Raw genomic sequence first — 72,089 nt, 5'->3', positions numbered from 1 at the left:
AATTACATCCAAAAGAAAAAAGAGACACGACTGAAGAGAAAAAGAGAGAAAATAAACAGAGACTCATGAGAGTTTGCAATTGCGATAGCGACCTGAGCGAATTAAAGAGAAGCTTTTTACTTATATATATTTAAATATTCATTTAAGGGCCTTACTCAAGGGCCCAACAGTGGCAACTTGGCGATACCAGGGCTTGAACTCCCAAACTTCTGATCAGTAACCAAGAACCTCAATCACAAGGATGAACAGAGAAATCGTCTGACCTGAGAGTGGTTACAGAAAGTACGCTCCATCAAACACACTTGCGAAGGTCCTCCTTATGCACCCACACCAACACACACACACACACACACACACACACACACACACACACACACACACACACACACACACACACACACACACACTTGGGAACCCTACCTCGAAGCGCCAGTCCACCCTCAGCCATGGTTCCTGCTCAGGACCTGAGGCCACACACACCACGAATAAGAGAATCAGCACAGAAAGAGTGTCTTCTGCTAAGAAGGAACCAAAGAAGGCAAGAAAAAAAAGGGGAAGGACGGAGGATAGTGTGATGCGCTCGGCTGATAGAGGACACGCAGCTCTCTGTGCAGCCACATCCCAGCATGCACGGGGGCCCTAGGCATGACCAGATGGAAGGGTGAGATAAACCTGAGCCATGGAGGTACGAGGTCGCTGGAAGAAGGTGGGCGTGATTTCGAAAACTGATTTTGTGTGGTATCGACTGCATGCTGGACGACGTTTTATTTATCTCAGAGAAATTTCTCAAGAACAAAAGTAATGGCACCCCATACTACATACTGTAGAAAGAGCAGACAAGGGTAGAGTTAGCGTTAGTTGTTTATTTATTTAATTGGTGTCCTACTATAAATACAATAGTATGTAGTCACTTGTATGCTCCCCCTCCCTCAAACTATACAGACAAAAGTTTGTGAACACCTGAGCATAAGATTCATATGTGCTCAGTTTGAGCATTCCTATCCACATTTAGTCCATATTTGCTCTTATAATAACCTCCAAGATGTTCCACAAGGTTTTGTGGACATTTGTATGAGATTTATTCACTCACAAGGGTGTTAGGCCTGGAGTGCAGTCAGCGTTCCAATACATCCCAAAGGTGTTCAAGAGCGCAATAAGAGAAGATCGTTTACACACTTCTAACCCATGTTAAGATATCTTCATGCAGCTAGCTTTGTGCACTGTGCATTGTCATGCAGGAGCAGGTTTGGGCCTCCTAGTGCAATTTATTCTCCAAGAAGTGCAACAATGCGACGTTTGTATTGCAACCTTCGCTTTTCTAATCAAATTTGCTATAATGCTGCAAAGCAACAAATCCAATCGAAAGTGTAAAACGTGATCCTACGCTGCATGTGGTTCCATGTTTCTTCAGTTCCCCACTTTATATCAATTGTCCTGTAATATGTTCTTCCTCTTATTAAAACTGAGTCAAAGAATATCAAAGTTTAAAAGCGAATAGAGAAGATTGGAGGCGAGGAAGTAGCTAGTAAAGCACAGACACAAACAGGGACAGACACACACACAAAGACACACTTGTTGGGACACACACACACACACACACACACACACACACACACACACACTCTCTGACTTAAACACACACTTATGGGGACACATACATACACAGACTCAAGCACACACAGGTACACTTACAGGGACAGACACACACACACACACACATGCACACTCATATATAGACACGCACACATCAGAAAAGCCCATGCTGATGTCATGAGTGGGCGGGGCTTTGGTGCTTACTCAACATAAAAACCTTGCTGCAGAAAAAGTTTATAATGCGGCAGTCAAGCCGAAAAAAATGCATCTTTTGTTTCAGCTTATCACTTTATCACTCACACACACACACACACACACACACACACACGGTAAAGTAGCCAACCATCCGAGTGTTGAAGGTTCATTTAAGTAAAATGCAATATAAAAGTTGTGTTCATTCTCTGATTAGTGTCTAACCAGAAGTGAAGTATTTCGAAGTGAAATGACGACACACACCCCCAGTGAAGAGAGGAACCCGTCGCTCCTAAGTGTGTGTGAAAATCCATCAGATATCTGAACAACAGATCTGAAAGTTTTCCAAACTACAATTTGCACTCCAAAATTGCTTGAAATTAGAAATGCAATTAAAAGCACCACAGTGTGTAGGCATGCATGCATGCGTGTGTGTGGATTTGAGTGTGTGTTTGGGTCTGACAGTTACAGGAAGTGTGTGAACAGCAGATGAACGTACCTAACGGAGGAAAATCGAACTTCTTGCGCTTCTTGAACAGGCTGCGTTTTCTCCACGGCAGCCACTTGCTCATGTTCACGACCTCATGAAGGAAACCCCGAAGAAATTGTAACACGAACGAAGAAGGACGAAGAAGGAGGGATAATAAAAAAAGACGAAATAAACGCCGCACAGGAAGCAAGGTGATGATGCAGGAAACTGATGCTGCTGAGAGCAAAGCATGCTGGGAGCAGAATTCTGAATGGGAGGGTGGAGGGGTGATGGAAATTCATAAACAGCTGAGAGACACGTCAGAGGATCATTCTGATTGTTATAGGTAATAGGGGATAACCGTGCCTTCTCACACACACACACACACTAAATGGCCACACCAAAGCACAACTTCCTCTTTTATTTTCACTATTATTTACACCCAGCCAAAAACAAAACTATTACAGTCACACCAACTTCCTGTCCCCTCTCTCTCTCTCTTTCTCTCTCTCTATCACACACAAACGCACAATAGCAGCACCATGAGAGTGTGTGGCTGTGTGGGTGTGTACACAATGTCTGTGTGGGAACTTTAATAAGAGGTATGTGTGTGAGGGGTTAAATGTTGAAACAGAGAGAGAGAGAGAGAGAGAGAGAGAGAGAGAGAGAGAGAGAGAGAGAGAGAGTGTGTGTGTGTGTGTGTGTGTGTGTGTGTGTGTGTGTGCATAATGAGTATGTGTGTGTGTAAATGATGAAAATGAATGTGTGTGTGTAAACAATGAGAAACTGTGTGTGGGGGGTAAATTATAAGAGTGTGTGTGTGTGTGTGTGTGTGTGTGTGTGTGTGTTGGAGAGGAAGGAAGGAAGCAACAAGTGTTGGAAACCTGTTTATCTTTCATTTTCACCTTCACACTCAGACACTGAGGGTCACTTTCTCTCTCTCTCTCACTTCCTGTTTAAGATACAGCCATGTGTGTGTGTGTGTGTGTGTGGGCGTTGTTCTTTTCTTCACAACAGTGGAGTTAATCCACTTTGTGATCTTGAAGCCTGATGTAGTCGCAGACGCCTTGAAGGAAAAAACGAGATTTAGCATTTTTCATGCGTGATGCATTGCAGATTGGGCGGGGCTTTGCTTTTATAAGTCGAAATCTGATTGGCTTGTAAAAATAAATAAATAAATAAATAAATAAATACATTTGTGAAGAACCACATACGGCTAAAAAAATATTTTTGGCCATACCATGTAGCAAGAACGCTTACGTTCTGTTTCCTTCTCAACAATGCAGACTTCTTTCCAGACTTTCACACTTTCTCTCTTCAAAACTTCACTTTGCTTTCCAAACCACACATTCCACACACACACACACACACACACACACACACACACACACACACACACACATCGCCAAGAGCAAAAAATAACACACAAGTACACACACACACCAAGCCAAACCAGTAACTCTGTAGGCTGCTGGAGAAATCTTAAGAATGGGCCGGAAAACGCAATGAATCTTAGTGACTCGAAACACACAAAAAACACCCACCAGAGACTCCAACCATAAATGACGGCTTGTTCTTTGGACATTTCACAAATAAAATAAATATAAATATCTAAGGTCTGAACGGACCTTTTGATATGTTTCCGCACGGACGGTTTTAAATGCCGGATGTGTGCATAATTTTTTTTTCTTTTGGTGCCTGATTAGAGACTTGACACATCAGTAAAACAAATGTTTAGTGATTAAAAATTATTTTTTTATATATATATATATATATATATATATATATATATATATATATATATATATATATATATATATATATACACACATGAGTAAGGAATGGACGCTGTGAATAAATGTGTTGCGTTTAAGGTTTTGATTTCACCTCTTTTATGTTTATTTATTAGTAAAAATTGGTAAACAGAAATGCACGCTGCATTAATCAGGCATTAATTAGATTAGTGCCGTTAAAATGTATTTATTTTAGTTTAGTTATTAACACGTTAATTTTGACAGCCCTCTTTATATACTGTATATCATTTTAATTCTAATAGTTTATTACATTATTAGAATATAATTTACACAATTATTAGGACACCTACTTTCCCAACTTAGGAAGTTGGTCATATGTGGTTCTTCCTCAAATAATTACGATAAAGTTGAACACACAATTTTATAAGACTACTTTGGATGCAGTAGCTTTGCTTTTAATGTAAACTGTATGGACAAACGTTTTGGCCTGTACAATTATAAAAATTTTTCCTTCACTTGAACTGGAAAACTAAAACCTGTTCCAGCAGGACGATACGTGGTTATACATTACCTGAAGCGTAAGATGTTTAATGTAACTTTTCACTGTTTCAGGATGCGATTTATCCTGGTCACTGTGTTGCCCTGACGTTACTAAAGTGAACTTTTGTTTCCTTTTTCAGAACCTTTTTTGTGCACGTCAGTGAGTGTAACTGTGACGGTTCCTGAATTTCAGATGGCGGCAATATGTTCGCTTGTTAGCATCAGCTGGTTTTGTGGCTTTATTGTGACCCTGCGGTGACCTGCTGCGGTGTTTGTGAAGCGATGACTTGTTCGTCCACACTGTGGCGAGAACGTAGCGCTGAAGTGACGACACAAATTCTGCGCGCTGTAAGTCAGGAGCTGGAAAATAAAACCTTTATCATGTTTTATCGTGATTTTTATTTAGTTGTAATGAAAATAAAATGTTTCGGAATCTGTATGGACACACGTCTAGTGAGGATTTTCCACCGACAGAATTTTACAAAAATAAAAAAGTTCATCTGATCTGAAAACTTTCAGATTTTCAAGCATTTGGTGCAAATACAGATGCAGATAGTTGACAATGTTTGTCTGCTTGTGTGTGTTCATGTGTGTGTGTTTGGGTGCATGTGTAACTAGATCACCCTGAATGCTAAACCTTTATGTGCGCAACTATTTTATTTTTCAAGGCTTCACATAACACACACACACACACACACACACACACACACACACACACACACACACACACACACAGTCTCTATTTCCCAGAACAAAAGGAGAGCTCCAGCTCAGGCTAAGCCGTCACACCGTGTTAACAGAGTTGCCACAAACCTGTGTGACCTCTGCCCCTTTCCCAGAATGCTCAGCAGGAGGGCAGACAGGTAGCGTGGGGGTCGGTGATGAAGGTGTTGATGCTGAGCTTCACGAAAAGAAAGCTTCTTTAAAACCCCACACAAAGCCACGGGGGGGAACTTCTTCAGCGACCCACTGCTCCGCTTTATAAAAAAACCTGGCAATAGCTTATGCTTCTTCATCAGTGTGTGTGTGTGTGTGTGTGTGTGTGTGTGTGTGTGTGTGTGTGTGGAGAGGCAGAAAAAGAGACAAAGAAAGAGACAAGGAGAGACACACAGAGAGAGAGATGGGAAGAGAGAGAGAAAAAAAAAGACATTGACAGATATAGAATGACAGACTGGCAGAAAGCAAGAGAGTGAGAAAAGCGAGACACAAACGGATAGGAAGACTATGAGAGAGCAACTAAGAGAGAAGAGAGATAGAAAAGAGGGACGGGAAGAACAATAAACACAGACAGAGAGAGAAATAAAGAGAGAGTGAGGTAAAAAAATGATAAAAACACCAAGACAAAAAGACAACAGAGAGAGAGATAGATTGATAGAGAAATAAGCGACAGTGACAAAAAGAGACAGAAAGACTAAGAGAGAGAGAGAGAAAAAAAAAGATGTAAATGTCTGTCAACATTTACCTCAGATATGTTCATACATTTCTAAAAACTTGCAGTTACAAATCTGTAAAAACTGGAGACTCTATAAAGCTGTATAACATTTAACACAATATACATCAATTTTCTTTTCAGATTAATTTTTTACTACACGCAGGCTATGTGGATTGTCCCCTATACAAGTATCTTATGTTGTTACTGTAGAGGGATAACCAATTAGTACGATAGTTTATTTAGTTTAGAGCAGTATAGCTGCACTACTCTCAAAACAGAAAACAGAAATTGTTCATAACTTTGAGAAAACATTGAGCAAAACTTTCTGAATTTAACAATATTAAAATAGGAAAAATGCAAAACCAGACATTTCTACTGTACAATGACAGGTTGGAAACTTAGCCTCCAATCCAAACCTACGAAAGCGAACGCCGAGCTCTATGCGTGTCGTGGCTGATCGGCACCGTGTGGGGTGAAGAGAACACTGTGCGGATGTGATTTATGGCTGACAAACTATAAACGCCTCTCATTAAGCTGTTCAGTATAATATCATTAAAGATCATTTCCTGAAGGTGATTATAGCTGAAGTGAAGTGAAGTGAAGAGGCCTGGGTTTTGTTATGACTGGATGTCTTAGACACAATTACAGGAAGAAGAAAAGGAAGTAGAAGTGGAAGCCAATTAGGTACACTTTCTGTCCTGATTGCTGGGGTTTTAGATGTGAGAAATGAAGAGATAGACTGAGAGGGCAAGAAAGAAAATAGACAAAAAGAGAGATATTTGGTGTGAGAATGTGTGTGTGAGTGTGTGTATGAAATAGAGAGAGAGAGAGAGAGAGAGACAGACAGACAGACATTGACACACACACACACACACACACACACACACACACACACACACACAGCTGTAAAAATATCTTCTCTCGACTTCTCGCTCCCTCTTCATGTTTCCTTAATGTTGGGAAAAACCCCAGCCATTAATATCTAAAGACCACTTTCTCTGTACGTACACACACACACACACACACACACACACACACACACACACACACAGCACAGCTGACACAGCTGTAAACACAACCACATGTACTCCATTTGCCTACTTCACACATCTACCAGCTCACACACCCTTTAACAGAGTCATAAAACACACACACACACACACACACACACACACACACACACACACACACACACACACACACACACACACACAAATGGCACTCGGTCATGTTTTCCAACAAGCAAAATACAGCCATTCATCAGTGTAAGCTAACTAAAAAACGAGCCTAAGAATTTCGCTATCTTTAATACAGACAAATATATCCGCAAAACGACCATTAAAACAAGACAAAAACACTGAAAACATGAACTAATCACCTCAGAAGTGTTCAGACATTTCAAGGAAAAAGACCCTAATTACACTATAGATACACACAGCATAAAGCTGTCAATTGTATAAATGGAAAATGAGCAGGGAATGTCAACATGTCACCCGACAAGATTTACCTCAGATATATTCTTTTATTTCCAGGAAAAGACTCGACGCTACTATAATTACACTGTAGTTACATTTAGCACAAAGTAGTGAATCTTTATAAGCACAACAAAACAAAACCATCATAAAAACATCAACATTTACCTTAGATATGTTCATACATTTCTAAGAGAAGACTTCATACTGCTATGTTCACACCATAGCTACAATTGGCGTTCAATGTAAAGCCGAAAAAACGATCTGAATTGTCAACATTTACCTCAGAAAAATTCATAAACTTCTTAAAAGTTCAGAAATAACACTGAAGAACACTTAGTATGAAGTGGATATATATACAGTATACACACACACACACACACACACACACACAAACACAGTTGTCGCTCGATTTATCGTGGTTTGAATCTCGCGGTTCCACTTTAACGCGATTTTCATCTATTCAACTATTTTGTTTCGCGAACGGTCCCGATTTTAGTTCGTCATAAGCGATGAGTAGCATCACAAGAAACTGTAGGTTTCCGCTTTTTTATTGGTTGTAGTATCCTCTGATGTAAAAAAAAAAGGAGGCGGAGTTGAAGACATACCTCACCAGATTTAGCCAATAAAAATAAAGAATGCAGTGTATCTTTAACTCGGCCCCTTTTTTGACATTTCACTTCAGCCAATAAACAAGCAGAGAAACTACGCATAGGCTACAATACAGTACTGTAATGTACTGCAGTACTCACTATAATGGACTTGCCGTCCATTTATCGCGGAAATGATTTTTTAGTGGTCAGTTTTGGCTCGTTAATAAAGCAATAAAAGGGGGACGACTGTATGTGGTGAAGTTTAGCCAAAACAACAATCAGATATCATTGATAGCAAAATGTTGATGCTAACACACTTTTCTCAGAGGAGGGACACAGTGATTCATCAGAAACAAAATAAACATATGTGTAACTCTGTATGATTTGTCTACAACCACATCGTTGTATTATCTATAGCCGATGAAGCCTGTGACTCGATTCAGAAAGGGAAAATATGCTTCGAAAGTCGTACATTATACTTTTCAAGTCGTTAAAACGTTATCCCTTGCATGGAAAAGGAAACTCAACAGGAAACTAGCTCTTAAACTGCTGGAAATGTCAGGACTGCCATCATTTCTGTGGAAAAGGGGGATCAGAGCACACTCCTTAAGAGTTCTGCTTAAGCAGCTGAATCATCACACACACACACACACACACACACAAGAAAACTTTACTTTTGACCGTTACTAGGCAACCGGAGCCCTGGGTAAAAAATAAAATAAAATAAAGTCATTGTGGTGGAGAAAAGCGCTGTAAATCCAGATCCGCAGAGGAATTCCAACCCGGGGAAGGCCGAGGAATTCCCGACCCACAGAGAGAGAGAGAGAGAGAGAGAGAGAGAGAGAGAGAGAGAGAGAGACAAATGTACCCTTAGACGGGCCTCAAAGGGCACTGAAAACACTGCCGCAAATCATTCTGCTCTACAAACCGAACCACGAGCGAACTAAAGCTCGTATGCGACTTGAACCATGGTGACGACCGGTCGCAAATCTGGATGTGACAACGTAGGTTTTCTTTTAGCGTCTCTTCATTCATTATTTCTTTCTTTTCACTCCATTATCTGGTGGTTTTCATGCTCCATTTATTATCGTTTTGCTCTTCCTTGTACGAAACCCTTAAAAAAATCCCTTAAATAAACCACTTTAGGAGATCCTACTGCAGGAATCAATGAGATGATAGTGTGATAAAGCCAGACATTAAACAGAGTTATTGCACTATGGTACTAGTAACAAAGTTTTATTTAATAAACAATGACAATTTTCTAACAGTCCGTATCTACATTTTAACACTGAGGATTGTCACAACTCAGTCTTTTTTTTTTTTTTTACTTGAAGATGATTAGACAAAAATGCTGCTTGTCATGTTTCAGGGAAACACATCCTGAAGACGTTCCTGAGGTGAGAAAGCGAGCCATGCTGCAGTGCCAAGAACTACTTCAGATCTGTATTTGGAAATGCTAGGAAGAAAACTTAACTTTGGCCCACTTCAACACACCCTATATGAACAAATGCGCCCCTTTATGCTAAATTTAGCATTTAATTGACTCAAATTTTGTGTTTCCTAACATTAACATTACTCACTCACTAAGTTACAAAAGCTAATTAAACGCAACAGCAGACATGGTTGAAGGTCACCATTATTTGTCTCATCCACACACTTATACTAAAAGTATCTCATAAAATTTTAGATAATAGGTTCTTTCTTTCATACGTTCTCCCTGGAACTACTTGAAAAGGATAAAGCAAAAATTAGCTTCTTGAACCAAAGCAATGTAGTGTTAGCTGCTGAACATGCTAGGTTATTAGCCTAAATGTCAATAGATTCCTAATTAAGGAATTAGTTTCAACTTTCACCCTCTAGTAATCAAACAAGAAACAGAATTATCTGCTGAACAGCAAGACTATACACACAACTCTGCCTTGAAATTCAGCCAATAACTCGACCTTGTGTAACTTAGCCTTTCGAAATCTTAGCAACCATAATTGTGACATTATTATTTTACAGACTGAAGGTACACGGGTAGAGAAACATGGCCTGCCTCGCTCCAGTTCCTTCCTGTTGATATTCCTTCCTGCCTACAAGCAATTCGTGCACCCAAACTCAAACACATATATATCTCCCAACAGCGGCCCAAATCAAACATGGCGCCGTCCCTTATCCAAAACAAACAGACGCCGTTATTCTGTTCGGATATGAAACAAGTTCCAGAGATTACAAAAGCACCGGTTCTTGAGAATGCAATAGGTCACTCGCCTGATCGCCACTTGATGATGTCACTGAACTCGTTGTTCGCGCCGCCCTCGGACGCGTCCGCCTGTGAAGTCGACGTAGCCATTTTAAGGAGTGGGAGATGGAGGAGCGCAGTTTCCACAGTGAAACCTGGAGAAAAAAAAACAAAGTTTACACGTGTTTTATCATTTATTCGTTCACCAAAGTTAACAGGGTCAACTGAAAATGAAATCTGCAAGCGAAGGGTTTAAGGGTACCCTGGAATGGTCCTTAACATGAACATTTTCATGTGTCCTTGTTATGTTTGAAAGGTTTCCTTGTCAGTCAAACCTCAAAACACCTTTATCTGTTGGCCCATCAAGGCTGACTGCAGTACAGGCACAACACGCTGTACAGGGTGTGCTGGAAAAGGAAACAACTCAGGAAGGGGTTATTGGATACGACTCAACACCTACTACACCTTGCATTTTCCCCTAGTGGCTGGTTGTTTTGGAGGTGCAAATAATTTTATTTGATATGAGGAAATGCGCAAATATATACTGACCATTTATAACATTATGACCACCTGCCTGACATTGTGTTGCTCCCCCTTTTGCTGACCCGTCAAGCATTACCAGCTGCATCAACGAGCCTCGGCCGCCCACGACCCTGTCGCCGGGTCATCCCTGTTCCTTCCTTAGACCACTTTTGATAGATACTGACCACTGCAGACCGGGAACATCCCACAAGAGCTGCAGTTTTGGAGATGCTCTGACCCAGTCGTCTAGACGTCACAAATTTGTCAAACTCGCTCAAATCCTTACGCTTGCCTGTTTTTCCTGCTTCTAACATCAACTTTGGGGACAAAATGTTCACTTGTCTAATAAATCCCCCCTGCTAACAGGTGCCATGATGAAGAGATCACCAGTGTTATTCAAGTCACCGCTTAAAATGTTATAATGTTGTGATCAATTCCAAAGGCTAGGCAAAGACGTGTATACTGTACATCCACAACAGCCCCAAGCATAGCAGCTGAGCAGCACGTGCAATGTTAGCCAACGTTGGGTCATGCGACGCACCTCGTACAACCGGAGGCGCTAAAATCACCTGGAGCAATAAAAGGTGGATTTTTCCACCAAAGCTGGATGCTTTTCAAAGTATTATTAACTAAAGAAGAAGCAGGAAAATCCTGTCCCTGTAGCTTTAGTCGCAAAGGATCATCAGGTCTCAGTGGCACCCAACTGTCAACAACGGGCCACGCCGTGGAGGTGTGGTAGATTAACACTTGAATACACACGCAGCAAAATAATGCGTGTGGCTAACTGTTCACATTTAGTCATGAGCTAATAGATCATTAACAGGAAAAACGTCAAAAGCCGCATGATAACAGCTGACACCTTGGGTCTCGGCACCAATTGGGGTTCTTTTGTTGCCTCGGGGCAAATGCTTCTCAAACGAGACACTGGAACGTCCATGGCTGTCATGGTGCTACCGTTTGTCGCGGTCTATAATCACCTTAACGTTATTACCTGACTGTTACCTCAACGTTGACTTTTCCACATCTAATACAGTCATATTACCTCAAGAAATCCTCGTCCCTTTTGTGTTTCGCAACCACTTTTCCTCTCAAAACCTCACTACATGCTTAATCCAACACTGCTGCATGCATTAAAACCAGTGCAGGTATCTTAGCATGTTCGTAACATTAGCATACACATCAATTATAAACAGAACAGAAAGCGCACAACATTTCAGCTCATTGTTTGTACGTTTCTTTCAACTACACTCACGCATTTAATAAAAAAATACAACATGAAAAAATGTTATGATATTTTAAGACATTCTCAAAACATCGCTTTCTATGATAACGTCCGATTGTGTTCCTTTTCAGTGTACAAAATGGACGGTAAGATTTACTGATACGCATCAAATGGGATGCATCGATTTTAAAAAGCGTGTTATAAGTTTATTTATATAGATTTTTAGCAAACACGCTACACGTTTATTATATATTAATTGACCAATAACTTGTGACCAATAGTTGATATGTAGATTATGCGATACACAGTGTATATTGATTTCTCATCGACAAAAATCAGTACTCACAGCATAATCTGGTATACATATATACACCGGATTATGTGGTATGAATGTGGCTATACATGTAGAATAAATAATATAATGCCACCTGAAATTTTCCCCCAGAAAATTTGACTCTTCTTAAGCCACAGTACTGGGTCACGGCACCACTTTAAATTCCTCCCCAACACCAATTATGTGCATCCCTGATATAACGTTAATAACCAATCATCAGTACATGCCTGACTGAACATCTGGACTAACACATTAAGGAGAAACCCTCACACTGCTCTGACTCCAGAGAAAAAATTATCTTGACCTTCACACCTGTTTGATCTGAACGCTCCATTAAACCTTCAAAAGCTTGACGTTGGCGAGTGACCAGTGGGTTCGTCTAAGTCCATCTGACTTCCCAAAGGATCTAATCTGAAATGTTCGGAGAGGAACTTTAAGCATGCAGGATGTTTTCCAAAAATGGGAACTCGTCAAGGAGGTGTCAAAAAGCTCACCGGATCGGCATGCAGGTTCTTAAGAGTGATGCAAATGTCTGACGTTATATTTGAGGTTATGTATTTGTAAAGCCCCCAGGCCACACTGATGAGCCTATTGAAGATCACATGACACAAACACACCCTTTTGCTTGTCTACATTTGTCATTCTTGGGTTCCTGAAGGGGACACGAGGCCTCACTCGTGGAGTTGGGACATTTTCCGACACGTTAAATCCCTACGCTAGGTCTTACCTTAGAAGAAACTATTTCATTCAAATTATTTGATTCTGCATTTACAACACGTGTTTGTAATTATTACATTCACAAATGTTATTTTGTCCATTCAACAATCTAGCTATATTTAAATAAGAAGCCCCGCCCACTTCACAAGGCATTTCTCTCGTTTTTATACATGATATGGACAAAAGTATTGGGACACCTGATATGTGGTTTCTTTTCAAAAAAAGTTGGAGGCACGCAAGAACTTTTTTCTTCCCTTTAACCATTTGACCGAACCTGATCCAGCATAACAATCCCTCTGTGCACAAATCCAGCTCCATGAAGATCTGCTTTACATGTACCTGACTTTACTAACACTCTTGCGGCTGGATGAATCTTCACAAAATCTAGTGGAACATCTTCCCAGAAGAGTGGACCAGCAAATAGGGACTAAATATGGAACACGGTGTTCAGAAAGCGCATACAAATCTTATCATCAAGGCAAAAACACAATACATGGTTCAGCAAAAGAAATCAATATATAATCAATTGATTGGATGTAATTCGTTTTTGCACCTCGATCAGAATCTTCCCTATTTAATGCAGTCTGAGTTCTGACCTTTCCAACTATAGACTCCATTGGCTTTATTCCAGTTCAATATCCTGAAACCTCCTTGAGATGTTGCCTGGTGGAACCCTGACGTTGAGAACCATGGTTTTTTTAGGACTCACCTGTCTCAAAGGTGGACATGATCGAGACTATGGAGTAAAACTTCATCTACAGTATGGAGAACCAGTCTCTACCATTTAATCCATAGAGAACTGGTTTGGTTCCTGTAGCTCCAGAACTTCAGAACCTTTTATGGATAGAGTTCAGAACTTGAACTTATTTGAACTTTTTAATTTCTGATCTTTACTTCAAAGTTTGATGTAATAATAAAGATGTAAAGATGCACAAAGTCCTGTAACAGTCTCTCTCTTACCTTTGCAGGGTCTCTGCGGGGGAGCAGTGAACTTCTCAGAGCAGAAATCAATTAATTAATTACAAAAAAAATAATAAATAATAATCCAAACGTTTAGGCTCGGTACAGTGCGCGTGCGCGTGAGGCCATGTCCATGGCTCGCGCGTCCTCCAATTCTCTGTGTGCACGCTTTTCTTTTTTTTTTTTCTTTTTTTACCACGAGTTCAGTTTTGTGTTTGTTTGTTTCGAGAAAAAAAAGCTAAACAAACTAAATGCACGCGCACAGACGCGCGCGCACACACACACACGCGCGCGTATCCAAAGCCAAGCTCGAGACAGCAAAGAAGAAGAAACAGAGCGGTGATCCGATTCGCAACTTTTTCCGATTTTTCTTCGTTTCCTCGCTAATAATTAACACTCACGCGCACACGCACGCACACACACACCGGACCGGGAGCGGCGGCGTGCCGAACTTTGTTCCCAGAGCGCGCGCCCGCCCCTCTGCCTCTCCGCGCGCGCCGCCCCATTCAGGAACTTCCTCCGGAGTAGAAAAAAAAACATGGCGTAAAGCGCGGTCACGGATCCACTGGGAACGTGCGCGTGCACGTGATCGAAAAGCAGCAAGAGCAGCAATCGCGACAATAAACAAACAAATAAATAATAATAATAATATCTAATAAAACTGATACTACGAACTTTAATAATAATAATAATTATTATTATTATTATTATAATAACAATAAACACAACTATTAGTAATACTAATACTACTAATAGTAATTTTAATAATAACAAATAATACATAAAATAACACAAAATGTAATTAAAAGCAACCATTACTGTTTTCTTTTATTTTATTATTATTAATACAAATCATCATCATCATCATCATTACAATACAAAATATTGATTTCATTTTCCATTTATTTATTATAACTTTAAATGAAATAAAGCTCATTTTCAGGAACAAAACGAACTGTTTATGCTCAGGGAGAACTGTTTTTCAATGGAAATAAAGTAAATAAAATAAAATAATCTGTACATTAATAGATTTACATAGTCGAAGTAAATCTTTATGTCTTTACTTTTCAGATTGTCTGTAAAAAAAACAATAACAACACAATACAATAAAAACAACAATGTAAAAGACTATGGCTGATAAACAAAAGCACAAATATGAAGACTATCTTCATTCCACACATCTGTGCACTTGTCTTTTCTTCACCTGTTCAGGTTTTCACCTTCGTCAAACACTTACATCATCAGATATAAGGGTTCTACATAGCAATTCTTTCTTTCTTTACTTCTTTTTTTTTCTTTCTTCTTCTTCTTGTTCTTCCTCTTTCGGCTGCACCCGTTAGAGGTCACCACAGCAGATCATTCGTCTTCTTATTTATTTATTTGTTTATTTATTCATTTAATAATAAAGAACTACATTATAAATAAAAACCTGATCAAATAAATGAAACACAATTTTTTTATTGAATATATGCTGTAATACCGCCCATGGCCGACAGAGGGAAACGTGTGAATGTCAAATAAATGCTTGCGCGCATTTGAAACAGTTAATCTATAAATGTAGTAATTCCCTTAATATATTTGATTAAATTGGCACAAATTCAATTGATATACCATAAAGTAAAGTATGCTGTATATATATATATATATATAAGTGTGTTTTTTATATTTAACTTTCTAAATATATGTTCGATTTAACTATTCTATTTATTTCAGTATACTTAATCTGCATTTAAGAAACACTCAATATAGTTAATTTATTAGATTATTTTTTCTGTTTATAAATGAATTAATTCATTATATTCTTCATTTATTCACTCATTCACATAATAATTGTTTAAGTTTTACATAAAACACAAAAGAATCCGCAGGTTTTCGCACATGCGCAGTACAAAGTGTGTTTCCGGTAAGTCCAACACGATTTTTAGAATTCCAGTATGTACTATTAATCATTTCGGTTTCTGTTTTGCAACGAGATGAAACAGAAAGGAAACAAAAACAAAATGTTGTTTTTTTTAAATAAAATAAAAACAACAAAATAATTTCGCTACCAGGAGTGGGGTTCGAACCCACGCGGACATATGTCCATTGGATCTTAAGTCCAACGCCTTAACCACTCGGCCATCCTGGTAAGCACGAAAACAGATACAGTTTTGGGTCTAAAAAAGCCTCCTCACCATTTTAACATTATTAATCTGTTCAGATACAATCCTACAATCTAAAGCACACTAAATACTTTCATAAACCTACTCCACATCTAAACCCTAAACATAATATTACCTTCGCTACATGACCACAAAACCTTCAAAGCAGATTTCAGACCTTATGGATGGTATAAAATACGCAATAAAAACACTGTAGTTTATAATTTAATATCTTAATAGCGATTTATTTGGCAGTCGTACCAATTGCAAATAAACACTTAATTCTAACTAGGTGCCCTACGAAGTACGTGGAATTACGTCAGACATCCGCCATATTAAGTGCACTACGTAGCTGTAGTGGACTGATTTGGGACACCGCCATGATTTAGGTTTGAATCTGAGGTCTTATACATTTCATTACTCTCTCTCTCTCTCTCTCTCTCTCTCTCTCTCTCTCTCTATCTATCTATATATATAATGCCTAATGTATAATTGCATCTATAGTGTACATGAATCACTAAAGAGGCAATAAATCCTTCTATAAACTATGACCTGGGCCTTCAATTCAATCCACACTAATCTCAAATCTAACTAATAAAAATAAACTTAATAATAAATATGTCATCTTATAAATCAACTCACGAAGCTCAGAGAAGTACCTGAAAGCCAGTCTGACAGACAAGCCAGTATTTGATAAGCTCAGATGTTTTGAGATGTTAGGATCTTCTCAGATCGTGTGAATGTAGACTACACAGGTACGAATGGAACACGTGTCTGGATCACTAACACTGTCAAAACAAAACAACCCTGTATTCTCACATACTTCAGATGGTTGTATATTCACTGGAGTTCTTTTGTTGTTGAATGTCATCAGAAAATCTTCAGTGTTTATCTTGTAACAGGTCGGATTGGACGGTAATGTTTTTTTTTTTTTCAGAAAATGACCTACGTACCAGATTGGACGACAGTCAAGAATTTAAATTGCAAAAGTAATAGTTACGCTCTGTGTTTTACTCGATGTTGTGCTGCTACAGTGTTTTTGTGTTGTTGTTGAACCAAATGTCATTTGCATACATGCGCTAATTGTAGGGTCCTGTGTTATCATGTTCACTTAATGTTGTTTTATGCAGCACTTTGTTCTTGGAGGAACATCTCACTTAATGTGTTCAATATCACAATAAAAACACTTGACATTCAATAGAAAAAAAAACATTTTCAAAGTTTTTTGTTGGTTTGTACGTGTGTTTTTTTTTTATGTTAACTTATTTAGTTGGAAATCTGTACAATTTGCCTTTTTAGAAACTTTTTCACAATGAACAACATGCAGTACTGTGTTACCAAAAAATCTCAGTTCCACAGTAAGATGAAATGTGACATATAATTCAGATTAAAGGACATTTTTAAAAGTGAAATCCTTTATTTGTTTTTTTTTTTTACAATAATTTACAGTTCATAATTTATGTCATGTTGAAGCAACAAAACACAAAATCAACGTGGGGAAAAAAATCATCACTGTGTTCATTTAGACACAAATGTAAATAAATTTAAAAATAAGGTTTTAATGAACACTACTTTTTCTCTGCTTGAAATATACCCCAGCGTTGCCCATCATGCTGAAGTTGGCCGTGTTTGATTGACTTTATGAATGTGTCTGGTGTGAATGTAAAATTATTCAAAATAAAAATAGACTCAAGTTGAGGAAATGAAAAAAGGATACCAGAGAGTTAACACAGACTCTCTCTCTCTCTTTCTTTCTCTCTCTCTTTCTCACTCTCCCATTATTTCCAAAAGAAAGGAATGCAAAACAACAGCCTGTTTTTCCTCTGTGGATTTGCATCTCTGTGGAAGATGTGCAACTTGAAATCCACTTGACTTCCCAACTATAATATAAAAACCATTTTTTATATTTGACAAATAAGTCCTTTCTGATTCAGTCTGCGTTCACACTGTTTACTTCCCTACAGTATATGATCAGTGTTTCCTGTCACACCACATTGCATGTTACTTGTCATTATCTTTTGTATTCACGCCCACTTGGTGTTTTTTGTTTTTTTGCAAAGGAGCATTACCTCGAACTTTCTTTTTTCTTTCTTCTAGTTCCTACTGTGTGTCAGGAACTGCACCCTTTCCACTTCAAATAAAATGCGGTTGGTCGTTTTATCTCATAGCAAAATGGTGAACACCCAGTTAAACATGAAATCCATTCACTTACACCGGTTTTATTGTCCAAACAATTTTCCCCTTAAACGTATGTAAGGATCAGGACACCATTGAAAACATTGACACACAACTAGATACACCTTCTTGGTTCGATGTTACTGGTTACATTTAAAAAGCACAAACACCAACGTTTCTCCAAGAGACAAATTTTCTCTGGAAGCTCTACAGGGTCCTCCATGAAAATACATTGGGAAAACGTTGGATGAAAAATAACGCTGATCTCATATTTAACATAGAACAACACAAACTCTTATTTCTAGACTTATCAGTAAACTCAAGTAAAATGCAGAGCAAACATTTTAAAGCTAATATGTTTGAAATTTGAAAAATCTGAATCTTCTATATATTTGTACTCTTATCCTATAATATAACAACAATACATAAAACACTCACACATGGGTCAAATGTATTTATTATTTTATCTTTGTTTGGTTACTGTTGAAATTCAGACTCGTCATCTTTTTTGACTTTCTCTCTCTCTCTTTCCTTCTTCCTCTCTTCCATTTTTGTTTTCTCTCTCTCCTTTTCTCTGTAGTACTCTTCTTTGAGGTCCTCCCTTTTCCGACGTGTCCAGCCTTTAGCGGTAACGTGGTACAGGTCGACGTTGTTGCCCGAGTAAGCGTCCCTGTGCGTGGCCCTATACACGGCTTCCCTGGCCACAGAGACCGCTTCGTCAACACTCATCCCCCAGTGAATCCTCTCATCCAGGATGGAGTATGCATAGGGAGAACCCGATCCCACTGAGAAAAGCTCACCCTTCAAACGGAGGCCATCACTGCACACATAAACAAGGCCCGGACCGGAGAGTTTTGTTGTTGTTGAAGTAGAAATGGGTGTTGTTTGGGTTTTAGGATCACTTTGGAAAGGATCTCTAGTTGTCATCAGAGCTTTACCATCGCTGTCTTGTCCAGAGGTTTCGGGATCACTTTCTGCCAGTGGTCTGCTATTGGACGATTTGCCAGTTGCACATTGTGTCACCTCTTTCTCGTGTACATCCCATCCACAGAGAGTAGCGGCTACACACAGCTCAGTGCCTTTAAAAGGGTGCAACATGTGGGACAGGAGCTTGGCGGCGCCCGCTGTCGACAGCCTTCGCTTGTTTCGGAGCTGGTAAAGTCTCAATTCCCTCGCTATGATGCGCTTCCAGAGGGCACAATCGGCCGAGGTTCCCGACGTGGTCCCCACCAGATGGGAATGGACAGGGATAATTTTTTGGGATGCCGGGCACGCGACTAATCCTGCACAGCTGGATCGGGAGTCTGCTGCAGCAATCACGCCACCCTGGAAGATGAATGCCAGCGTGGTGGTGCCGTGACCCAGAGGGAATGGCAGAGGAACAGAGGGAGAGGTTGAGAGAGAATTCGGGGAGTGTTGGGAACAGTCATTGCTTTTAGAAGTCCAAGGTGAGTTGTTTAAAATAGGCTGGGCTTGACCAAACTGAATAGGGCTTTTTGTTAGGTATTCTTGCACCGGTACATAAAATTCCAGTGGACTTGAATTTCTGGTTTCCTGCAGCCATCTGGTATTCGACCCACCTACGTGAAAGGTACTCACGAGAGACTTGGACCATGAACGTGGAGCGTTCCAATGAAGATCACTAGAGGGGTCGAGAAAATCGCACACATCTTGTAAAGCCATGTCATCCGAGAGACAATGCTAAAAAATGCTAATATTCACAGAACCTAGAACCTTATTAGCCTTGTGATACTCGGTCTGTTAAGTGAACTGAGCATTTTATACATTCGTCCTTTTATACATGTCTCTTATAAAGTGTCATCAGAACCTTCTCTCATGCTCGAGTGCTCTCTGTTTCAGTTTAGAGAGGCATGAAAACATCTAAAGCTACTGAAGCGAAACACACTATGCTGTTTTAAGCTGAGCTATGCACTCGGTTTTGTCAGTCCATGATGCCTTGCCGTTTAGTAAATTTGCTAAGGATAAATAAAAAATGTACTCGTGATACATTATGCAAAATATACTGCTATCAAATTACAATTATTTAACCTATTCAAACTATGATAATACAATAGTAACTGCTTTAAATTATTCATCTAAATATATCCACATCTTCAGGCTCAGCAGTGGAAATATACTGTAAATATCATTGCATCCACTTCACTGTTTGTTGCCCAGTTATAAATGCAGGGATTATCCCAGTTATACCAACAGCATTAAGATCTCTAAGTACTCTAACTATGCTTAACCTGATTGTGTCCATAGAAGCTTTAAATTCTAGTTGACTCACCACCTATGACTTCTTCATTTCTGAAGAAAAAGCATGTTGAAGCTCGTGTAAAGTTTGCTGCACAACATTTGGACAAGCCTGTGAAATACTGGGAGAATAAAGTCTGGTCAGATGAGACCAAAATGTAACTCATTGGATGCCATAATACACACCATGTTTTGAGGACAAATGGCACTGCACATCACACCAGAAACACCATACCAACATTGAAGTTTGGAGATGGAAACGTTATGGTGTGGGGCTGTTTTTCATCATACAATACTGGCAAACTTCATATAATTGAAGGAAATATGAATGGAAAAATGTACCGAGACATTTTTGATAAAAACCGGCTACCATCTACCAGGATGATAGAGATGAAACGAGGGTGGACATTCCAGCAAGATGACGATCCCAAACACACAGCCGAGGAAACTTTTAGAGAAAGCTGCTAGAATGGTCCAGCCAATCACCTGACTTGAATCCAATTGAAAATCCATGGAAAGAACTAAAGATCAGAGATTATAGAAGAAACCACAAACTCGTGCAACCAGTTTCTCCATACAGGAGGCATCTCAAAGCCTTCATTACCAACAAAGGTATAAATAATATTTTTTTCCCTGTGTCATTTCACATTATTAAACATTTTATGGTATGGGTTGATTTCTTTGTATGTCTTCATTGCATTTGGTTGTTACCAACATCTGGTAAACATCTGGAAAATTTCAACAGCACCTTATTTACTAAGAAAAATAGTGAGATGATCAACACTTATTTGATTGTAAATGTTAAAAACGATGCATTGAGATATGATTAAGATCTGGTAATGGAATAAAGATCATGGAGAGCAGGTGCTGCATGGCCCCACCTGCCTTTGAAATACGGAAGAATGACAAGTCACCAGTAAACAAATTCTCCCGAAGAGGAAGAATGCAGCTTCAACGCTTCCTGGATTATTCGTAAATCTGTTTTTTTCACGTCTCATTTTTTCTTTGGATTCTCCTGAAGCTGATTCGGAACCGAACCGAACCGATGCGCTACGACCTGGACAAGATGAGAGTATCGAGAAGTTCGGGCTTCTTCTTCAGCACAGTGATGGTCTGCGCCTCGCTGCTTTCAGTGGTAAGAAGGCAAAAAGAAAGAATTGAACAAACACCTTTATTTATCACAGGCTCATGTTTTAGCTACGAGTTCTTTCACTATCTGAACGCGTTCTAAAGCATTTCCTGGAACGCACCAAAGTTCCTGTTTCTTTCATACCAACTCATGAAATGACTCAAGCAGCTCTTATTAAACAGTAAAAACCCTAAAACAAGCTTCTAAATCATTCTGGTTTAAATCTAAAAACTCAATCTTGAAATAAATCAAACACTGCAATTTGATTTCTATTGAAATATTTCAGATTCTGCTGCTCCTGATACAGTGGATGAATAGAAATATAACCATAAAGAATATGTTCTTATGTTTTTACTCTCAAACCAAGTAAATAATCTTCAGATGTACAATCATCCAGACAATCAAAGTCCCAGAATGCACTGTGTGGATATGGAGAAGACTGCAGTGGTGTTGAGGTGGTGTGTTTGCAGGTTTGGATAGACTCGAGGACTAAAGCGCCGCTGCATCGCGAGCTCGAGTCGGAGGAGGAGCGATCGGCATTGTGAGAGTTGTGCGAAAATGTCCAAACGTCCTTTTCCGCAGCGACTTACAGTTCGTTATACTGAAGTTGAGGGTCAGGGCTCAAGGACACATCAGTTGGTGCGGTTGGGATTTGAACCCATAACCTGTTACGAAGTTATTTAAAAGGCATAATTAGATTATTAAAAGATTGTCCCTGGGACCTCGAATATGCAATACATTATTTATTACATGCAACAATAAATGGATAATAAGTACTATAGATCAGCTACAGGGATGTGTCATTTCATTTCAAGGTGCTTTGTGAAGTTCTTCCATTGTCTTATTTGTTCTTTTCAAGATTCAGTGCCACATCACCACACACACCACCATGTCCCCTTTGCACATGAGCCCATCCGGTGACTTTCTTCACTTCGACTCCTCACCTGACTTCGTCACCGTCAACTCCAGTGTGCAGCTGTCGTATTCCTGCTCCAAGTCCTGCATGGTGGGAGTCGAGATTTCACTTTCCACACCAGAAAAGACCGGACTCGTGACCTTTAGGAGATCGTGGACTCATGTCAGAGGAATCCAAAAACTTCGAACAAGGATGATTCAGCTTAAGTTCCCTCCTGCCGTGGTGTATAAGAGAGACTTTTTCCTCAGGCGGACGACAGAAGCCCAGGATGTGATGCTGAGAGCCTGGCTGGTGCATCTGGATGGAACAGAAAGCACCAGACGCCACGTTGGTGTTAATCAATACGAGGAAGCTGTGGTGAGAATGTTTAAAACCCTGCGGACGATCCCACCTCCGGAACGTCCCGCCAAATCTTGGGACAGATGTCTTGCGTGGGGGGTGGAGCTCATTTGGAATGGGACAAAAGACAGAATAGAGAAGTGTCCTATTGGGTCAGGTGAGTTTCTAGCCTGCTTTTATTTTTTCAGCTTTTTATTTTTATTATTATTATTTATCGGTGGTTTTCAAGTTAACAATGTGATGCATTGACTTAAAATAGAGATCATTGGGGGAATGAGAGGGAGGGCAGTGGAGTGGTGTGGTTGCAGGGAGAAGAGGTGGAGAAGGTGGAGGAGTTCAGGTACCTGGGATCAACAGTGCAAAGTAATGGAGTGAAAGGGAAAGTTTATAGGACTGTGGTGAGACCTGAGATGTTGTATGGATTAGAGACAGTGGCATTGAGTAAAAGACAGGAGGTGGAGCTGGAGGTAGGAGAGCTGAAGATGTTGAGATGTTTGTTGGGAGTGATGTTGATGGACAGGATTAGAAATGAGTTTATTAGAGGGACGGCGCATGTAGGACGTTTTGAAGACAAGGTGAGGGAGGTGAGATTGAGATGGTTTGGACATGTGCAGAGGAGGGACATGGGGTATATCAGTAGGAGAATGCTGAGGATGGAGCCACCAGGAAGGAGGAAAAGAGGAAGACCAAGGAGAAGGTTTATGGATGTGGTGAATGAAGACATGCAGGTAGTTGGTATGAAAGAGGCAGATGTAGAGGACAGTAGTATGGAGACGGAGGACCCGCTGTGGCGCCCCCAAATGGGAGCATCATTTTTATAAAAAGTGACCAATATTTGACATGTGGATTGATTTTTTCTCGCTAAACTGTTTCTCTAAATGGTCCAACGATGTTGCAGATGTAGTGAGACTCCTGACGTTCCCTTTTGCAAACACTGGAGAGACATACGGAGTCATCCGGACGTTTCCGGCCTTGGCCAACAGAGAGATGGCGACTGCAAGCTTTGGTGCTCGAGTGGAACCCAGGTAAGACCAGCAAGTTAACAAGTGGACAAATTTACAAAGTATGTTTACTTTAAAGCTTATATCTTAACCATCAGTGTTGTTTTATAGGCTGACCATGTCAGTGTGGATATATCTGCTCCAGCGGTGCAGGGCAAAGCTCTGCAGCATCATCAAGCACGTGAACGAGCAGAGGAAATACACAACGCCTCTCCTGCTCCTGAGCGATACAGGTAACTTCATCATCCCTGAACCAGAAAGGTTGCATTACATCATCGCTAAAGCGTGTGAAGGATTTTTATGTGCTTCACTTCATATTGTCGCTGCATCCTGTTTTTCTTTTTATCCACAGTTCAGTCAAATATCTGTGTCAAACATCTGAGTTCCTGTTTTTGTTTGTGTTTCATACAAACTTATGAAATGATTTGTAACTGAACAGATGTTGCACAATAAAAAAACAAACAAGCTTCGAAATGAGTTTGCATTAAGACTAAAAACTCCATCTTGAATTTTATTAAACACTAAAATGAGGTTCCGCTTTTGAGTCTGGTTCCTCTCAAGGTTTCCTTCTCATAACATCTAAGGGAGTTTTTTCTTGTCACAGTCACCATGGCTGCTCATCAGGGATAAACACACATCGCTCACCTTAACTGTAAAGCTGCTTTGAGACGATGTCTGTTGTAAAAAGCGCCATAGAAATAAACTTGTCTAAAATATTACTCTGATGAGAAATTTCATTAGATTTAGTAGCCATCAATACTACCATGATGCATTGTTCTGACATAATGCTCATTAAAAAAAAACCCAGAATGCGATGGATCTTTACGTTTTTTTCTGTGGAAAAATCGGTTGTTCTTGGCTGGCAGGATGGAATCACAAGATTCACCAGATTCACCAGATTTACCTCAGCTTTTCCCTCATGTGTTTCCTTGCGTAGGCAACCTCGTGGTGCAGGTGCGTTTGACCTCTGGACTGGAACGTGCCTTCACAGTTCACACAAATCTACCTCTTCTTACCTGGATCCGTCTAGACCTCTTCATCCAGACCTCAAAGGTGCTCCGAGTTAATCCACCGAACTCCTGGTGGTTGCTATTTTTACATATTGTTCAAATAGAAACTTTTGTTGTTACAGAGGGTCAATCTGCATATTATTTGCAAATACACTTAGTTCATAGGTTCCTTGCCTCTGAAACCACCTAAGGATTTTCTTGGAAATATTTATTTTTTTTCACAAATATTTCTATTTTTGAATCCGTTTTTGTAATGTTTCATGAGTTCTTCTAATGTCACACTGCAAACCGATCCTTCGCACACAGCTTTAGGTACTTTATGACATCAACATGATAGTTTGGTGTTAAAAAAGTAGTTAAAAAAAAACCCTATTGAGATACTGTCCTAATGTCTGCTTCACAGGATTTTCCTTCCTTGCACGCTTTTATACAGAAATGACAATCACCATGATTCAACACCTTATTGATTATCTGAGTATTAATTGTATGATTACTGGTAAAAACAATTAATTACACGTCATTCCCAGGCTCGAGAGTGTGAAAATGATGAAATATGACTCCTAAATGGTAATCGTTTCTGTTATATTGTCTCCAGGTGAAGGTGATCATCACGCAGGCCGACTCTGAAGACCACCTCACGGAAGGCGTATACAAGTACGAGTAAAGACATGTGTAAACAAATCAATAATACTCCATATCAGCAACGTTGTCATGGGTTTGTTGTAGCGTGTTATGGTCTCCGTTTGAGATGTTTCCAGCGCGCTAGTGAATGACGGGTTCCATCAGCTTGGCTTCATGATCGGTGTATTAAAAGGGCTCCGTTAAATTATGGAGACAAAACGCTGTGAATGGCTTGAAACGCCAATGGCTTGTGTTGCCATGTTGGTTAGATTCTCCGAATTATAAATTTGTATAGACAAATTATCAACAAATTCCCAAATATAGATATGGGCGTGGCTTTGCTACAGAGATTGTTGTAATATATACTGCTAATCTTAGCGAATTTTAAAGGAAACAAAGCGGATGCTACACTTGCGAGTTGCAATTGATGAACCTTTCAGTAAACATATATAAAGAATTTTATGAAATCAACCAAAGCTTATAACGACGTAGTGAACATCAGTGCTTCTCCATATGAGCGTGTAGCTAGTAAAAGTAGCTTGCTAATCTTCTACGATTGTTTACTTTCTGTATACGCAGTGTAGCTCCACTCTTCTGGGAAGATTTTGTGGAGATTTGTGGAAATTCATTCAGCCACAAGGGTGTTAGTAAAGTCAGATACTGATGTAGGTGAGAAGGTGTGGAGGCCTGGGGTGCAGTCAGTGTTCACATTCATCCAAAAAGGTGTTCAGTAGGATTTAGAGCTCTATGGCAGGAGATCTTTCACATTTTCCAAACCTTGTCTGGAGCAGGTTTAAGTGGCTGAGTTCAAATGAAAGGAACATTTCATGTTACTGCATCCAGAGACAAGAGACAACTCAGTGTCTTGTGTCCATATAGTGTAGCTTGTATAGTTAGCTTTGCTAATCTTTCCAGAAGCTAGTACGACTCAGAACTGATATTACAATTCTGGAAAATGTTCACTTGCTGCTACACAACAGACTACAAGGAAAAGATCACAAAGAGACCTAATGACTCATTGCTTGCTAATGTAACTGTAGCTTTCCACTGTAGCTTTAAAGCTAAAACAGAAAGTGATGTTAGGGTATCTCCATACACTTTTGGTCTTTTACTATTGTCCTCAGACAGACACAGTGATAATTAAAGCATGTAGATAAAGACGTAACTTTTTTTATACCAATGATTTTGGAAAGATACACTTCCTGTGCTTATTAGCCACATTAGCTTTGTAGCACAACACTAAACACTAGCCATGTCTTCTCTGATTGATTACATTGAGACAAATCATTTCTCACAGAAATATTACTGTAATCTGTCATCAAAAAGTAAAATATTTATGAAAACTTGTGTCCCACGTTCCAGTTTTCAGGAAGATGTCCTGTATAATGACATTTTGGGATACTTCGTGATTGGCGGCTGCATCTACATGCCGGGAATTCATGGTTATATTGGACCGGTTAAATATTACCGCTTAGGCTCCGAAACGGTGAGCATGAACCTTTTCACCTCTTTCATAACCTCTTATGGTCTTATGGTGCTTATCTTAGGATTACTTGATGTTATCTAGCTTGCTAGTAATGACTCGCTAGTAATGACTCGCTAATGGCAGCTTGGGATCGATCATGGCCCATATTTACTTGTATTGTTAGCTATTCCTCAATTTATATTAAACTAATGTTAACTAGCTTGATGACTTTCTTTTTAGCTATATATTTTACAGTTATAATTATAATTGTATACTTACCCTAAAATTGTTAGCGATCTTGCCAACTGCTACAGCAGCTAGCCTAATGTTAGCTTTTAATAAACCTTGGATGTTTTATATAATAACTGGTTTTCCTTTAAATAAACCAGTATGATGCCCTTGGAGATAACATTAGCTGTTGGAACATTAACGTTCCAATTATGTCGCTTATGTGCAACTCGGTCACGTGACGCCATTCTATCATGCGTATCTGCTTTTTAAGGTGGTGAACCCTCTGACTCCAGAGAGAACACTGAAGGAACTGAACGAAGCCCACAGACGGTGTGAGGATATTAAACAGATCAGTGAAGGCTACGTAAAAGCTCTGCAAGACAGCAAAGCCGCTCTCGCCAACGGTAAATGCTTTATACGCTCACCGGCCATTTTATTAGGAACACCAAAACACCTATGCTGTCTTGTGATTGGCAACAATACAGAATATAATCATGCAGATCAAATCTAGAGTTTCCTTTAATGTTCATACCAGGAAATAAATCTGACTTGATATGGTTGATGGTACCAGGTGTACATGTTTTGGGTAATTTAGAAACTGCTGATCTCTTGGGATTTACACAGAATGGTGCGACATACAAAAAAAATCCTGTTCTGCAAGTGAAAATGCTTCCAGTAAGAGAGAAATAAAAAAAATAAAAAAACCCAGACTGATACAAGCCAAAATGAACGCAGTAACCAAACACCCTTTGAGCAGAAAAGCAACATAGAATGCATGGCATGCCAGAACTTGGGGCACATGGACTGCAACAGCGTAGAAGAATAAGGATCTGGTCATAATCAATGAGCTGAAGAGTCTGTGAAACACTGAATGATATTTATATTGTTCTTCATCACTCTTTCAGATGTGTGCGTGTCATGTTACGAGCAGTTAAGGAGGACATTTGTCCCAGAAAAGTGCTTGCAGACATGGTCCTGGGATCACCAGACGAAATATAGCGCTGCATTGAAGATTCTCAGGAGGCATGAGGAAGAACTGGTGTCTGGTATGGTATTAGGCGTTAGTTCAAGGGACACAATCATTTATTTATTTATTCATTTATTTATTATAATAATAATAACCACAAGTGTAATTATTTTATAATGCATTGCTCTGCCTCTAGGCCTATGGAACAGCAAAACGGCATCCCTCTTCGGCCAGCGCCTCTACAACGACGTGCTAAAGAGCATAGCAGATGGCGGTTTGGTAGACATCGAAAGCTCGTTACTGGATCTCCTGAAGCTGTGCTCGTGCTGGGGGCATCACCAAGCAGCTCTCATGCTCGCCACTTTACACCTTTCAGGACTCGGAGTGCCGGCGGACCAGGAGAAGGTAGCGCAAGATCTGATTTTGTATGTAGATGTGTGTATAATTGATAAAAAAATAAAAATCCTGAATATCGTGAACCAAATGTTCTCCTTGTTCTCCACAGGGCCACGTGTACAGCCTGATTGGTGGGGTACAAGACGAGCGTCTGGCTCTGCTGCATTTGGGCTACAAGCACATGCAGGGTCTCGACGGATTTCCTAAGGACCAGGACACGGCATACGGGTACTACGCCAACGTGGGAAGGCAGACCAGCATCGATCATAATAAAGTCCAGGACTCAGAGGTGAGATCTTTATTATTAATAATCAGCAAACACTTTAGGATTAATACCTGATGACATGTATTGAAACATGAAAAATGCCATATTTTTATTTATATCCTCAGCTCCTTCAGGCATATTATAAAATGTAATATTAAAAGAATATATATTTTACATATTTCACCCTTTTTTTCTTTGCATGAAGTTCCCCATGTTCTCCCCCTGGGTGATCGGGGTTCTCTGGTTTCCTCCAACATACCAATATGTACGATTTGGCCCAAATTTGCCCCTAATCGATCATGAGAATCCAGGTTGTGTTCATGCAACAAACTTGTGTCATGTTCAAACTTTTGTCCTTCTGAAACTTCATGCAAGGTACTGAAACTTTCAGTATGTAAAAAGCTCCAGCTCATGCCTGACCGCACTTTCGACAGAAGCGTGTCAAGAGAGTGCATGTAAATTAGTGATAAAAGGTGGCGGCTTAACCAAATATAAAGAGCATTCGCTTTTCAGAGATTCCTGTGTTTGCTTCAAAGCTGTGAAGAATTTGGGATGAAAACGGAGTACCACCAAAAAATAAATCAAAAATAAGAAACACAGTGAGTCTAATGTCTGAAGTCATAAACACTTCAACAACATCTGAAAAACGTCTTTATTCATCATATATTGTATTTTTACGTATACATATATGGCTAAAAGTATTGAAACACCTGACTTTTTAATCCAAATGTGGTTCTTCTCCAAACTGTTACCACAAAGGTGAAGGCACACAATTGTGTAGGACGTCTTTAGATGCAGTAGGTTGAAATTTTCCCTTCACTTAAACCAGGAGACCCAAACCTGTTCCAGCATGATGATGCCCCTGTTCACAAGTGGAAGTGGAGTGGAAGCTCTCCTGCTGTAGAGCTCAAAACCCATTGAACACCTTTTGGATAAATTGGAACGTTGGCTGCACCGCAGGGTTTCTCACCTCACCTCACCTACACTCCAAAAGCAAAAGCAAATAGAGACCAAATGTGGTATATGAGGATTAAAAAAGCACAGAAGAATCTTTTGCTCAGGCGTCCACAAACTCCCTATATTGTATTTAAACATGAGATATGTCATACCTTATTCTGGGGATTTGTCCTTTTCCTGTCATTTCCAAATCATTCAGTAGATACACCACTGGTACATGTATATATTATTAGACTATGATATTAAATCTGTATCGAATTAAAGCGGTGAAAAATATTAATGTTATAAAGTTAAGTAAAAGTGCTAAAGACTGAGTCTAATCAGGACCACCGCTGACCTCATTCGTTCATTTCCAGCAAGTCCTCACCGAGAACATCCACTTAACCAACCCGGAGGAGCTTCAGATGCAATCGGGCGAGTCGGATGAAATGGTACAGTTTCTCAAGCACCAGGCTTATAGAGGAGACCCCGAGTCCCAGGTGCGCTCTTTTCGACAGAAATAGCACGAAATTTCCCTCTGCTTTTAATTCACATGGACGAGTTGTTGTTTTTGAGTCATGGCTCCAGTTGCTCAAAGCATTATTTTGTGTGTGTTTGTGAACGAGATAGAAAACACTGGCACGGATGTCATTCTTCGGCAGCAACGGGATGACCAAGGACATCGGCGCGGCTATGAAATGGTACGCCAGGAGCGCCATGCAGATGACGGACGCTTCGGCCATGTACGACTACGCCATCCTGCTGCTGAAGGTCAGCCCAGTAAACTCAGAAATGACCTCGAGTGGCATTTGCATAATCTTCTTCTTCTTCTTTCTGTCCTCGACTTCTGCCTTGACATATGGAAAAGAGGCTGTCTCTCCCCTGCACATGACCAAACCATCTATCACCTTGTCTCCAAAATGTCCTACCAGTGCAATCATTGTGTTAAACTCATTTCTAATCCTGTCCATCTTTATCCCTCACACTGAAAATCGCAGCATCTTCATCTCTGTCACCTCAAGCTCCGCCTCCTGTCTTTCTGTCAGATTTTCCACAAACCTTAAACATCAGCCAGCTAAGACCCCTTGGTGGGCAGTTTTACATGCTGAACCCCTTCAAAGTGTCAATTTGCAATGCATGTTCTCAGTTCTCGAAACAATTTTAATTGCTGTTCATCAGGGAATCGGAGGGAAGAGGAACAAAACCCTGGCACTGAAACTTCTAGAAAAGGCGGCTGACATGGTAAGAACCAAATCAAATCGTATCATTATCAATGTTTTCTGATTTTAAAACTCAGGGTATATGTTTTGGGGGTGAGCCCGAATAGTCGAAGATTCGATGTTTCAATAGGAGGAGTCTGATTCGGCTACCAATCCCACACTCGAATCTTCTCAGAAGTGTTATGAAACGCGGATCGTGCCATTTTGGTTAGACGGGGGGGTCTGATTTCACATACAACTTCTCAGTTTTCTCCCAGAAAGCTAATTTACAGCCTGAGAAAGGCTTTTAATTAATGCATATTTTAAACATGCATGAATAAATCAGTAATTTATTCGTATATATTAATCAGTAATCAATAATATTACAATTTTGTAAATATTTGGTAATATTTGTCTGGGAGATTCTGGTTTAAATTTGTTATTTTTTAGGTTCATTGATTCGAAATGTTTTCGTACATTTTCTTCTTTATCTTTTTATATCTTTCTATATTTTTTTCAGGGCTACGTGGACGCTCTGAACGCTCTCGGCTGGTACCACGGGACCGTGGGAAAAAATGACAGCAAAGCTGCGTACTACTTCGACCTGGCTGCTCGTAAAGGCAGTCGAGACGGCGTGTTTAACTTGGGCGTGTATCACCTGAACGGCGCCATTCCAGACTCGCCGGGCAGAAACGAGGTAGGCGGCGAGGACACACCAACGTTTGTGTGCAGCGGTGCTTAAAATGAGAAACATGACACTGTTAATAAAACACAACCGTTTTTAAGAATCAAACACACACATGAATTTTAATACTCGTGTTGTTTCATGACTCAGATTTCAGATTTATACGAAAATCTGTATTAAAAGATAAATTAAGAATAGTAAAATGGGAGACAGGGAATATCCGAGTTTAAAACTTAACATTTTTAAGTTCAAAATTTTCAAGAAAAAAAAAAATCTAAATTTTTGAGAGAAAAAAAAAAAAAAAAAGGAATGAAAAAACTAAACATTTTGAAGTTGTAAGTGAGAAATTTGGAGAATTTTTTTTTACATTTTTGAGGAAAAACTATTTTTTTGAGAAAAAAAAAATCAAAATTGTAGAGAAAAAAAAATCTTCAAGTTAAAAACTGTAAAAAATTATGAGAAAAACCTCACAAATTTATGAGAAATAAACAAAGTTTTGTGTTTAAATCTCAAAAGATTGTGGGTTTTTTCTATTAAGAAATACGTTGCCAGGTTTGACATCGCTTGTTTTCCATTATGCCTGGAGTGGAAGATCTAATCAAACCTTTTTTCCCTTAGATTTGGCAACAAGGGAATGAATGAACAAGCCCAGAATCACCAGATCATCATACTGGAAATTTTCGAGTTTTAAAATCGGGAATTCTCCTCCTAAATTATTTTTAAAAAATGCCATATTTTTCCTTATACGTCGTCGTAGATGTATAAAGAGTGTTAAGAAGTGGATTTCTTGTGTCGTGTTTCCAAATATTTCAAATAATCTCACTGTGTGTGTGTGTGTGTGTGTGTTACAGACAGCTGCGTTTCAGTGTTTCCTGAGTGCGGGGGAGCTGGGTCACATGGAGGGCGCCTTGGAGGCGGCATCATCTCTCTCTCGAGGACACTTACCAGGCGTGAGCAGAGATCCCGAGAAAGCCGTGGCGTACGTTTAACCGTCTCGGTGCAGCTTCTGTGAAATAAGAAACGAACACCGAAACATCACAGCACATCCTGTGTGTTTTATTCCTCTTATATGAAAATGCCATAATTGTTAGAGGACAGGATTAGAAATGATTTTATTGTGGTTGCCATGTAGAACGTTTTGGACCACTTGGATTAATGAAACTGGGATGCTGTGGAATTGAGATTCATCATTTTTGAGTTTTGTTTCATTTGGATGAAAACGTTTCTCTTGTTGCCCTTTTTAACATACGCACTTTTCTTCCGAAGTCTCCTGAAGCCGATCAGCGAGAGGAACGGCCACCTGGGCTTCACCGTCCGAGACGCTCTGAGAGCTTTTCAGCAAGGGTCATGGTAACATCCATGATTTAATCGCCTGACCTCTTTTTATTCTCTACTTCATCCCTTCGGCTTTCAATCTTCAGCTTTGAGTGACTTGCAGCTTTCATCACTGACTCACTACACACGATCAGTCCATTGTGTTTGTATACTTTATGTATGATGTTGCTTTTTTTCTTGTTTTCAGGGACGAGGCGCTGTTGAAATACTCGCTTCTCGCCGAAACCGGGTTTGTCGTGGCTCAGACGAACGCCGCACACCTCTGTGAGGTAAACCTTCATTCCACTACAGTACATTTGACACACACCAGATCCTGACAGCCCGATCGTATTTCCACGATTGGTGTGTTCATTAATTATAACAACAACGCATTAAAGCCTTGATAAGACCTGCCTCTGAGACCCTAACGAGTCCTGGGAGGCCTGACAGGTGTGGTGCAGTGCCACCAGTGTTGACTTTCTAAAGCCATTTAATGATTAGTGCTTGTTAAGTGTTGAAAGATCTCATTAAAGATGTGATGAGATGAGATGAGATGAAAGATAAAGACTTTTTATATCCACTGTACAGTTAATGTAGTAATGCTGATGCTCACGATGTCATTTCGCTGAACTTTCTTCTTCTTCTTGGCAGGTCCTGAAGCACCGTTCTTCCTGCCAGTTGAGGTATCACAACTTCTCCACCTATAACCACGTCCCACAAGAATCAGGTGTGTGTGTGTGTGTGTGTGTGTGTGTGTGTGTGTGTGTGTGTGTGTGCACTTACTGCATAGGAATATGACTATTTACTGCTTAAACTGCTTAAAGCTTAAAGCTGAATACTCGAATGTGATTGGCCAGAACAGGTTTCTATAGCAACATCTTAACCAGTGATAGACTTTCATTGTTCCATTAATATGTTTTAAGCAGAATAAACCACTTGGGGTCATGTATTCATCCCTCTCTCTCTCTCTCTCTCTCTCTCTCTCTCTCTCTCTCTCTCTCTCTCTCTCTCTCTCTCTCTCTCTCTCTCTCTCTCTCTCTCTCTCTCTCTCTCTCTCTCTCTCTCTCTCTCTCAGGTCTGCTGAAGATGGGAGATCATTACAGTGCAGTAGGTGACATGGTTAAGGCAGTAGAGCTGTACAGCAGAGCAGCGCTGAGAGGCAGTGCACAGGTAGAGCACACACACACACACACACACACACACACACACACACACACACACACACACACACACACACACACACAATTTTCCCTCTTCTTTTTGTCCTTCCTATTTGTACTTCCTACACTTTTACTACTGGTTGAAACCATCATAGTGTCACGTGTTTCTTTCCTGGGTTCTCCGGTTTCCTTCCACTTTCCAAAATATGCTTATAGATTCTAGATTTTTCTCCCAATCCAAACTGGCTCTGAAATAAAAAATGTCTGTCCAGCATTGGTTTTATTGTCCAGATTTTGGAGCTGCGTTTACTCTTTTCACCGTGGATCTTATACAGTAGTCGTATGATGTCATCTTTAAACCTTTAGGGGACGTACAACCTGGCAGTGATGAGCGAGAACGGACACGACATCCCCGCACATATCCTGGAGCGAATGAAGATCTCGAATGGGCCTCAGCTGAACCAAAGCGCACTAGTGGAGAAACTGTTACTCAGGTGCGCAGTTTATACTCTGAAGTTTAGAATTGTTATAGTTTTCATTTCATTTGTTTTATTGATTTATAGAGCAGATATTTGTCACATTAACTGGACACGGTCGAATAATTGTTCTGAAGGCAAGATGATCTGAGGGAAGTCCTGAGAGAAGATCTTTTTTTTTCTTTCCCGTTTTCTCGTGACTTAATTTTCTCATGATCTCGACATAACAAAAGTTGTGGTGCGCATCTCTGTCTAGATGCAGGGAGCTGGAGGGTAAAGGAGGAAAGATGGCGGAGATGACCCCATGCTCTCTGGCTTTTTTCGGACTACGTGTCTCCAGAATGTGGCACAGCTTCACCGGCTGCACCGTCCACCTCACCCTAACCCTCGCCACTTTCCTCCTGCTAGTGCTCGCCATCGTGACGCAGAGCGCGCTCGGTAAGATCTTCACCACCGCATGTTTCCTTCACTACCTCACATACAGACATTGGATGCGTTCCATATCTCTCTAATTTAATCTTTGTTCTTTTGTTCGGTTCTCCAGCCCAATACTCAGCAGCTCCTCCACACAGCGTTCCTCATCGCTCCTCAGTGCCGCACAGAGAACCGCCTAACCTCGATCAGGTCACAGAAACTCAGACATCAGACTCTCCCGTAGGAGACGGACCCTCAAGAGATCCCACACGGATCGGTCAAAGTTACGTGACCCGGCACGTCCGTTTCCTGCAGGAGGCGGCCGATCTGGTTGTCACGGCAACCGGAGTGTTACTGTGCGCCTTGTTCACGATATTTGTCTCTCATCTGATTTAAACACACTGAATAATAACACAAATGTGAAGAACACTTTAAAAACAACACAATAATAATAATAATAATAATAATAATAATAATAATAATAATAATAATAAAAGTTTATATTTAACAATAAAACGTCCCGTTCAGGAAGTTCTCATTCGTGTGATGTTGTGCCAAAAACTGCTCAACAGCGCCATCTTCTGACAGAAGAACAGATCTGGATATTGGGATTTCTGGATTTTTTTTTATCGATTTCAAAGAAAAGTTTTTTGCATATTTTGCACAAGCAATTTTATCAGTAATGAATAAATACTTGATTTTATTTTATTTTTTCTCTACCACACAACATGTTTGCCCAGCCTTGGTGTGTCATTAGGTTGTGTTATTCCAGAATAAAATTGTCATGGATCTTTTTCAATAAAAAGAAATAAAAGCTATGGGTTCAATCTCACAAAAAAAAACAAACACACAATGGGCCCTGATTCTACATGAGTAAAGCGTCCAACACTAATAATCACTGAAGACAAAAAGACAAATCACTGAAAAGAAAAGACATGAGATGTCAGATACTGATGGTCGTTTTAGAGCAAGAGCTTTTTATGAAAGCAGAAAAGTCTTTACCCCCCTGTTCAAATGTGGGCAACTAAAGGAAATAAAGAAATCAGGTGTTAGACTACACAACAGGTTCAAAAGTAATGGGACACCCAGCCATATGTGGTTGGAGGCACACACTTGTATCGGACGTCTTTGGATGTGGTGGCAGGACATCATTCCTTGAACTAGGAGACCCAAACCTGTTCCAGCATAAAAAAGACTTTATTTTTTTATCAAAAGTTATGCATCTAAACTATCCTAAATACATACATCATGCTTCAAAGTGTCATGTTTTTGTCTAATAGCACACTGTTTCTTTCTGGTTTTATGTGGTTCCTGAAGTTCGAGGTGTAGAGCATGAGATAAGAGTGGTGAAGGCCCAAAGGTCTCATTATTATCTCAACAGATTAAAAAAGGCACGTGACACAGGAAGCAACCGACTATAAAGGTTAAGGAAGTACTTATATGGAGTTGGAGAGTTTGGCTTGAAGATGATGAAGATTTAGAAACTGGAAAACGAGCAACATAAGAACTAGAAAAATGAGAAACAATAAGATGTTGCAAAAAAAAATAAAAAATACCTGGAGCACCTCTTTTTGAAAAAATAAATAAAAAAATACGGAAACCATTGTGGAGAAAAAAAAATCATTTCTGTCATTTTTACCGAAACCCCTAGAGGGCGACAAAACCCCACATTTACAAGCTATACTTCCCTTGTATTCATTTAAACATTAAAGAGAAATAAAAATCTATCTATCTATCTATCTATCTATCTATCTATCTATCTATCTATCTATCTATCTATCTATCTATCTATCTATCTATCTATCTACACAAACACACACATGTAAAGTAAAGTGTAAAGAAACGAATAGAATAGTAGAATAGAAAAAAATAAAGAATATACAACTCTGCAAACCAGGTGGTGCTTTCAATCCTGCGAATTGCATCCCGTTAGGTGCTAAAGTCTGATTATTACTTCTAAGCTCTTCCTGGCTTCATTGCTGCCAATGACAACAACAAGCAATGCAATCAGAGATGTAATTATCCATGGTGTTCCTGATCGCATCCGGGGTCATAAAAGCAATAAACAACAAAAATCCTTCAGCGTCTTTGAGTTTGAATGCTTGTAAACAGGATGTGTGATATTCCACATCTACTTGAAGGTCGGCTTGAGCATGTTGACCGAAGCACGAGAATATTTGCAAGATAACGATCTCATTTCTGTGATTTCTTGTACCGCATGGAAACCGAAGGGATTCTGAGCATCAAGACCATATTTGAGCACTTCTTCACTTTTCTTGAGGTTTATAATTGGATTGTTTTCCAAAAACAGAACAAGTGTTACATTTGGTGTCAGAACATCTGCAAAGAAACTTGGTTCCTGTTATCACTTACGCTACAACAGCTATTGTCCAAGACCCCAAACATGAAACACTGATTCCAAAACACTGACACTGGAGGCTCCTTCCAACAGTAAGAAAATGCTACCAATTACACGTTTTTTTTTTCCATCGCAGCATATATCCTGCATCCGTCATACAAATCCATGTGTAGGACCTTGAGGAGATGGTAATATAATCAACAGATTCTGACCAATCATAATTGAAATCAAGGACCTGGTGAAGTATATAGATATTTCCATGAAGGTAAAATTAAGGCATGTTTACACTGTTTGAATAAATGAGTCTGAACAATAGATAACAGAGCGATGTATCCATGATGTCAGTGTTTTTTGTCTTCCTGTGCTAAACACCAGTCAGCATTGCTCTGACTTTACATTTACTAGAATAAAGTTCAGACTTCATGTTTGTTTCAGTCGCTTCGGTGTGGCTTCACTGTAGTAATAATAATAATGCGCCATTGTGTCTTTTGTTGTTGTTTTGGCTGCATGTAGACACTATTGTGCTCAATCAGTGTTGACTGATTTTGTGGAAATTCACAGGCGGGAGGACGTCAGCCCTCATGGCCGGTTTCTGACATCACTCGCAGTTCAGGAGCTGCCGTGGTTTGTTGGGTTTCTGACAGAAAGAATGAACAGACCATCATCCAGTCTTCCTTCCCCAGGTCCCGACCGTAACCAGATCAGTGTCGAATGTCTGTAATTTACGTTTGAGGTGGTGTAGAAAAACACGTGTAAGTACTATTTTTGTCCATAAGGGGTTCATTCAACAACAAATAACAGTCATTTAGGTCTTAGGTCTGCACAACAATAAAAACATTTGCTTTGTGCTGTGGAGAACTTTTGCTTGAGAGTCTACCATTGGTGCCTGGAATCCAAAGGTTTTGAAGTTCATGCTGGGATTGCAGAATTTGTAGTGCTGTTCATACAAGACTTTGAAAAGACCACATTGCTATTGGAGCCCCATTGGTTAGAATGGATCGATTGAACGATTTTCCACCAAAGCAGATCTGTCATTTTATTCAGGTTTATCTTAAAGTGCTCATTTGGAATTATTTTTGTCCCAGATTGGCCATGTTATTGAACATTTTGTATGTTGCTGCTTACCATCAGCCCACTTTTATCTCCAAATCAACATGCCATTACCATATCTTACTTTTCTGTACGTTAACCTAAACACATTCATCACAATCCCTTCTATCATGGGGTCTCCATGAGAAGAACTGGAACTAAAAGAAACTTTCTTTAAAGATATATCTCAAGGCACAGATCTGGAATGAACTAGAGGAGACACAAGATCTCAAGATCTGAAAAAGTTTCCAAGACCAGATTCAAATCAAATCTGTATGAACACATCTGGAAGTAACATTTACTGGATAGTCAATCTCAAGTCATATATCTGGAATGACCTTTGTTGGAAAAGATCAATAATTTTGTAGATTTGATGTGCAGGACCAGAGTTGACATTTCCTCTCAAAATCTTACCTACTAATAGTTAAAGGATCCACTTAGCTGGATGGCTATCTTGAGGATCTTGAGGATCAGATTCATCAATTTGTTGATGGATCAATTGTCAGGACCACATTTGAAATGGATCTGACCTTTAAACTTTCAATCTAAAACAATCCTTGCTTGAAGGTAGGCTCTGTGCAGCAGATCTGGAACTAAACCAGGAAGTTGGAGGGCGAGGTAAGATGACAGATCCAGTTTAGCTTCTGGATTGATAAACACAAGAATAGACTAGTGTGCTTGTTCCAAGACCATGAGTCATGTTTTTTTCGGGAATATTGTCCAAAGTTGAAACCTTAGAACCTGAGTTGAAAACTTAACTTGACCATAAATGGGACTGGCCCTCACCAGAGTTCTTCGAAGGTGCATTATGTCCTCCCATTTGAAAGTCATTGAAATGTAGGATCATATTTTCAAGATTTTGAGTAATGCCCTTTAGTTTTAGAAAGCCTGCGATGCCTAACATCCGAAAACAATATTAACTAGCCAAAGAAATCAATCAGAACTACAACAGCATGTTATTTTCTATGTGACAAGCGTAAAAATTGCCTACGCTGCAGATTTAGAGATTCACCTCCACCGTGTGATGTCTTTTTAAAGCTCCTCCGGATTCTGACAACAAAGCGAGTCGCTCTGTGTGACGTCCTGGAGGATTGCAATTATGTTGTAAATGAGCAATATGTCTCCATCTTGAGAAAGAATCGGAAAAGCAGATAATATATTATATAATGATATATAGCACAGGTCAAAGTGCAATCAAAGCAATCAAATGTTTTGCAATAAACAAGACCAATTTTCTGTGATATGACTTAACAGGGGATAATTGTAGACTCGGCGTCGACTCTGGAAAATATCGGTATCTGTGGTATGTCCCAGTTTCCAATTATAACTGTCTTTTTATCTCTCTATCCATCCATCGTTTGATATATCCATCTATCTCTCCTGTAACAGAAGCTATCGATTTATAAACAGACTCTGACCTGCTCAGTACTTTGAAGTGAATTCTAGTAGTCACTAAAATAAACGATTATTCTAATTGCCTTCAAAATATTTAATATTTAATTGGATCCGAATCTTCCAATTTATAGCATTTCGGAATTGACACCTTTTTATTTATTTATTTATTTATTTATTTATTTTAAGAGATACTCAGCAAATGATTGTCAATTTTCTATATTGTCTATATTGTCTTCTATTGTCTGTGTTGTCTCATATTATATGCATTGTCTCGTATTGTCTGTATTGTCTCGTATTGTCTATATTGTCTCACATTTTCTGTGTTGTCTCATATTGTCTGTATTGTCTCGTATTGTCTATATTGTCTTACATTTTCTGTGTTGTCTCATATTGTCTACATTGTCTCACATTTTCAGTGTTGTCTCGTATTGTCTGTGCGGTCTGATATTGTCTATTTTGTCTCGTATTGTCTATTTTGTCTCGTATTGTCGATATTGTCTCACATTTTCTGTGTTGTCTCGTATTGTCTATATTGTCTCATATGGTCTATTTTGTCTCGTATTGTCTATTTTGTCTCATATTGTCTGTGTTGTCTTGTATTGTCTATATTGTTTTGTATAGTCTAAGCTAAATGTATGTGTGTACTTTTGAGAGTCACCAACAGCTGGAACCAAATTCCTTGTGTGTGTCATGTAGGATTAAAAAGTAGCTTATTTATGCTTAATAAACATAACCCATAGGAAAGTGCCCATAACACTCACCATACATAAAAAAACAGGGCTCCACCCAACACAGATTGAAATTACACACAAACAGCATGAATCCTGAACGAGGAAGTTTATTATAAATGCCATAAAAAGGGATGGAGAACATGTCTTCCGTGAAGCTCGCCTCAAGTGGAGGCCAAAAAAGGGAATGATACCTCTTCAGTGAAATCTACCCCATTTGTGGAAAGCCTAAGCAGCCTACTAAAACCATCAAAGTAATAAAGTTAAGAATATATTTAAAAAAAATACTAATGAGCTTATGCAAAGTAATAAAATTGCTAACAAAATAATAATATAGAATAATCTATGAAATAAGGAAATAGCTAAGTACTCACGCATGATCAAATTGTACGGGCAACCAAGCAAAGTGAAATAATGAAGTGAAACAGTGGTTTACTTCCCACTTTTTGTGGTCCAACCCTCTCGAAATATCTTGAGGATCATGGTCATCAGAATTGACCTTTTGAATGTTGGAATATTTGAATCTTAATGATAGTTAAAAATACTTGGGGGAAGGTTTAACGTCTGAAGATTTCCAATAATGGTAATAACTGATGGTTACTGAGGAGGATCCAGGTTTGGGGAGTTATCAATGTTAAGGGTCAAAATGTATAAAAACAGGAGGAAATGCAAGGTGTGGTCAGACCATCGATGTCATGACATGCGTCTTGGCTTCTTTTGAAGAGACTATTTTACATTTATTGTGTAAGTCCCAACTAAAGTGGGACTCGGTCTAGGAGGACAAGAAATTTCCGACAGTCAACATACTTCACCAGTAAACCTGATTCTGTTCCTTTTGCCCTTGGAAGTACACTACATTGACAACATTTTTATTGACACCTGAGCATAAGATTGGTATGCGCTTTTTGCACATCCTAATCCACATTTGGTCCTTATTTGCTGTTATATTTAACCTCCACTCTCCTGGGAAGATGTTCAACAAGATTTTACAGGGATTTGTGCTCATTCAGCCACAAGGGTGTTAGTAAAATCAGGTACTGATGTAGGTGAGAAGGTGAGGAGGTCTGGGGTGCAGACAGTGTGAAACATAAATCCCAAAGGTGTTCAATAGGTTTTAAGCTGCATAGCAGGAGATCTTCCACTCGAACCTATGTAAAGCATTTCACGGCTTTGTGCACAGGTTCAACTTATTGTTTCATGCTACCATATCCAAAGACATCCTTTCCAATCATGTGCCCTCAACATTATGGTAACTGTTTGATGAAGAACCACATTCTTTAAGATTTAACAGAAATGCTGCAGAGATACAGAGAACAGCTGCACCCCAAAAGCACTTATTGACACAATGTGATAACATTCAATCGTCAAATCATCTTGTTCCTGATTTTCCAGGAAATGTGATATGCACTTGCACTTGTTCATTGTACCTGCTCAGAAATAAAGATATAAAGTGCATGCATTCCAAAAAATTTACAAAGACTGCACAAAACAAGTTTAAATCTTATATATTGTCTTTTATAACTTTTCAGTGTAATTGTTTTGCTTATAGACATTCACTTGGCTCCAGAGCATGTCTTCTTCTTCAGAGCAAAGTTCTTCCAGGGAAAAAAGATTTCACCATCAGATATCCACTGATAGGCTTCTCATAAAACGGGCCAGTGCTAATGTGCCAAGTCAATACTATACCTCATTTCCTCATCCACTTTAATAGGAACACCTGCTCATTTATGCAGTTATATAATCAGCCAATCACGTGATTGCGCACGATGCATAAGGTCTTGCAGGTCAAGAGCTTCGGCTGATGTTCACTTCGAACATTAGAATGGGAAAAAAACCTGACTTTTACTGCATTAAAATGTGGTTTAAATGTTTCAGAAACTGCTGATCTCAGATCAGTCTCGAGAGTTTATGCAGAATTGTGCTGAAACTAAAAACATCCATCGAATGCATATATGAGAGATCAGAAGAGAATAGGCAGATTGTGGTGGATGGGTTTACAACAGTGGAAGACCACTTTGGGTTCCAATCCTGTGAGAAAAGAACATGAATCTGAAATTTCATGGACATCGACTCAAACTGTCATGGATGTTTTTTGGTTTTTACACCATTCTGACACTGAAAATCCCAGAAGATCATATGCTCAAAACGGTCCATCTGGTACCAACATCCATGCGACAGAAACACAGATCACATTTTTTCACATCTTTCTGATGCTTGATGTGAACATTAACTGAAGCTCTTGACCTGTAGGATAATTAGATAACTGCCTACATTCTAACATATTATCATTACTGGAGTATCCACTCATAGGGGCTTTATATACACCTGATTTATGCAGAATAATAGACAAATTAATACATGATATTTATGAGCAAGAATACTTGAAAGGAGTCTCCAGTGCCGACGCTTGAATGAGAAAGTTTTTCTGACAAGGAAAAAATCTTCATTTACAGTAACAATGCTTCATCACATCACCACATTTTGTTGATTTCTTTTCCTGTAACCAGTTGTTTGTTATCTGAATCTTTATCTTTCTAGCTAGCAAGCGAAGCTTTGATCTTGTAGCTAAAACACAGAAATAAAACATAGCACTGGGACGTCTAGTCCTGATATTTTATTGGGACAATTCCAGCCATATGTGGTTCTTCCCCAAATTGTTACCACAAATTTGAAGGCACACAATTGTATAGGACGTCTTCGGATGTGGTGGCATGAAATTCTTAACTTCACTTTTACTATTAGACCCAAACCTGTTCCAGCATGGCAATGTTTCTGTGCACAAAGCCAGCTCTATTAAGATATGCTTTACATGGGTTGGAGTGTGTGGAGGTTCTTGACTGTCCTGCTATAGAGCTCAGATCTCAACTACATCAGTACCTGCCTGTGGCTGACACACAATTGTAGCTAAAAGAGCACAAATGATCCACAAGCACAATCCAAAATGATCTTCCCGGAAGAGTGAAGGTTTATATAACAGCAAATGGGAAAAAATATGGAATGGGATGTTAAAAATAGAGCACATGTCAATCTTATACTCAGGTGTCCACAAAATGTTGTCAATATAGTGTGTGACTACTTTTATAAAAGTGCATGTTTATTTATTTGTATGTTTTGTATAAGTTGTTTTGAAACCCATGTATACACACACAAGCAATTGAACCACATCAATCGATTTTTTTTACATATTTATTTACAAACCATATTTTACAGTTCCGACTGGTGTAAAATCCATATATACAATATAAACCATTTGGAGTGATCCTTTTTCTATATATTTTGTATCCATAAAAACAACACCCACACACACACACATTATATATATATATAATAAAGGTACATATTTAACATTGCCTAAAAAGCCATAAGCTTCAAAAGGCAGCAAAAATAATTATTTACAAATAGAATTGTTTAAAATTGTAAAAATACAACTCTTTAAATAGTTTTTTAACAAAATCCTTGTGTACGAATTAATAAGAGGCCATCTGCACTTTAATTTTGCATTGCACATCACAGACATCCAAAGAATGAGAGCAGCTTCAAAAGGACACTAAAATAAACATATAGCAAGCATAGTCTATTTGCAGCAGAACTTCTTCAGGACCAGGACCTAGGTCTCCAGGCCTAGCTTACTGGGATCTCCTGCTGTTGGAATAGTTCTACAAGTTCTTTCTGGGAAACATTAAATGAATCATCTAGCAGCCTTGATTACAATTCACCTCAGGCCACACAGGAACTTCTACACAGCCTACATCAAGCCCCTTTAAGCAGAGCATATGTTACATTATTCTATGTAATAGAGTCTTATAATAACTATACATTTTGTTACAATGCTACAGACTTGTTCCAGACACTGTTTGAATCTGGCTTTTTTCATCGTCCACAGAAAGTGTGGGGTTGTCGTACATCTCTAAGCCCTTCTTATTGCTCTCTTTCTTGTCTGCTTCTCCATTCTTGCAGCACTTGCAGCAGCAGCAGCAGCGTGTCCCGCAGAAGCCCATCACCTTGGTGACAATGCGATCCCATGGTTTGAGCGAGTGCATTGGCAGGGGAAGGAAGTCCCAGTTACGTAGCACAGGAATCAGGAAGCGCGGGTAGCGTGACTGCATAAAGTTTACAACCAGCACGAAGACCACCAGCACCACCACGGGCACGCCGACCCCCACGAGGACCTGCCAGCCGGCGATGGAGAGTCCCAACACGCTCAGAGGCATAACAAAGAAGCAAGCGACCAAGTAGACGATGGCAAACCAGCGGTATTCTGCCGTGCGGTCACCCAGCGCTTTAGCCAGACGGATGGGTATGCGTGTTAAAGGTATTGGGTACCACAGCATTATGCCAAAGATGTTGAAGAAGAAGTGGCACAGAGAAATCTGGAGGAAATGACATTAGCTATGAGTTTGGCATGATAACATTGAGTGCAATACAAATGGGAGCGATATTTGGAGGGCTTACCTGTAACGAGTTGGCTAGTTTGTCTCCAGGACTTGCCATGGCAGCAAGAATAGCAGTAGTTGTTGTCCCAATATTAGAGCCAAGCGTGAGGGGATATGCTCGCTCAATGCTAATAACGCCAATACCTGAAAAGAAACAGGAAGTTAATTCGGCTTTTGCATTGATTTGTTAATGGAATAAAACTGGGACCATTGAAGAAGAAATTCTACGACCTACTGATATTTTATAGACCGATCAATTATTTGATAAATATTGCAGTGTTTCAGATGACACTCACCAACAAGAGGCGTAATGGCAGAGGTGAAGACGGAACTGCTTTGCACGATGAAGGTCATTCCTGCTCCCACCAAGATAGCGAGGTAACCAGTGACCCATGCAAACGGAAATGGGAAATCTGCAAACAGGAATCCGGCATGTTTAATCAAACCACATGGTTGTGGATGTATTTGTTCCAGGAGTGATAATACAAGGAAACCTTTTGCAGATTCATCCAACAAAGGCACAAGTGTAACCAGCACATTCCTTTGTAATCAGGAATGAAGTGTACCTGAACACTCTTGGTGACATATGACATGTTCAGATATAAGTAGAGCAGTCCAGGTTCACAATGATGTACCTGTTTAACTCATCAGACATCAGGATGCGGAAGCCTGCGCTGACTATCATTAACAGGGTACCCATTTGGACATTAATCCATGAATTTTACTGCCTTTACTTTACAAAACTATTTGGTGCCCTGACAGTTCACCAATGTTGTTTGCCCGATCGATACCAAAGCTCACTATGTCTAAATAAATCCAAATTAATTAGATTTTTTTTTATATTAAATCCTACTTTGCCTCAAGAATGCAAGTTATGCAAAGTATGCAGGTTGATGTTTTGAGGAGCCCCACCTGTGTTGAGCACTTTCTTAATGGCGACCGCCACCTGACCCCTGAGCATGGAGTTGAGCAGCTTGACGATGAGAATGAGGCATGTACAGAGTACCAGCAGGGACAGCGCGAGCAGGATCAGTCCCACAGCCAGGTCTGGCAGAGTTGTCGAAGCAAAAAGATGACCACCTAAAGCAGGAGAGAAGATTTTCATTCAAATCCACTTTGTACATTTCTTTTCAAGGGCTTTTATTTTATGATGATAATAATCAGTTTTTATAATCATGTATTTCTGAAGAGTAGTTAAACATCTTCAGAAGGTCGTAACACACATCCAGTCTCTTCAATAGAATAAACACATTTCGAGAAGATCCAATTCCACTTCAATTAGTACAGACAGGACTGAATGATAATGATGCTATTTAATAACATTGACTCACTAAAATGCTATTGTCCTACTACAACCAACAAACTTCAAGGAGGCTTAAATTTCGCTGTCAATTCCAAACATGACCCCTGTCCAAAAACCTTCTTCTCAATTTGGCTGGGCCTTTTTTTTTGTCTGGTTTCGGGTAGCCCCAGGTAGTTCTGCCCAACTAAAAGAATAGCTCCATTGAGCATGTAAGAGTAGAATGAGAGGGAGGGGAAAACGGGGAAGATGTTTGCCGAATCATGCGCCACTGAAAGAAAACCATTGTCCTCAAGGTGCAGTAATTAATGGGAGTCACGGTCTAATGGTCTGAAGTATGTACACAGGGATGAAAGGCAACAATCAACTTCAGCTGATACAACATCCCACAAAGGACAAGTCACTCACATTTCTCTAAGTTGATGGTCTCTGTTATGTTCTTCTGTGTCCACGTCTGGTTGCCCTCCGTCCAGCATGGGACCCCGACAGTGCAGTTTGCTTCTCCGGGAACGGTGACATTCACAAGATTCTGAAATATAGTAAAGAAAATAAATAAATAAACTGGCTGTCATCATGTCATGGATATGTTCAGCTAAGACACAATGCAGTCAGTGCCAAAGTACATTATATTAGTAACCAGTATTTATCTCCATGCTTTTAAGCCTTTAAACACCTTTCAGTGGCGCACAAACGCTGTTATATATTAACACAAGTCAAATGTTACGCCTTTATCTTGCAGATTCTTCTGCCTTCCTTTGGTTTTTTTTCCTGTGTGAATTTGCAGGAAGATATTTATAGTTGCCATTTTTCCAACATTCCCCAGTTCTTACCACAAAAGACTGCTTTTTGCACCACTTCTTGATCAGACTCTTGTTTCTTGCACTGGGATCACCGATGGCTATGTCACTGATGACAGAACTGTCCAGCTACACAGAGGGAGGAAGCAAAAAAAATATATGAGTCACAAGACCAAAAAACTCCAAAGCTGTTATTTAGATTTAACCAGGGCAGAATACAGGGGGGGGGGTCACGTGCAGGATGAGATCAGTTACAGTGTAGAATTCATACTGAGGAAAATCTGCAACATTTCACAGGGGACGTTCAACTGAGAAGGATCTGATTTCATTGAGAGCCTCAGTGGTCTAATCTAAGATCATGCCAAGTCACAATTAGGTTGCTTCATTAATCTTAAAAGTCCTTCAGTGTAATAGTTCCATCTAACCTCGATGATGTTCTTGGTGAGTGGTTCAGTGATGACTTTAAGCAAATCTGGGGCATCCTGGCCTGTCTGGATGTTAAATGAGTCGATGAGAAGTTTGGTGAGCTTGTACAGGACACCAGTAGCCACTTCCAGAGGCAGCAACACCAAAACAGACAACCAGTTAAAAAAGTCATGTACTGTGGCACCAGCAAATGCCCTGGAACACAAAGATGGAAAAGATATGATTGGTGTATGGTCCATAGATTTGTGGGCAGGATATTGGAGAAAATTGACAATAAGAAGTTGCACTAAGTATGGCTGATATCTCAGACATTTCGCAATACTTTAGGAATTATTTGGAATATAGATTTGCAGGGTTGCAAGTTATGAGCAAACTTGCAGAAAAAAATCTGCCATGCTATGTCTACCTGCGAAACTCGTTACGATCTCCAGCCTGCATCACAGCCACGATGGTGTTGGTGATGGAAGTACCGATGTTAGCACCCATAATGATAGGCACCGCTGACTGCACCTCCAATACTGTAAAAAACAAAACAAAAAAAACACTTCCATGCTAAAGTTATACTGAACACCATTCACCACAAGGCGTGTATAATATACTAGATTTAACATTGGGCTAAAACTAAAATGTGCACTCACATCCAGATGACACCATGCTGACCACAATGGATGAAGAAGTGCTGGAGCTCTGAACCAGCACTGTAACCAGGACACCAATCACGAGCCCAGCCACAGGGTTGGACAACACCACATTGTCCTGAAAGATATCTCCAGCTGCTTTTCCTAGAAAAATATATATAAATATATTTATATATTGCATGATGAAAATGTCACCTATGCCCTGACTCCTGCACGTATAAGAAAATGAATAGATAAGAACATTTCAAGACTTTACACATTAACCAGTTGCAGTTATAGTAGATAACTAGTAGATAGATACAAGCTATGGTTCTCTTATGACATTCCATCTGACTCATGAATTTATCTCATTTACTTTTAATAATAATAATAACAAAATCCCCAAAAAGTTCTCGACTTACCACCAACAAGCTGAAATGCCGAACTCAGAACATCCAGTGAGCAGACAAACATGTAAAGGAATCCAAACAGAAGAACGAACCTTCCGATCGACATAATGACTTGGAGAACTTTTCCCTTCGTGTCCAATTCTGCACAGAACATCCAAAAACAAACAAAATCCTGTTTCATCCTCATCTCGCTTTTACACCCAAACCTCAACGTAAGCACCAGAAACTGACATTGCAGCTCACCTGACCATTTCGGCCCCACACTCTTCAGCTCGGGAAGGTCCCATGGGTTGCTCGATTCAGGATCCAAATCCACGAGAGCCACGGTGGAGTATGCTGGAAGCACCACCCCATCTTTGGATGTGTCTGTATCAATGAGAAGAAATTTTTAGAAGGCAGGAAAAAGGATAAAAAGAAAAACATGTTTTATTTTTCTAAAGATACGTACCAAGATCAGGTGGAGAGACTGAAGTTTCACTTCCAATTTCTGGCCGTGGAGCCATTGCCTGGAGAATAGTGACAAAAAAGGATATATTAGGCATAAAATTACAAATATTTATATCATAACAGTAGTCTTTAGAAACCTACGGACCTCAGAAAATGTCTCTCACGTCATGCTGTTAATATAAAACACCTGCCTATGTGTTACTGTATCACAGATTCTATAATAATAATAATAATAATAATAATAATAATAATAATAATAATAATAATAATAACAGCTAATTTAATAATGATAGAATTAAAAATATTTAGTTTTTTTTTATATTTGTATCTAATTTAAATTTTTTATGTATTTATTTGTTTATTTATTTATTTATTTTTACTCCAGCTTTTCCACTGGCATAGAGATTAATGGCATTATTACAAATACAGCATTATTAGGAATATGATATGAGGAAAACCCTTAAAAAGGGTCTTTTTAACCCACACAAATCCGACAGAATTGCTTTTATGAGTCAATAAGGTGAGAATAATGTTTACCTGAGCACATATACACCTTTTTATAAGAATATTTACAGATTGAAAGTGGATCAACAGTTAAAACGGAATAAGTAAAGAAGCCCTGCACCTTTATCGTTACCAGAGAAGCAGATTGAGTGGATAAATAAGTGTATATCTAAATGTTTATATGTGTGTATGTATTACTTTGTGAGTTTGATATTAAAGAAAAACTGTAGAAAAAGACGATGTATATATTATTATATATTATATATACCTGTTCTTACCTGCTGGATTGAGCTTAAAGGAGCTTTAAGTCCTGAGCAGCGAAGCAGGAGTCCACCTGAGGTACCTGAAGGAGTCCGGGCGCGCGCTGCTTTTTTATGTAAAGCACACCTGACGCGCGAGACCTCACCTACACCCCCCGCCCCCTCCCCTCACCCCTCCTCTGCCCCACAACGGGCAGCAGATCACAGAGCGCGCGCTCTGCAGCCGCGAGGAGGCACGTTATAGATTTACGAGCGCCAATAAAGAGCCTTTGGACAGTGTTTAGATTCAATGATGTGATAAACGAAAAATGTTGTAACGCTGCAAGATGAATTTTTTTTTTTTTTTTTTGCAAACGTCTCATCAGTGGAAAAAACAATTAAACCCGTCGTTTATTAGTGGAAATATGATTGCCCGACTTCTCGAACAATTCAGTGCGCCCTCTGCTGGTAGCAGGAGGAAAAACCTCAGTATTTGTTATTAATCTCAAAGGGAAATTGTAATTTTACATATTCCAGTTTGTCTCATGACTGGGGATTAAGAGTGCAGGGTCAGCCATGGTACAGCAGCCATGGAACAGATAGGGTTAAACGCCTTGCTCAAAGGCCCAACAGTGGTTGCTTTGCAGGGTCAGTCAGTGTACGGCAGCCTGAAGCAGATAGAGTCATGGTACCGCAGTTCTGGAGCAAATAGGGTCCTCAAAGCCCAACAGTGGCATGGGGATTGAACCCCCAATTTTATAACCAGTTACTCAAGGACTTAACTATTGTACCACCACAACATCTAACCACTGCTCCACCTATCCATTTTAGTGCACCTGCACATTTTGATGAAGTAATCATTTCATGCATCAGTGTCCATGACTGTCCATGTATTATTGATGTAATTTGTGTGTAATTATACTGTGTAAGGTTGCATAAATGTTTTACAATTGTGATATTTGTGCACTTTAAATATTACATTACCTGTTTACATTACATTTGTGAACCTATACTGTCATTCTGCTACTTTTAGTTTCTCCACAACATCTTTATCATCACTTTGGATTTGTGAATCCTGAATTAATATGTAAATCTATTGTGGTACATTGTATTTGTGCTTTAAACCTTTCATCCATATTTTAATTTAACATAAATTCTTTTTGATATTTTGCCGTTTTTGTTTGTTTTAGTGGTGCATTAACCCTGAAATGAACATGCTTTTTTTAATTTTGCTTAATAATTTAATATATAAAAATGCTGAAGCTTATAAAAGATTATACAACAATTACGTATCTTAGTCTCTCTTTATTATACCTACTGACCTGTGCGTTACCTTATCAAAGTGTACATGCTTCAAGGACACAAACTCCTGAGAGACTGAAATTGTTTATTGGGTTTTATTATAACAATATTAAAAACATTAAATCCAAAAGCTTAGAAAATGCAGATATACAGCAAATATCAGTGAATAAGGAATTATACAGTACATCACTTTTAGACTGCACAATATTTATGAATAATATATTAATATATATATATATATATATATATATATATATATATATATATATATATATATATATATATATATATATATATATATGTATATATTAAATTTTTAGATTAGATTAGATAATATATTGCTATTACTATAAACAGAAATCGGGTGGATATATACAATGGTAAGTTAGGAATATATATATATATATATATATATATATATATATATATATATATATATATATATATATATATATATATATATATATATATATATATATATATATATATATATATATATATATATATATACTGTATATATATATATATATATATATATATAAATTACATTTATAAATATTTTATTATATTAATAATAATAATAATATTATTATTATTATTATAATTATTATAATTATTATTATTAATAATAATAACTATTGCCATAATAATTACCCCTATTTCAATCCTCCTTCCTGTGTATTGCATGTATCTGACATGCACACAAGACATTGGACTTGTGACTGAAAGGTTAAAAGTTCAATACCCAGCAATGCCAATTTGCCACTGTTTTGGCCCTAAAGCAAGGCCCTTAAAACTCAACTGCTCAGTTGTATAAATGAGAATTGTAGGTCACTATTAATAAGGACATCTGCCAAATGCTGTAAATAAAAACCCATTACGAAAATGTGAAGAAAAAAAAAATTCAAACACGCACAATGTGATTTACAAAGCCACAAAGAAGCTGTTTCTGGTTCTGTTTCACTTTTAGGTCAGGGTATATCACTGCTGCCTGCAGGACCCTGTGATCAGGGTTCATCTCTTATCGGCTTCTCTCATGAGGGGTGCCGATTACTCCAGATCTTCTTCTGCTCATCTCCCAAACCCCACCCTGTCCACTCTGTGTGAGTTTCCTTCACGTCTTATGCATGTTTGTGTGTGAGGGGTGACACTTCTTATGAGCAATGTTTAAAATAAAATGAAATAAAAGGATTTCATCCAGCTGTCTCTGACCCTTTTTTAATACTCTGCTTCAAAATGAGGGAGAACCTTGTTTGATATAGGCTTAGCAGTTTAAGATATAAAATCTCATGTGAATGATCCCTTTAATTTAGTTTCATTTTACCATCCAGTGTGACATTACTTAACCTTTTCATATGTAAAATTTCTAGGGTGACCAAAACACTAAAATAGCACTATATCGATTTGCAATTAGTTTTTATAACTGAAATCATGCCATTATGTTGGGTTGCTGATTAATCCCAGATGTTTGATGTTGGATGTAATGTAGTGGAGTTGATGAAGCTCTCATGCCCTTTGGATTATGCATGTGTGGCCTTATCAGCTAATTACAGTAATTATCAATCCTCATCAGTAGCTTATGTTAATTATTGCATGACAGACACCAAGTCTTCTTTCGAAGCAGAATCAGTCGGCACCCATGCGACTTGCAAGAGATGCTAGAGTGAGTCTTCTCAAAATATTTTATTCTGGAGAGAGCGCAAGACCCAAAAACATCAACATCTGAACTCGGATCTAATCACAAGTCACAGCTGTGGACTTTTACTGACCTGATATATCTGAGATTATCTTCTGAATTTGTTTTTCTTTGGCACACTTTCTTTTGACATTAAAGTTATTTTACACCAGCGTGCATTATCTAATACTGTGGACCATAAATTCACAGAGATACTGGGTGCACTCTAAAAACACATCCTTGTATGTTCATAGTATTTTCTTGGCAGCATAATTGGCTGGTGAAACTAATATTTACAGCAGATTGTAGAGTATTTTTAAACAACATGCAAATCGGTGCTTGTTATTCAAGTTAGTACCTAGCAGTGATGGTGTATAGTTAAAGGTTTAAACTCTTTTACTGGCAAATCTGGTTTTTGTCAATTTGATGTTCTTGAATTTCTAATGCAGCAACCAGACCATAACATTTTCTCATTTTATTACAATTATTCTCCACATAAAGACTAATTGTCAAAATTTTACAGTACCGAATTTCTAAAATGAAAGATTAGACAAAAATGTTCTGGACATTAATAGTGAATCATTTTTCCACAATAGTGCAAAAAACAAATAAAAAAAAATATGTGTTCTATATTTAAAATATCTTACTAGCTAGTATATGAAACTTTAGCTGACAATTAGGCTGAGCTTTATCTTTAATTCGATACACTAAAATAAATAGTAATATACAGTTGTGGTTAGATACAGTATATATATAAAAACATAAAAGCACAAGAAAACGTTTACTTTTAACATTACTTTTGTGTGGTATTTAACAGTGAGCTAGCAATTTTATCCATGTTTTACTCAATGTATATCTTAGCAGCTTCATTTAGTGTAATCTGTGCAATGGCTTTCATATGAAATAAAATAAAGGCTAGCTTTCAAATCTTACCTTACAATGCTCAGCTTTTCCTGCTTTTTTTAACTTGTATTAACACAAAATAGAACTGAAGCTGTGCACCCAAAACTTGATTGACAATATAATGTAATAAAACCTGAAAAATGTTAACTGCACAAGGTCCCTTTGCTGCTTCAGGGGAAAAAAAATCATCACCCGGTTTTAGTAAAGTTAACTGTAAGACACTGTACACTTTATTGTGTTTTTACAATGCAATTACTGCAGTGTTATTGTAGCTTTACAGTAAGGTAATTGGATCTATGACAATCTAGCAGTAATGTAAATATGTTCTCAGAATTCCACTCAGGCTACTGAAAAACTGTAAAAAACTTGTACAGAATATGTTTTTTACATTCAATACAAATTTCACAATAATGCTAGGCAATTATTATATATACAATATAATAATAATAATAATAATAATAATAATAATAATAATAATATAATATTATATTATTATTTAATAATAATAATAATAATAATATTATTATTATTATTATATTGTATATAATAATAATAATCATAATCATAATAATAATAATATAATATTATTATTATTATAACAATTAGTATTAATTATTATTGCTCTTTTTGTAGATTAAAGGTCAGTATCATCAACAGAACCAGGGATGAACTGATAGTGATGATAGCAGTCACACACAACCATAAAATAAGAAAATCATCACTGTATTTGGAGCTATATGGATGCCTTATTTTCACATGAGAATCACATTACTATAATAATGAACAATCCTATATTATGATAAATACATACAATTGCAAATGAATCATGTGTGCAATAAGACAATCATTACATTAGTTTGTGTAATTGTCAACCAAGGTTTCTTTTAAATGGTATTAATTTTTTTACTGAATTGTGATTCTTATTCTTATTCAAGAAGGTTCATTATAACTAAATTGAACACATAATAAAACAATCAAAAGGCATGTGGTTATGGAAAACAATCAATCTGACCTACGCTATTATTTATTATCTACCACATTTTATTTCTTGTTTTATTTTATAAATTTTATTTGCTATTTGTCCATGGTTAATTTGTTTTAATTTGATACAAGAAAGAGCAAAGTTCTTAAATTTGAAAAATTTGCCATTATCGAAAAACCTATTGTTACAAAACATTGCACTGGAGACTCCTTCCATGTTAACATTTGCTTGCGGAAAAACTCAAAATAACACTTTCTGAACAAACAGACATTATCAAGTTTAAATGGGTTCAGAAACCTCATGTGTACATATATGTATATATATATTTGATTTATTTTCCACCAGTTTAGCATAATGCAAACTGTATATATATATATATATATATATATATATATATATATATATATATATATATATATATATATATATATATATATATATATTTATATGTACAAATATTTACACCTGCAGTTTCTAAAACCATTTCAATGTATATACACACACAGAAAATATGAAATTGTGTAAAAGAAATGAACAAGTCAGCTCTACATTCTTCCAAATAGAAAAATCCAGCATGTTTCACTGTGGAAAAGGTATATACAATGTAGCTTTGATCATTTATTCTCAACAATCTGCTTTAATACTTTGTTCAAACTGTGAAACTAGAAGTAGAGCAAAAGTGTTACTTTAGTGCTCTGTGATTTACAGCTCTGTAGTAAATGATCGACAGAGTGTTTATTAAAATAACCAGGTTCAAAAGGTTCATGACTGCGGTCATCCAGGACAACTCTTATACTAAACTTCAATACTAAACTATAGCTCGCTCCAGCAGGGAGTCGTAAAACCGTTTGCTTAACGTGTCCAAACAAGACTTCTCTTTCTCAGTAAGTGCGAAATGAAGGCAAAGGTCACAGCCGTGTCGTGCCATGTATTCCTGCGAAACTGACCATAGTCAACTTCATCTGCTATTATAGAGCTGAAGGACAATCATTTCTAATGATAAGAATTATACCATAGGTAACAAATTGGAAACAGAAGCAAGTTAGATGTTCAAATTTTAACAAAAATGTAACATTTATCAGAATCATCATATGAATATGATAATAATAATGGAAAAGTGCATGCACACACACACACACACACACACACACACACACACACACACACACACACACACACACACATACACACACTTGCACCTACGATTTTACTGTGATACATAGAGTGGAGCCACACAAGGTAAAGTATAACAGACATCCGATTCATTTCACTTAATCTCCCATCGCTCATGCAGGCAAGCACACATCCGTCTGATTACAAATCAACTGAGCGCAAGGTAAAAATGATCGAATGATCCTCCTCCAAATGTTTCCCAGAAATATAACTGATAATCAGCAAGGAAAGACACACACACACACACACACACACACACACACACACACACACACACACACACACAATATAGGTTTGTGACATCATATTGGTATGTGCTTTTTGAACATCTGATTTCCACATTTAGTCTCCATTGGATGTTATAATAACCGCCATTCTTATAGTCAAATGTTCCATTGTTTTTGTGGAGAGTTGTGTTTATTCATCCCAAATATTATTATATTTATCCCAGGAGATCTTCCACTCCAACCCATATAAAGCATATCTTCAAGGAGCTGGCTTTGTGTACAGGGGCAGTGTCATCCTTGAACAGGTTTGGGTCTCCTAGATCAAGCGAAGGAAAGTTTTCTTTCTACTGCTTCCAAAGACGTCTGATACACCGGTCCAGTTGTATAATAATACAAATAAAATTAATCTACAAATGAAATGTGTGTGTGTGTGTGTGTGTGTGTGTGTGTGTGTGTGTGTGTGTGTGTGTGTGTGTGTGTGTGTGTGTGTGGTAGTGTAACAGCAGGGCTACAAATGCACTACAAGAGAAGGTGAGAAGTGAGTTAATCAGAAACTATTGTGCTTCGAAAATGTGATGGAAAAAAAATTATTTACCTACTTTTGTCTCTCTTTCTCTCACACACACACACACACACACACACACACACACACACACACGAAAAATAAACACACACACACACACACACACACACACACACACAAACACACACAGCTGAAGACTTTCGGTGTTTGAGATTGATAATTAGACCATAACTCAAATGAGGTAAAGTTAAATGACAAATAAATGATGCAGAAGGTTGATATATTACTGCATTTCTGAATTAGAATCTTAAAAACTGAACCAGGTTAAGATCATTTTAAAAACATTTATATGACAATAATTTAAAAAGAAACTTAGCCCTGAACTTATAGGAATTTTACCATGGATTGTAGAATAGTGAAACATTGCATTTTTAGGGGTGTGTGTGTGTGTGTGTGTGTGTGTGTGTGTGTGTGTGTGTGTGTGTGTGTGTGTGTGTGTGTGTGTGTGTGTGTGTGTGTGTGTGTGTAGTGTAACAGCAGGGCTACAAATGCACTACAAGAGAAGGTGAGAAGTGAGTTAATCAGAAACTATTGTGCTTCAAAATGTGATGGAAAAAAATTATTTACCTACTTTTGTCTCTCTTTCTCACACACACACACACACACACACACACACACACACACACACGAAAAATAAACACACACACACACACACACACACACACACACAAACACACACAGCTGAAGACTTTCGGTGTTTGAGATTGATAATTAGACCATAACTCAAATGAGGTAAAGTTAAATGACAAATAAATGATGCAGAAGGTTGATATATTACTGCATTTCTGAATTAGAATCTTAAAAACTGAACCAGGTTAAGATCATTTTTAAAAACATTTATATGACAATAATTTAAAAAAGAAACTTAGCCCTGAACTTATAGGAATTTTACCATGGATTGTAGAATAGTGAAACATTGCATTTTTAGGGGTGTGTGTGTGTGTGTGTGTGTGTGTGTGTGTGTGTGTGTGTGTGAGTGAGTGTGAGAGAGAAAGTGTGAGAGAGGGAGAGACCTTTTTAGACTTACTTGTAGGTTACAAGTTGTAAGCACTGTGGATTTTTCCTTTTTGGTCAGCTCTCAGATAAAAAACCAACAACGATGATTTGTACGAATGAACAAACCACTGGTGCTTTTCCAGAAAATTAAGATCAATCTGATCAATTAAGAACAGAGAATTTATTATTTATCTAGTCAAATATGATATATTAGTCATTTTACTCATTGTAATAATGTAAATATTTAGGCAAATCAAATAATAAACCTCTTTTATTACATGCACAAATGTGTTGATTTATTCCCCAAACTTTATTTCTCTTTCCTTTAATTTTTGAAAAATGGCATTTCCATGACTTTTGTCTTTTATTTGTGATTATTCATTAGCGTCATCTATATCAAAATTGCGTGAATATTGTATCCTATTTATAGATACACAATTTGAGTGTGCGTCAGTCTACTGATGTTATTAATACTCCTAACAACTAGAGGGCGCACCAAGATCAAAAATAATCACACACAACCCTGCAGTACAGATATTACTGAAGATATTATTAAATATTAGCTAAATTAAAACCTCCAATACATTAGTCGTTTACCTCACAGCATATATGAGAGTATTTTTTATCATCCATGTGTGTATATGTGTGAGGTTTTGTGTAGGTTAATCAATACATAATGACATCATACAGTCATAAATCTTTATTGTAATATCAAGTAGGACATTTTTGATGAACTGGAAAGTATTTCTTTTGTATATGAGGTTGTATAATTGTGCGACTCAAAGTAAAGCATAATCCCAAAGTTATAGCTGTGAGGTAAAGCGGTACATGTGAAGTAAAGGAGTGTAAGATTATTTTGTCCCTCTGAAACTTTATTTCACATTATTTTCTACATAAATAAGTGAGATAAAGTACTCTGTGCAAAGTGTAGCACAAAGAGATTTGATTGAATTACTGATTTAAAGTTATACATCTACAGCATAATATCATATATTAGAAAAGAGAGTATTTTCCATGGAAGTATGAGGTAAATGTTGTGAGGTAAAATGTTGAATATCGACTTCATTCATGTGAAACAGTAAAGTGAGATAAAAAAAAAAAAAAAAAAAAATATATATATATATATATATATATATATATATATATATATATATATATATATATATGCAAACATTTTTCATGATTGTATGAAGTAAAAAGGTTAAATATGAGATTATTCTGTGTGAACGTGTGAGGAAAAGCACAACAAATGAGTTTTATTCAGTTCTGTGAGGTAAAATTGTGTGAATGTGTGGGGTAAAACATTGAATATAAGATTATTCTATGTAAATATATGAGATAAAGTAAGACTTTTGCAATATTGTGCTAAATGGTGTGAGATAAAATGATTCTTAGCGCCTAAATGAGGTAAAATTATGAATCCAAAAGTATTTTGTGTGAGCGTATGAGACTAAGGAGTAAATATGAATGCAATTTGTGTGAGGCACAATGTGGAGTTTTTTGGATGAAAGTAAGAAGTAAATGAATAAATATTGAGACAATGAGAGTGTGACCATAAATGTATGCAAAGTGGTCCGAGGTAAAATAGGGGCTATAAGAGCATTTTGTGAATGTTTGCAAGCTAAACTCAGATTTTACACAAAAATAAACACATATTTACTTATACACACATAGATATAAAACACAAATGATGTTGTCAAGGAGAGTAAATGAACACAAAAAAATTCCCCTCATGAATAGTCCAACTCCTCTCTCCCTCCATTCTCCAGTGAACCTCTTTCAGATGTTTGGCTGAAATCGATCCTGAGGAACGCCATCAATGTAGAAGAGATGTTGCCAGATCGAATAAAACTGACCGATCCTATATTTAAGAATAAACACGATCTTCTCAACGGGAGATTTCCTAATCCACTAAACTGTAGTATAGTTGCGAGAGTCGTTTTTGCTTTTCCAAACTAAAAGTATTAGTTATGGTTTCAGTCCATGCTTCGCCCATTTCACAGTCAAAACCGAGTTCTTATTTCCTGGCTAGGCCTTCACTCAGGGGAAATGTTCACGATTCAAGACTTGGGGTTATTGGGCATTTTGGAGCAAAATGAGCACCTAATTTCTGTCTGTACGATTACCACAGAGGATCATTTTGATAAATTGCCCCTGTACTGACAAGAAATACAGAAAACCCATTCACTTGAAAAATCTATTATTATAAAAGTCAGAGAACAAACATAAAAAACTACAACTGAGATTTTTAGGGTTCAAAATTGCTGGCTTTTTTTGTAGTTAATTTTGGTGCCGTCTTATCACCTTTGTTGGCCACCCACACTTCCACCATCACATATAAACCCTCCCTTATATAAACTGTACATAAGATAACACATTGACAGTGAGAGATAAGGAAGTATATACTAATATGTTTACACTTATTCAGTCTTGGAGGTCAGACGTTCTCAGAGGACATGTTTCTATAACGTCTGGTTTTTAGATATCAGGGGGAAAAGTGTGTAGGTGATGTTACATGCTAACAACATTACTGCTAATCGACAGTGGTCTAACCTTGGAGGACGTTCTTCATGCCAGACATGTGTGCATGCACACACACACACACACACACACACACACACACACACACAGAGAAAAGTCAGAGGTCAATTGTTGGTGGATGCTTCTGGAGTTTTCGGCAGAGCTTCCAGAAGCCTCCGTCACACCAGCCCGCAGAGACTTTACGAGCTGAAAAACTCTTCTGACACTAATCACCACACACACACACACACACACACACACACACACACACACACACACACACACACACACACACAATTATCTCCTCTTCCCCACCACACACAAACTCATCACCCTCCTCTGTCAGCTCAAGGCGATGTGAAAATGAAATAAACGCTAAAAGAACAAGGATCGAGGGGGAAAATCTATATTTTTTCATGTCAGGCCTTCGTTTTGATCAAACCTCCATGGAGTCGGAATGGTAGCAATTTCACGTCAAGGTTACACATCAAGACTCATTTATCCACCTCCTCTCTAGCTCTCTCTTTCTTTATTTCACTCTTTTTTCAGTCTCACACTCACACACACACCCAGCTTAGACTCTGCTTCCTCTTATCTTTTCAGGAATAAGGGAGATCAGTTTTGTCTCTCTTTAGTGCTCTCTCACTCACACACAAGCACTGTATTATTGCTGATAATTCTCCACCTAATTAAAAGAGCTGAAAAGGAAACACCTCGGGGCCTGCTTTTATAGGAAAATAATCAATGACACAGGGAAGTAGGTTACATTTATCACCACCTAATGTTGACTAGCTTTCTAAAAAGGCATGTCCCGATGTACAAAACAATATTTCCAAACAGCAACTAGCTGATTGCGATATTTAATTAATTCACAAATCATTTTTATTTATTTATTTATAGTAACATTTCAATGTTATCAATTTAATCTAATATAACTATTCTCTTTTCAAAATTTGGGAATTTACAAAAGTACAATTTAGCCTAATCAATCAATCTATTAAACAATCAGTCAAGTCAACCAATCAATCAATCAAACATAAAAATGAATGTACCACAGCATGACTCTCCATTCTGATTGGTCAAAAGGTGTTGATTTATTTTCTGTCACAGATACGACAAAACATTATCTTATAATCAAGAAAAACTTCCTGTTTCAATCCCTGGCACAGGAGACTCCTTCCAAAACTGTTGAATTATTTTTATTCTGTAGCAGTATTTTATTGCGTATAATGCACCTTTCGAATGTCTATTTCCAAACAGCTATTAGCTGATGATTGAAATAATTACAACAAAAATGAAATTTCATTTGCTTTTTATTTTTTATCCATTTATAGTTAAATTGTAACGTTAATAAATCTGATCGAACTATTCGCTTTTCAAGATGGTAATTTTGCGAATTTACAAACGTACGAATTAGCTATATTAATCAATCAATCAATCAAGGTTTTAAACAAACATAAAAATGAATGTACCACAGCATAATTCTCAATTCTTATTGGGCAATAGGTGTTAAAAACGTTGTCTTGTTATTACGCAAAATACTCCTTCCAAAACGGCATCATTATTCTTATTGGCTGTATTCAATACAGACTGCACACCACCCTAATCCGTGTGAATGAGCTGTTACTATAGAAATCAGAACATTTCAGAACGAGTGCATTAACATAAACCTGTTGTTTGGATGACAATCAGATTTGAGAAATCGCCAGCTATAAAAATAGCCAAGGTCTTTAGTTCAGTTTTGGCCTCCATTAAACCCAAGAGCTAAAAAAAAAGAAGATATCAAATCCGTGTCTAATATGACAAAAAAAAAAAAAGTAGTTTAAAAGTCATGTTTAACTTACTGAATATTTTTTATCATGACCTTAATCCAGAATATTGAAGAAGACAAAGGATCAAGATGCCTGAGAAGTTCCACACCATGTAGACATGCCAGTGGTTAGCTTAGCGTGCCATGAAAGTTACCGTATAAAAACGCACATGTGCTTTTAAATCAAGATGGACAGGCTAATGCAGCACAGAATCATGTGTTTATTAAAGGGTTTGTGCACACACTGAACGGGATCTGTTTGATATTCTGGCTGGGCGTCCAGTGATCCGTGATAACCTCAGTATTTAAGCATGACCTGGAGGAGAGACAAAGGTGCAGGAGATTCAGGTGATGGATTGCTAACATTCCATTATTGTTATTTGTGGTTTATTTAGAAGTTGTTTTTCACATAGACGTCAAACTGTCTATAGAAATACAAGATTAGCGGCCATTTTGAACTCACTATTGGACCATTTTCTGAAGCGCTGACACTTATTCAAGTGCTTTCATCTCATTATAAAGAGACACTCTTGTTTTTGTTAAGCATGGTCATTCAGATGGACAGCCAGTTTGCTTGCTAGATAGTTAGCTGGAAAACCTGGTAGACAGACATACAGCTATATAGCTAGCTACCTAGCCAGATAGATAGACAAATGTACTTTATTAATCCAGAAAAGGGACTTTCTAAAACAGGCTTTAACTAACTTTTAACTTTAACTAGCAGACTCCATTCCGATTGGTCAGACTTTTCATATAATAGTAGTGCAGCTACAATTTTAACTGCAGCCTTAAATTTTTATCACTGCTTCTTAAGACATTAAGGTTTTTAATGCAGCAACTCAAGTCTAAGAATCACCTCATCCAGCCAGTCGTTGAAGGCAGATGTGCGCGTGAACACCGTAGGTTTCTTCAGTTCGTTACAGTTGGTGGCCCACACGAAACTGGTGACGCCCTGAACATACCATTTACCATCTTTCCCCTTACAGTTCAGAGGGCCTCCAGAGTCTCCCTAAAGAGAGAGAGAGAGAGAGAGAGAGAGAGAGAGAGAGAGATGGATAGATGGGGCCACAGAAGATAAAGGATAATAAAAGCCGTAGACAGGAAGGAAAAAAGAGATGAACAAACAAATGATATTGACTGAAAGAAAAATAGGAACAAAGAATATATAGTAATATATAATATATATATATAATTATAATATATAATAGTAATATATATATAATATAGTATTCTGACACACATCAATTATTAGGTGTGTGTGTGTTTGTAGAGTGTACAGTTGTGTAGTATTTAGGGATGTTTATGAATATACTTACACTGCAGCTAGCACGAATGTCTCCTCCTGCACACACCATCGTCGTTTTCACATTTTTACCCCACCAGTCGCTCTGACTACACACACTGTACTCCACCACCGGCAACATAGCCTGTTGCAGCTTATCAGGTATAGGGCCATGGGCTATGACACACACACACACACACACACACACACACACACACACACACACACACACACACACATTACAACCTTATACAATTTAGCTACCTTTCTAGCAGTATAAAGTAGCTAATTAACCACCAAGGTAGCTATCTTAGACTAGCTAGTTTCTTAACTAGCTTATCTTACTATCTTAGTTTGCAAAACGTTATCCTCCATCTTTGTTTTTCTAGATTTTTCCACAACACTTTTCCACGTGTGTTTATGTATAGACTTACTGTAGAGATCACCCCAACCAGAGATATAGCAGGGAGTGTCATGGGGCAGGATTTCTCCAGCAGGAGGAATGCAGGCTGTCTGAACACTCGGACTGAGAAGAGGAGCTTTATCCATCTTCAACAGAGCAATGTCATTACTGTAACACACACAAACTCACTTTAGGGGTTTCAGAATAAAGAGGTGGGTGAATACTTTTACAACTTACAGTATATGAACAAATATTTTTGGACACCTGACCACTCTTCTGGGAAGATGTTTCACTAGATTTTGTGGAGATTTGTGGAGATTTATTTAGCCACAAGAGTGTAAATTCAGATACTGATGTAGGTGAGGTGAGGAGGCCTGAGGTGCAGGAGGTCTTCCACACACTTACAATGTATAGCAGGAGGTCTTCCACACACTTCCAACCCATGGAAAGCATATCTTCATGGAGTTCTGTACAGGGTTATTGTCATTCTGGAACAGGTTTCAGTCTCCTAGTTTAAGTGAAGGATAAATTGCATGCTCCTGCTTCTAAAGACGTTCAATACAATTGTGTGCCTTCGAGTTTATGGAGCCAGTTTGAGGAAGAATTTGCACATATGGATGGAAAATTCCATAGTGTCCATAGTGTATTTTGTGCAGGTTTCTTTGTTTACATTTACGATTTATAATCCTAATTATGTTATTTTAGTTTGAACTTGCTAGTAAATGCTAGTAATAAATCTATGATATTTTTTCCACTGAAGGACTTCAGCATCATTTTGGACCTCATGTAACACGTATATAATTTCGAATGGTTTGGCACTTGAATTAGTGCTGTAAAATTTGAATTATTTTTACAGTGACATTTAATGAAGAAGACTTGCCAACCCTCAGATCCTCTAACACTAGGCATGCACACCAACACTTTAAACATGACAATGCTCTTACCAGCCTTAACAAGCTTCCCAACTAGCCTGTCTAGCTTATCTTGGCATATAGATCGAATTTGTGATGATTAGTAATGCATTTGCTCTTCTAGCTAGCTAGCGATTATCATATACTTTCATTTCAAGAACTTTAAATCTGCAGCATTTTGGGCCTAAAAACCAGTGTATAGGGTTTGACTGGGTTTGGCCCTTGTAGATTCTAAATTGTTTTGACATTATGACATTTTGTGAAGGAGACCTGGCAACCCTGCAATTCTGGAAACCGCACTTTTGTATGCAAAAAAGCATCATTTGTTCTACATAGCTCTAACTTACCCGCAAGCCACACATTCGATGTTCCATTTCGGATGGACGACGATGCGGAGGATGTCTCGGATCTGCTCTCCGTCCTCCTGCACGCTGAGATCATGCTTTCCCAGGACAATGCGATAAATATCACCTGGGCTATATGCAGAAACACAATACACACACACACACACACACACACACCACACACACACGCACACAGATGGTGGTCATACAGTTTTGTAAAGCATATTGAATAACCATAATCATTAATATTATATTTCCCCTCAGAAACTGCTGTGTTCGTTCAGGTACTAGCCAACTCTGTGGTCGCCCTTATTTTCTGTGTGGGGTCTGGCAGCAACACTGGAGCTGTAACTAGACCCAGTGTGAATAAAAGATGCTCGGTACCGGGTGGCTGTTTCACTCAGACGCACTCGACTAGATGACCATTTAACCACAATCACCAAAAAAAAAAATAGAAAACTCTGGAACTCAGAAGTTGTTCCCTTCAGCTACTAGCCGTATCATGTTCACATCACTTATCTGCCCCAAGTTCATGTAGTTTGGTCCAAAACTCCCAGTCCAATACCGAACACTGTGTTTATTTCATCATTTAATAAAAAACTAACTTTTTCAACGAATATTTCTTATAATTTCCACATACAAGTCTGAGTAAGCAGAAGAAATCTTTATTGACTGAACGCAGTCCTTCACAGTTGCAATTATAGGCATTGTTTAATCAAATAAAGTGTTGTATAAATAAGGCAAGTTACTCATTTCGATATAAAGTACAGTTTGCTGTATATGACAACATATATTAGCCATATATCACATCATCTCACCCAGTATTGGATATTAATTTTTGAGTGTAAATGGATGATTTTGAACCTAGAGCTGAAGTCAAGACAAGTCCAAGAGTAGGATTAGCCAAGATCAAGTCAAGCCTGAGTCTTAAGGAGGACATGATCTAGTAAAGATTTTGAGTAAAGACCAAAAACCACCAAATTCTAAGCAGAGCCATGACTTTACTATCCAGCTTCATTTGTGTATTTGAGCCAACAATTAGCTTGCTTCTTTTACTTGGAAGGACAAAACAAACAGGCATAACATGGTATAGCAGGTGAAGTCAGTGGCCATCCATGTGGATGTTACTTTGACATGTACCACCTACCGAAGCATTGTTGCAGACCATGTACACCCTTACATAAAAACGAAACACAAATTCCCTTATGGCTGTGGCCTTTCATTAGGTTTATGCACCCTTCCACAAAGCAAAAATGGTTCAGGAATGGTTTGAGGAGCACAGCATGAAGTTTAAGGTGCAGACTTGGCCTCCAAATTCCCCAGATTTCAATCCAATCAAGCATCTGTCTGATGTGCTGGACAAACAAGTCCGATCCATAGAGGCCCCACCTCACAACGTACAGGGTTTAAAGGATCTGCTGCTAACAACTTGGTGCCAGATACCACTGCACAACCTAGGGGTGTACTGGAGTCCATGCCTCGATGGGTCAGGGCTGATTTGGCAGCAAATGGGGGACCAACACAATATTAGGCAGGTGGTTATAATGTAATGCCTGATTGGTGTATAACACCTCAAAGAAGCCTACAACCTCTTACAAATTGAAGGTACCCAAAATGTGTTTTCACTCAAGTAGACAATGGTTAGAAAAGTGAACATTGTGCAGAAACACACAGGCAAAAAACCTACCAAAAAACTAGTTCACAAACTACTAATGTAGACCAAAATCCAGGTCCAGAGTGGGACATTAGGTTCTCGAGAGCATCTCATTGAATTAGCATTGAAACTTCTGTATTCTGAGTGGCTAGTTCTGAATCATCCAAAATTTTGGGTTTTGTTCATGATTTTTTCCACAGAAGTGATGAACTATAAAATGAAAACTCTAAATATATATAGAATATCTCCCAAACTAGATTGATTTCTTATGACAAACCCAGATTTTTGGACAATCTGTCTTCACTTACAAGATACAATGTCCAGCTGTCAGAACCCAGCGTGGAGCTATTAGAGTCCCGCCACAGGTATGATACCAGCGGCTGCCATGTTTATACTGGAGTGAGATCTGCATACACACACACACACACACACACACACACACACACACACACACACACACAATCACAAAGTGTTCCATTCAAAATTTTATGCAAAATAAATCTAAACGAAATCTTTAAATAAATTATGCAAACTCTCATTTACGTCTGATGTAAAAAGATGTGAAAAGTAATCTCACTAGTGAATAAAGCATGTCCATCGTACCTAACATTTATTTTGTAAATATTGTCTCAAACCGGTCACACTGCCATTCAGCTACATCCCAGAATGTAACTATCACGATTTAGAATGTCTGACCCAACATTGCGGTCATGTATATTTACATTGTCAATTTTGTTCATACAGAGTTCTCTCATTCATTCACATCTGATAGAAAAGTTTATAAAAAAAACAATAGTTTCCACAATCTGTACTTGCAGCTATATGCTATTTAACTATTTTCCAAAACCTGTCAGTATTTTTTTTTTCGTTTTAATTTACCAAAACACCTACATGAAAAAGTTTAAACATTAGTTATGTATAGCTTTCAAAGTCATCTTGCTTTTTCAATACACTTTCTGAAATAAAAACTAATAAGCTAATAAGCTAGCTAAGTAGTTTCTAAAACGGTATTTTCATTTTAATTTTACATTTGCCAACATACTGAGAAAAAAATGCTAATAAAATTTTTGTCATGTTTTTTTCACAGTCACTTTGTTATACATGGCTGTGTAGACAAGTTTGCCAAGACACGCAACAAAAATGCTGATAAAAAGCTCTATGTCCAGTTATAAATTTGTGTTGAGGTTAGCTGTTGCTTTAAGTTAGCTAAATATTTTTTTTCTAAAGCTTAAGGTCTGTATTATTATTCGACAGATAAATATGTCTTATTTTCAAATGCATTTTGAGCATAGGTAAACTGAACTTGTGAGAAGAAAAAGAAATTGTTTTCCAAGCTAATGGATTAGCAAAGTTGCAGAAGCACCTGCCAGGGCCAGCTGTGAGGCCTGGCTTCTTCTCCGTTCACGACTCTGCCCGGAAGCGGCTCAATCTCAGGAGTGCCACATCCATAGGCTAATGGAAAGACACACACACACACACACACACACACACACACACACACACACACACACACAATTAATATATATTTCATACTGAAAGAAAAGCATTTGACATACATGCAAAAAAATGATGTCACACCGATACCTTATTGTGTATCCCCCAAAAAATTGTCCTAATGCTAAAACAATGTAAGGAGACGACAATCATTCTGTACATCTAGCTCCTTCTATAACTAACAAATTGCATGAAATAGCAAAACGATTTAAATCAAAACCAAGGCCAGAATTTTGATAAAATGTGTATCTCCAGCTGGTTCCACACTCACCATAAGCTGCTACGAGCATAAAAAACGCCAAGCGTGTTAGCATGGTGTGTATTTGTGTGTCAGTGTGGACACCTGGCATCCAGCTTATATAGCAGCCCATGACCTTCAGGCATTAAAGATATAGTTTTTCCACAACCCTTTATATGATTCACTTGCTGTAGATGTAGTCAGTTAGACGAAATGTTCTTTGTTGAAGGTTTTCTGTGTGGTTTTGTACTATAGATACGAATCGGATTTAGAGAACAGGAAAGAAAAGAGCTACCAGTTTTGTGAAATAAATTTGTCTTGAGGTTAGCTGTTGCTTTAAGGCAGGTAAAGTGCTGGTTTATCAGCGCTGGTCATTGATACGTGCTGGGAAGAATCTCAGTACACACACGTGTGAACAGAGTGGTGTGAAATACAGATATTCACACCTCACAAAAAAGCTAATCATAATGCTAATGATGTCTTTGTTAATTATTCACATTTAGCAAGCCACCTCATGATGGACTGTTATGCTAGCTGTTATGTAAATGCTGTCCTGGTAACAATAAATATGTTTTCTAGCTAATAATTGGGTAACGCTAAATTGGGCCACCAACAGGTAGCAGCTTAAGCAAATACCTTCACATGGTATGTGTTTTTTTTTTTTTGGTTGTTCAACATTAAATGTAGCTTTCAATATATGGACAAAAGTATAGGGACACCTGATTATTTCAGCCATATGAGCTTCTTCCACAAACTGTTACCTCACAGTTGGAGACATACAATTGTATCGGACGTAATTGGAGGACCGTATGCTCATATGCACTGTAGAAATGTTTGAAATGGGATGGAAATGTGTGGAAGATCTCCTGCTATACCCTAATGAACACTGACTGCACCTCAGGCCTCCTCACCTCACCTCAGTATCTGATCCTTCTAACACCCTTGTGGATGAATGAGCACAAATCTCCAGAAAAATCTAGTGGAACATCTTCAAGAAGAAGCAGAAGAGTTAAATATGGAATGAAATACAAAAATATATATATTTTGGTCACTTCATTTTTATTGAGATTGTTTAATTGGCGTTTATTTGTTTCAATATATTTGTATAGATTTGTAAAAAAATGTATTTACTCTTTAATTCTTATTCTTTACATTTTTTATTTGATTTTACGTCACACACCATTTTTTAAAAGCATTTTATATCGTAATGTATATGTGTAAGTGTTAAATAAAATGTGAATTTATAGCTGTATCAAGTGGACGTTGTAGGACTTTTGTGTCAGTGAAGAATACCTCAATGCGGATAAATGAATGAATAGTAAAGAAGGGGTTAAATGTGAAAGACAGACAGATAGATAGAGCCAGATGCAGACATGGAGCCTGTCCAGGACTGACAGTGCCACTGACACACTCACACAGGCGTGACTGCAGAATCGCCCTAGCTGGCTTTTACTCAAGAGCAACAGTCCTGTAACAACTTTTCCTGCGTTAATAAATAACCACACCATCCTCCAGCTTTGCACCGAGTCTCTTTCTGTCTACGCCATTCTGCCCTTCTCTCTTTCTCCCTCTCTCTTCTCTGACAGTTTTCTTCTCTCCAGGGGAGAATTACAGTTCTCAGAGAAACAAGAGTGCTCTCATAAATCCCCGGTTTAAAGAGGCACAGCGAATTGACATTTGGCCAAACAGCTAAACGGCTCTGTTTGTTTTTTTGGGCCGCGTTCGGCCAATTCACCACGCCAAATATTTGGTGGTCTGATTTACGCAGCAGACATATGTGTCGTGTTTGCATAAGCGTCGTGGGACACGGGGGCACAGCCGTGCAATGCCAATTTGCTCGGGGACATACTGTCCATGTTGTCCTGCATAATACAAATAAAAAAACGATTTCATTTAAGGAATACAAAATCTCTCCCCAGGTGGAAATAAAGCACTCTGTGCACGGACACCCATCGATAAATGATTAGCTCACATGAGGAAGCGTGCTGGAATGTCTGAGAATGAACGCTTTGCGATCTGCATTTTAGATAAAATACGTAAAAAAAAAAAAAGGCAACCCAGGGTCATGCAAGAGCCATCAATTCTTACATTTTATTATTATTATTATTATTATTATTATTATTATTATATTATTTATCATATATATAATAAAAAATTCTTTCATAAAGTGAAATAAACATTTATGTACATATATATAAACTTAATAACAAGAAAGATTTCAAGGAACCAATGAACACTTCCCTTGCAACAGTTTGCAAAGCTGCAGGATTTGTGCCACTTACACACACACACACACACACACACACACACACACACACACACACACACACACACACAGATGACCAACAGCTCAACTCACTCTGTAAGAACGGCCAGGAAGATCTGCTGAGGTTCTCAGACATGGAAGGAATCCTAGGCATTGAGCCTTTAATAGATAATTCATATCTCAAAAAAAAAAGTCCAAAAGCTCATTTAAGGCGATCAAAGTGTCTATTTCCTGCATACAAATCCTCCATTTCCTGCACGTAAACCCTCCACTTTCTCTTACTTTCTCAGTCTTAACATGATTATTTAACAAAAAATAAATTACATACAAACATAATAATGGACGAAAAAGTGAAGTTGGACAGTTCTTAGAAACATGATGGACTCATAATTCCACATTTGCAAATCCAAGGGTATTTCATGTGGGCAAATTGTCACATTTCACAGAAATAAACATATTGATAAATCATAAATGTCTGCACAATATCGATCATCATTTATGTTTTAATATCTTTTGCATTAAATATATTTAAGGGACTTGGGGAGGAGTTATATATATGGCTATATACATTTTTCTTTGCCATGATATTACTATCGAACAGCACATAATTAAACAGCTGCTACTTGTTTTACTCAAGTTTGAGAAATAATGGAGTGTCACTGGTCTAAAGTTAAAACTAAAAGAACATTTGAAATGTGTTTTGAGGGTAAAATAAATCCCCCTAGAAGCTGGGTTTATATAAAAATAATTTGTTTTTTTTTAAACTTGACTATGTCGCTTTGCTCATTCACAAAAATTAAGAATAAACCATGTGGATTTCTGTACGGCTGCTTTGCGTCAATGTCTATTGTTTCATATATTATTCGCAAATAAAACCTGAACGGGAAGCTTGATTGAATGTGTAAACCGTAACTGTGTGCTTTTATCTGTCTCTTCCCTTTCTGTCTCAACCTATAACGCGTGCACTGTATGTTCCTCCGCTAAGTCGAAATTGGACACGTAGTTTGTTCGGAATTATGTGTCCAGTTGCAGGCCAGCGGATGAGAAACAGCAGGATAGACATTTTGATAGAGGAAGTCAGTGTGTGTATACGTCTCATTTCAGGCAAATGAAAATTACACGCTCTTGGCCTTGGATCACACTGCTGACTCCGAGCCATCCTCTCCACCTATCCGTGCTAATGAGAGCTAAAGGGGAAAAATCAAGCCTGATCCCCCAGGATTGGCAAGCTGATGCTAGGCCAAGCTTCTTCCCACTCCCCTTCCCTTTAATATGCCATGCGCTGGCTGTGCATGGAACATATTACACATAATCACAGCCCCAGATGTTGGCTGCATCCATCAATATGTGTGGCTGATGGAGCCTAGGAAATGCCTAGACAACGCTTTGGCAGTAACAATCTGACAGAGGTGTTTAAGGGAAGTTTATAGGTGGAATTCGGAAATGTGTGGGGGCAGTGAAC

The 72,089-nt window shown here is 38.3% G+C and overlaps 4 protein-coding genes and 1 non-coding gene across 6 annotated transcripts; 1 reads left to right on the top strand and 4 right to left on the bottom strand.

Moving 5' to 3' along the window:
• Nucleotides 1–16,069: 16,069 nt before the first annotated feature.
• Nucleotides 16,070–16,152, bottom strand: trnal-uaa. Its single transcript has one exon. It is a non-coding gene; the product is annotated as a tRNA-Leu (tRNA).
• Nucleotides 16,153–17,750: 1,598 nt separating this feature from the next.
• On the bottom strand, nt 17,751–21,313 carry psmb11b (proteasome 20S subunit beta 11b). The gene has a single exon (XM_046869920.1). The coding sequence runs from the start codon at nt 20,021–20,023 to the stop codon at nt 18,818–18,820; it is 1,206 nt and encodes a 401-aa protein (XP_046725876.1). The 5' UTR covers nt 20,024–21,313; the 3' UTR covers nt 17,751–18,817.
• A 185-nt stretch (nt 21,314–21,498) lies between these two features.
• LOC124399161 (protein sel-1 homolog 3) lies at nt 21,499–35,975 on the top strand. The gene is made up of 23 exons (XM_046869918.1): nt 21,499–21,731; nt 22,585–23,137; nt 23,879–24,005; nt 24,093–24,214; nt 24,919–25,034; nt 25,587–25,645; nt 26,975–27,098; nt 27,580–27,712; nt 28,214–28,354; nt 28,472–28,680; nt 28,781–28,960; nt 30,250–30,372; nt 30,503–30,643; nt 31,052–31,114; nt 31,592–31,768; nt 32,608–32,735; nt 33,023–33,106; nt 33,279–33,360; nt 33,722–33,797; nt 34,146–34,240; nt 34,597–34,724; nt 34,963–35,144; nt 35,251–35,975. The coding sequence occupies exons 1-23, from the start codon at nt 21,642–21,644 to the stop codon at nt 35,514–35,516; spliced, it is 3,399 nt and encodes a 1,132-aa protein (XP_046725874.1). The 5' UTR covers nt 21,499–21,641; the 3' UTR covers nt 35,517–35,975.
• Nucleotides 35,976–43,859: 7,884 nt separating this feature from the next.
• Nucleotides 43,860–49,993, bottom strand: slc34a2b (solute carrier family 34 member 2b). Of its 2 annotated transcripts, none has more exons than XM_046868944.1 (13): nt 49,904–49,993; nt 49,123–49,180; nt 48,918–49,040; nt 48,687–48,815; nt 48,286–48,429; nt 48,054–48,165; nt 47,647–47,842; nt 47,255–47,350; nt 46,833–46,953; nt 46,037–46,204; nt 45,421–45,537; nt 45,144–45,268; nt 43,860–45,061 (listed from the first exon to the last, which is right to left on the bottom strand). In XM_046868944.1, the coding sequence occupies exons 2-13, from the start codon at nt 49,175–49,177 to the stop codon at nt 44,522–44,524; spliced, it is 1,926 nt and encodes a 641-aa protein (XP_046724900.1). In that variant the 5' UTR covers nt 49,178–49,180; nt 49,904–49,993; the 3' UTR covers nt 43,860–44,521. The 2 variants fall into 2 exon arrangements, with proteins under 2 accessions (XP_046724900.1, XP_046724901.1); XM_046868945.1 differs by having other exon boundaries at nt 49,894–49,972.
• A 12,243-nt stretch (nt 49,994–62,236) lies between these two features.
• LOC124398669 (proproteinase E-like) lies at nt 62,237–68,509 on the bottom strand. The gene is made up of 8 exons (XM_046868906.1): nt 68,395–68,509; nt 67,993–68,081; nt 66,938–67,035; nt 64,979–65,107; nt 63,752–63,888; nt 63,352–63,494; nt 62,892–63,044; nt 62,237–62,351 (listed from the first exon to the last, which is right to left on the bottom strand). The coding sequence occupies exons 1-8, from the start codon at nt 68,492–68,494 to the stop codon at nt 62,334–62,336; spliced, it is 867 nt and encodes a 288-aa protein (XP_046724862.1). The 5' UTR covers nt 68,495–68,509; the 3' UTR covers nt 62,237–62,333.
• Nucleotides 68,510–72,089: the final 3,580 nt, after the last annotated feature.

The sequence above is a fragment of the Silurus meridionalis genome, chromosome 16 (genome assembly GCF_014805685.1).
Source record: "Silurus meridionalis isolate SWU-2019-XX chromosome 16, ASM1480568v1, whole genome shotgun sequence".
NCBI classification, from domain to species: domain Eukaryota; kingdom Metazoa; phylum Chordata; class Actinopteri; order Siluriformes; family Siluridae; genus Silurus; species Silurus meridionalis.
Note: the sequence above shows the minus strand (reverse complement) of the source record. Positions and strands in the feature narration are given on the sequence as shown.

What these genes read in the sequence shown, in the direction of transcription:
- psmb11b (XM_046869920.1), bottom strand. Translation starts at nt 20,023, where the DNA reads ATGGCTTTACAAGATGTGTGCGATTTTCTCGACCCCTCTAGTGATCTT.
- LOC124398669 (XM_046868906.1), bottom strand. Translation starts at nt 68,494, where the DNA reads ATGGGCTGCTATATAAGCTGGATGCCAGGTGTCCACACTGACACACAA. An exon ending in TGGTTGGGGTGATCTCTACA is followed by an intron (nt 63,495 to 63,751) that starts GTAAGTCTATAC and finishes TGTGTGTCATAG; the next exon opens with CCCATGGCCCTATACCTGAT. An exon ending in ACATTCGTGCTAGCTGCAGT is followed by an intron (nt 63,045 to 63,351) that starts GTAAGTATATTC and finishes CTCTCTCTTTAG; the next exon opens with GGAGACTCTGGAGGCCCTCT.
- slc34a2b (XM_046868944.1), bottom strand. Translation starts at nt 49,177, where the DNA reads ATGGCTCCACGGCCAGAAATTGGAAGTGAAACTTCAGTCTCTCCACCT. An exon ending in GCAAAAAGCAGTCTTTTGTG is followed by an intron (nt 46,954 to 47,254) that starts GTAAGAACTGGG and finishes ACTATATTTCAG; the next exon opens with AATCTTGTGAATGTCACCGT. An exon ending in AACTAGCCAACTCGTTACAG is followed by an intron (nt 45,062 to 45,143) that starts GTAAGCCCTCCA and finishes CATTTCCTCCAG; the next exon opens with ATTTCTCTGTGCCACTTCTT.
- LOC124399161 (XM_046869918.1), top strand. Translation starts at nt 21,642, where the DNA reads ATGCGCTACGACCTGGACAAGATGAGAGTATCGAGAAGTTCGGGCTTC. An exon ending in TAGAAAAGGCGGCTGACATG is followed by an intron (nt 31,115 to 31,591) that starts GTAAGAACCAAA and finishes TATTTTTTTCAG; the next exon opens with GGCTACGTGGACGCTCTGAA. An exon ending in GTGGAGAAACTGTTACTCAG is followed by an intron (nt 34,725 to 34,962) that starts GTGCGCAGTTTA and finishes ATCTCTGTCTAG; the next exon opens with ATGCAGGGAGCTGGAGGGTA.